Here is a 72,089-nt window from a genome sequence, read left to right as displayed (position 1 = left end):
GATAGAATAGATATGATATACAAATAAATACAATATATCTAGAGATAAGAAACCCTAAGAAAGTAAGCAATAGATATAAAATCAGAAACAAGGGCTTGCTACCTGACGAACTGGTGAATCGATAAGAAAAGGAACGAATCGGGGAACCATGGGGTCGGCACTGTGAAGGTAAGGTTCCGGTGAGGCAATGTGCCATGAGTCAGTAGTGCATGGTGGTGAAGATGTTCTGTGAGCAGTGGCTAGGGCACAAGCGAGGTTCTTGAGGCGGCGCTGGCATTAGGGCATGGGAGCAGAAAGCTGGCAGTGGCGCTGATGCACGGGGGCGGTGCTAGTGAGGCGGCGCTGCTGCTGTGGGAGCTCGGCAGCATGTGGACATGGGAAGGCGCTGCACGGCGGTGAGTTATGGCGCGGTTGTAGGCAGGTGGCGCAGGGTGATGTCGTGGCGGTGCAGGCGTGGGAGCTAGGTAGCATGATGAGCTATGGAGGCACAGCTAGGGCACACGGCACGATGGCTTAGGTATGGTGAAGTCTAGCGGTGGATTAGGTTAAACATGGCGTGACGCTACGGTTATATGGGGTCCCCTGATGAAATAGATAAGGAAACAGAGAAGAAACTGAATCCCATACATTTTCTACTAATCGGACGCTCTGGGGGTAGCGACCGGATACTACCACCCAGCATCTGGTCTATTCTAGAGAGGTCTAAAACCCCTGGAATCATGACTGGACATGTTCGGTGAACCCCGACCGAACACAGCTAGAGTCTGGTGCAAGCTGTCTCCTTTGTCTTTGATCGATCGGACGTTGAGCCACCATCTGACCCGACGCTAAATAGTAGAGTCCAGTCACTCCATCACAGCAGGTTCACCTCCTATGAACTGACCGGACGCTGGACTTTAGAGTTGAAAGCTCTAGTTTAGTTTTGGTGAATTGATGAAACCCTAAGTGCTAACCTAGTTTATCAAGTGATCATAAGATAGGTAGCACATTCCAAGTGGTGAAGCAAATGAAGATCATAGCATGACAATAATGATGCCATGGTGATGATCAAGTGCTTAGACTTAGAAAGAAGAAAGAGAAAAACAAAAAGCTCAAGACAAAGGTATAAACCATAGGAGCTATTTTGTTTTGGTGATCAAGACACTTAGAGAGTGTGATCGCATTTATGTTTGATAGCCGTACTATTAAGAGAGGTGAAACTCGTATCGGAATGCAGTTATCAAAGTGCCACTAGATGCTCTAACTCATTGCATATGCATTTAGGATCTAGTGGAATGCTAACACCCTTGAAAATGTTTGTGAAAATATGCTAACACATGTGCACAAGGTGATACACTTGGTGGTTGGTATGTTTGAGCAAGGGTGAAGAAGTTAGAGGTGAAGAGGAGTTAGTCTCGCTGGTCACAAGGTGACCGGACGCTGGTTCTAGTGGAACCGCGTGTCCAGTCAGTTGTACCAGCAGAGATGTTTGCGTCGGTCAAACGACCAGACACTGGGTCTTGAACGACTAAACGCTGGCGAGGTGTGTCCGATCCTATTGTTGGGCAGCACACAGAGGCTAGGGTCTCTGACCGGATGCTGGCAGGGTCCGGTCATGGCATGACCGGACGTGTCCTAGTGGGCAAAAGGCATTTCTAGAACCTTACTGGAAATGACCGAACGCTGGTGGCTCAGCGTCCAGTCAGTATTGTGCGCATTGTCTGGTTAACTCAAGTGACCATTGTGATCGGGACAGCGTGGTTGTCGTTGGGTGACCGGACGCTGAGGTCTAGCGTCCGATCAACATGACTGGAGCGTCCGGTCAGCCCGTGTTGTGCCCAGTGAAGAGGTACAACGACTCTATTTCCTATGGGCTTCTATTTAAGCCCCATAGCCTGGTTGAAGCTCACACCTTTGGCCATTTTCATTGATATAGCAACCTTGTGAGCTTAGCCAAAGCCCTCCCACTCATCTCCATCATTGATTCATCATCTTTGTGAGATTGGAAGAGAATCCAAGTGCATTGCTTGAGTGATTGCATCTAGAGGCACTTGGTGTTCGTATTTCGCTATGGATTTCGCTTGTTACTCTTGGTGGTTGCCGCCACCTAGATGGCTTGGAACAGCGAGGATCGTCGAGCGAAGAGTGGTGATTGTCTCTGGCTCCGAATCATGGTGATTGTGAGGGGTTCTTGACCTTTCCCCTGATGGAGAGCCAAAAGGTACTCTAGTAGGATTCGCTCGTGGCTTATGTGATCCTCATCTTGTGTTGGTTGTGCGGCACCCTATTGAGGGTTTGGCGTGTGAAGCCAATTAGCGCGTGAACCTCCAAGTGAGTGAATCGCCACAACGAGGACTAGCTTGCCGGCAAGCAAGTGAACCTCGGTAAAAAATCATTGTGTTCATCATTGATTTCGAGGTGATTGGTCTTCCTAGTTATTCATCTTTGTGATTGATTGGTTCCTTCATCTACACGGCGGTATAACCTTCTTGATCACTCTCTTTACATTACCGCAAACTAGTTGTCAAGCTCTTTAGTGTAGCTAGTTGTGAGAGTTTGCTTGGTTGGTTGGTGTGGCTCTTTAGTTAGCCTTTGAGAGCACACTAACATAGGATAGTGTCATAGCTATTGTGTGAATAGATAGTATCTAAACTAGAATTGAGGTAGGTGGCTTGCATTTTGAGTAGGCTAGCGCAACACTTGCTTCGCCTCATAATTGTCTAATCATTTTGTTAAGTGTTGTTGTAGAAATTTTTATTAGGCTATTCACCCCCCTAGCCATTAGGACCTTTCAAGTGGTATCAGAGCCGAGGTCACCGTGATTTGAGGCTTAACAACCTTCGGTGTAAAAATGGCTTAAATCAACAATACTAAGAAGCCACCCCAATTTGATGGCATCAAATTATCCTTATTGGAAGTCAAAGATGACCACACACATCAAGTCAATCAATAAAAAGGTGTGGAAGGTGGTAGAAACCAAAATTGAGATTGATGATCCAGAGAATCCCACCGTAGCCGAAGAAGTACTTTCTCCTAAAATAATGACATTGCTCTAAGTGCTATTCATGATGCAATTGATGAGAGAACTATTTGAGCAAATCAAGAATATTGAGATGGCACATGAGGCTTGGAAGAAATTGGAAGAATCATTTGAGGGCACTCAAGCCGTGAAGGGTGCAAAGGCATACATCCTCAAAGAGAAGTTTGCAAGCTTCAAGATGAAGGAGGATGAGAGTGTGCTGGAGATGTTTCATAGGCTTCAAGTGCTTATCAATGATCTCAAAGCACTTGGAGAAGAGGTGAAGGACAAGGACTTCTCCCACTAAGTTCTTGAGATGCTTACCTTCAAGATTTGGCATATTGGTCACAATTCTAGTGAGGAGTGGTTTGGACACCATAACACCAAACCAAGTGTTGGGAGACATCATGACCGATGATACATATAGAGATGAAGATGAGAAGGAAGAAAAGAAGGAGAAGAAAGATGAGAAGAGGGATGACAAGAAGAAGAGCATGGCATTCAAATCCACATCCTCCAAGGGCAAAGCTAAGCAAGAAACATCAAGTGAAGATGATGATTCATGGGATGATGATGATGATGAGAAGATGGCTCTCTTTGTCAAGAGATTTGGCAAGTTCATGGTGAAGAAGGGCTACCGTGCTAGGAGGAAGAAGTCTTCATCTAAGAACAAAGAAGAGTCAAGAAGGTGCTTCAAGTGTGGAAGCAAAGATCATCTTGTTGCTCAATACCCATACAATAGCGACAATGATGATGACAACAAGAAGAACAAAAAGAAGGATAAGAAGGAAAAGAAAGAGAAGAAGGACAAGATAGCATTCAAGAAGAAGAAGGGTGGTTCATATGTAGTCACTTGGGATAGTGATGCTTCCTCAAGTGATGATGATGATGATAGTGATGATAACAAGACCACCAAAAAGAAGGTTCTTGCAAGCATTGCTATCAATGAGAAGCCTTCTCTCTTCGAATCTTCATCATGCTTCATGGCTAAGGACACTAAGGTACAATCTTGTGATGATGAAAGTGATGAAGAACATGATGATGAAAATAAACATGAAAATGAAAATGATAGTGATAGTGATAATGATGAACCTACTAAAGATGAATTATTTGACATGCTAGAGGATGCTAGAGAACACTTTGACATCAAGAGAAGGGAATGCAAAAGCTTGTGTAAGGAATTAAAAGACCTTAAGCAAGCCTTTTATGAGCTCAATGCATCTCATGAGAGGCTAGAGGAAGCCAATGAGAAGCTTGGCAAAGCTCACAAAAAGCTTGAAAAGGCTCATTCCTCTTTGCTTGATGAGCAAAATAAGAAGAAGCATGTTGAAACTTGTAATGTAGGTTTAACTTGTGATATAATTGATGAATCACTATCTATGCCTATCATTGTTGCTCCCACTAACCCTTCTTGTAGCACTTCCACTTCTACCTCATCTAGTAGTGATGGTCTCACTTGTGACACCTCACTAGTGGTTGAGAATGAGAACCTCAAGAAGGAGGTCAACAAGCTCACTCACACCTTAGCTAAAGCTTATGGTGGTGAGGACCGCTTGCTTATGTGCTTGGGTAGCCAAAGAGCTTCTCTCTACAAAGAGGGATTGGGCTACACCCCTAAGAAAGGCAAGGCAGCCTTTGCTCCTCACAAGACTAGTTTTGTAAAGAACAATAGTCGGTTTTGCACTAGTTGCAAGCAAGTTGGTCATGTAGAGTAAAAATACATGAACAAGAAATCACAAGCTAATATATCCTTCATAAAGCTTGATTCATGCTATATGTTTACTAAGGATACAAATGGTGTGAAGGCTAAGTTCATTGGTAAACCATGTATGGGCTCAAAGAAGAAAACTATTTGGGTACCAAAGAGCTTAGTGACTAACCTTCAAGGACCCAAGCAAGTTTGGGTACCTAAAAAGAATTGATCTTCTTTTGTAGGTCAATTACAAAGCCGGAGGAAGGCATTGGGTTCTTGATAGTGGGTGCACTCAATACATGACCGATGATGCAAGAATGTTCAACTCAATCAACACCAATGGCAATGATGGTTATGATAGTATCACATTTGCTGACAATGGCAAAGGCAAGGTAAAAGGGCTTGGTAAGATTGTAATATCCAATGACATGAGCATTTCCAATGTGTTGCTAGTAGAGAGCTTGAACTTCAATTTGCTATCCGTGGCTCAATTGTGTGATCTTGGATTCAAATGCATATTTGGGGTAGATGATGTAGAAATCATAAGTGTAGATGGCTCTAACATGATCTTCAAAGGCTTTAGATATGAGAATCTATACTTGGTTGATTTCAATGCTAGTGAAGCTAAATTATCCACATGCTTGTTCACTAAGTCTAGCATGGGTTGGTTATGGCATAGAAGGCTTGGTCATGTTGGAATGAAACAATTGAATAGATTGGTTAAGCATGACTTAGTTAAAGGCTTGAAAGATGTTGTGTTTGAAAAGGATAAGCTTTGTAGCTCTTGTCAAGCCGGAAAGCAAGTTGGAAACACCCATCCTAAGAAAAGCATGATGAGCACTAGTAAAACATTTGAGTTATTGCACATGGATTTGTTTGGGCCAACACAATACACTAGTATCGGTGGAAACAAATATGGCTTTGTGATAGTGGATGACTATACTAGATACACTTGGGTATTCTTTCTAGTAGACAAAAGTGATGTATTTGCAACATTTAAATCATTTGTCAAAGGTATTCACAATGAGTTTGAAACAACCATCAAGAGAGTTAGAAGTGACAATGGTAGTGAGTTCAAGAACACTAGAATTGATGAGTTGTGTGATGAATTTGGAATTAGACATCAATTCTCGACCAAGTACACTCCACAATCAAATGGCCTTGTTGAGAGGAAGAATAGAACACTCATTGATATGGCAAGGTCTATGCTTAGTGAATACAATATGAGTCAATCTTTTTAGGCCAAAGCTATCAACATGGCTTGCTATTGTAGCAACCGTCTCTATTGTCACCGATTGAAAGAGAAGACACCATATGAGCTCTTGAATGGTAGAAAGCCCAACATTGCATATTTTTGGGTCTTTGGTTGCAAATGCTATATCTTGAAGAAAGGCACTAGATTGGGCAAGTTTGACAAGAAATGTGATGAAGGATTCCTACTTGGTTATTCCACTACAAGCAAAGCATATAGAATTTGGAATTTGGATAGTGGTACTCTTGAGGAAGTTCATGATGTTGAATTTGATGAAACCAAGGGTTCACAAGTAGAGAGTGAGAACTTGAAGATGTTAGAGGCATTCAACTTTCAAATGCCATGAAGAACATGGATGTTGGTGAATTGAGGCCAAGGCAAGTGAATGATGATGAAGATGATCAAGTGCAAGTGCTCTCCAACTCAAATGTGCAAGATGATGCAAATCAAGTTAGTGCAAGTGGATCTCATGATAATGAACAAGATCAAGTGGCTAGTACATCATCTCAATCCCAATGATCAAGCAAGTGCAAGCAATCAAGTTCCAATCCTCCAACCAACCAATATTGCAAGGGATCATCCATTGGACACTATCATTGGTGATATTTCAAGAGGTGTGCAAACTAGATCAAGATTGGCTTCATTTTATGAGCACTTCTCATTTGTGTCATCCATTGAACCAAAGAAGATAGATGAAGCATTGATGGATGTTGATTGGGTGAATGCTATGCATGAAGAATTGAACAATTTTACAAGAAATCAAGTATGAGAATTAGTGGATAGACCAAAGGGACACAATGTGATTGGAACCAAATGGGTCTTTAGAAACAAGCAAGATCAAGATGGTATAGTAGTAAGGAACAAAGCAAGATTGGTAGCACAAGGCTATACACAAGTTGAAGGTCTTGACTTTGGAGAAACATATGCCCCGATTGCTAGATTGGAAGCAATAAAAATCTTGCTAGCCTATGCTTGTGCCCACAACATCAAGCTCTATCAAATGGATGTTAAGAGTGCATTTCTAAATGGCTACATCAATGAAGAAGTATATGTTGAGCAACCTCCTAGTTTTGAAGATGACAAGAAGCCCAACCATGTATACAAGTTGAAGAAGGCTTTGTATGGATTGAAACAAGCACCTAGAGCATGGTATGAGAGATTGAGGGACTTCCTACTCTCTAAAGGGTTCACAATGGGCAAGGTTGACACCACTCTTTTCATCAAGAAGATTGGAAAAGATCTATTTATATTGCAAATCTATGTTGATAATATCATATTTGGATCAACCAATCAAGATTTTTGTGATGAGTTTGGAAAGATGATGGCTAATGAGTTTGAGATGTCCATGATTGGAGAGTTGAGTTACTTCCTTGGTCTTCAAATCAAGCAATTGAAGAATGGTACTTTTGTGAGTCAAGGCAAGTACATCAAGGACATGATCAAGAAGTTTGGCTTGAGTGATAGCAAAGTCATTAGCACACCAATGGGAACCAATGTCAACTTGGATAGTGATGCAAGTAGAAACATGGTGGATCAAAAGTAGTATCGGTCTATGATTGGAAGCCTACTCTATGTGACCACATCAAGGCCGGATGTCATGTTTAGTGTGTGCATGTGTGCAATATTTCAAGCCTCACCAAGAGAAAGTCATTTGAAGGCTACAAAGAGAATTTTGAGGTACTTGAAGCATACACCAAATGTTGGTTTGTGGTATCCCAAAGGAGCAAAGTTTGAGCTAGTTGGTTACTCCGACTCAGATTATGTAGGGATGCAAGGTCAAAAGAAAGAGCACATCGGGCACATGTCAATTGTTGGGAAGATCACTTGTCTCATGGTCATCAAAGAAGTAAAATAGTGTTGCATTATCAACCGCCAAAGCTGAATACATATCCACCGGTAGTTGTTGTGCACAAGTACTTTGGATGAAGGCCACTTTGAGTGACTTTGGAATCAAGTTCAAGAAAGTGCCATTGCTATGTGACAATGAGAGTGCAATTCAAGTTAACCAACAATCCGGTTCAACATGCAAGAACAAAGCATATAGATGTCCGCCACCTTTTCATAAGAGATCACCAACAAAAAGGGGACATTTGCATTGAGAGTGTTGGCACCGAAGATCAACTTGCCGATATATTCACCAAGCCATTGGATGAGAAAAGGTTTTGCAAGCTAAGGAATGAGTTGAACATATTGGATTTCTCAAATATGTGTTGATGCACCCCCCCCACTCATATGACATGCCTCTCCTTCGAGCAATCCAAGGTAAAAGTTGATTGGCATGACATACATCCTTGCTAAGGACATGGTTAGTGCATCTAGTCACATTTTCAATTTTATTAGGACCTTTCAAGTGGTTCTATTTTATTAGGCTCATTCATGAAAATCAAATGAATTTGATGTTTATATGATATCACTATTGCTTTTATGCTTGATTTGATCTAGTGATAGCATATGACATGTTTATGGGCTTGTAAACCTAGTGTTTGATCTAGAAAATGAGCTCTAAGTATTTAACTCAACATGGTACAAGATAACTCTTATTTGGAGGTGTGAAGAAGCTTATCCTTAGATCAAACCGAGTTAAATATCTTTGGCAAATGATCTAGATTGGACCAAATTTGGGAATATGATCCTCTCCCCATTGATTGACATTGATAATCTCAACCCCACAAGTGGTACTATCTATATTTCAAGTCCTTGTGGTCATTGATGACAAAGGGGGAGAGATAGTGCACAAAGATAAGTGAAAAGACAACACAAAGGGGAAGAGAAATAAAGATACAAGTGATAGGGGGAGAACTTGGCATAAGAGGAGAGATATGATAAATGGAAAGGGATCAATTGAAACTTTGAGCACACAAGTAGGGGGAGCAAGCTCATGAACATTGTATGGTGCATTTGAATGTGCATTTCATATGTTTGCTTGCATAGCACAAGTTTTAAATTACAAAATCCATGCTTGTGTGATGTATGCTAGTTGTAAGATTGAATGATGAAATGAAATCATTAGATTACTTTTTTTTCAAGTAAGTTTTCACAAGTGATATCTTTTCAAAGTACTGCTTCCAAGTGGTTTAGAGGTAACCATGGTGCTAAGGATGGTATAATGGTGCACTCCGATTGGTATCACAGCTTCAAAGGTCCATCTTTTATACCTTAGCTTCATTTGGTAGACATTGTCTCCTATATTTCCTATCCAAGCATATGTGCAAGCTTCAATCCTAAACTCTTAGCACATATGTAGGGGGAGCAATAGCTACCATTTGGGGTTCATAAAACTTGTCCATATTCTTTTACACATGGTAAATATGCTTGGACAAGCAACATGGATTCAATTGAATTTCAATTCATATCTTTGTGAAAGGGTTGTCATCAATTACCAAAAAGGGGGAGATTGAAAGCTCTAGTTTGGTTTTGGTGAATTGATGAAACCCTAAGTGCTAACCTAGTTTATCAAGTGATCATGAGATAGGTAGCACATTCCAAGTGGTGAAGCAAATGAAGATCATAGCATGACGATGATGATGCCATGGTGATGATCAAGTGCTTGGACTTGGAAAGAAAAAAGAGAAAAATAAAAAGCTCAAGACAAAGGTATAAACCATAGGAGCTATTTTGTTTTGGTGATCAAGACACTTAGAGAGTGTGATCACATTTAGGTTTGATAGCCAGTACTATTAAGAGGGGTGAAAACTTGTATCGGAATGCGGTTATCAAAGTGCCACTAGATGCTCTAACTCATTGCATATGCATTAAGGATCTAGTGGAATGCTAACACCCTTGAAAATGTTTGTGAAAATATGCTAACACATGTGCACAAGGTGATACACTTGGTGGTTGGTACATTTGAGCAAGGGTGAAGAAGTTAGAGGTGAAGAGGAGTTAGTCTCGCTGATCAGACTGCTGGTTCCAGTGGAACCGGCACGTCCGGTCAGTTGTACCAGCAGAGATGCTGGTGTCAGTCAAACAACTGGACACTAGGGTCTTGAATGACCGGACTGCTGGTGAGGTGTGTACGGTCCTATTGTTGAGCAGCACACAGAGGCTAGGGTCTCTGACCAGACGCTGGCAGGGTCCGGTCATGCATGACCGGACGTGTCCGATGGGCAAAAGGACATTTCTAGAACCTTACTGGAAATGACCGGACGCTGGTGGCTCAGCGTCCGGTCAGTATTGTGCACAGTGTCCAATCAACTCAAGTGACCATTGTGATCGAGGACACGTGGTTGTTGTCGGGCGACCGGACGCTGAGGTCCAGCGTCCGGTCAACATGATCGGAGCGTCTGGTCAACCCGCGTTGTGCCCAGTGAAGAGGTACAATGGCTCTATTTCCTGGGGGCTTCTATTTAAGCCCCATGGCCGGTTGAAGCTCACACCTTTGGCCATTTTCATTAATATAGCAACCTTGTGAGCTTAGCCAAAGTCCCTCCCACTTATCTCCATCATTGATTCATCATCTTTGTGAGATTGGGAGAGAATCCAAGTGCATTGCTTGAGTGATTGCATCTAGAGGCACTTGGTGTTCGTGTTTCACTGTGGATTTCGCTTGTTACTCTTGGTGGTTGCCGCCACCTAGATGGCTTGGAGCAGCGAGGATCGTCGAGCGGAGAGTGGTGATTGTCTCCTAGCTCCGATCATGGTGATTGTGAGGGGTTCTTGACCTTTCCCTGGTGGAGAAGCCAAAAGGTACTCTAGTGGATTGCTCATGGCTTGTGTGATCCTCATCTTGTGTTGGTTGTGCGGCACCCTATTGAGGGTTTGGCGTGTGAAGCCAATTAGCGCGTGAACCTCCAAGTGAGTGAATCGCCACAACGAGGACTAGCTTGCTCGTAAGCAAGTGAACCTCGATAAAAAATCATTGTGTTCATCATTGATTCCGAGGTGATTGGTCTTCATAGTTATTCATCTTTGTGATTGATTGGTTCCTTCATCTACACTGGCGGTATAACCTTCTTGATCACTCTCTTTACATTACCGCAAACTAGTTGTCAAGCTCTTTAGTGTAGCTAGTTGTGAGAGTTTACTTGCTTGGTTGGTGTGGCTCTTTAGTTAGCCTTTGAGAGCACACCTAACATAGGATAGTGTCATAGCTATTGTGTGAATAGATAGTATCTAAACTAGAATTGAGGTAGGTGGCTTGCATTTTGAGTAGCCTAGCGCAACACTTGCTTCGCCTCATAATTGTCTAACCATTTTGTTAAGTGTTATTGTAGAAATTTTTATTAGGCTATTCACCCCCCCCTCTAGCCTATTAGGACCTTTTAAGAGTTCCGGTGCAGCGTCCGGTCACTCTTTTTACAGCAAATCTTTAAAGTCCTTCGTGCTGCCTGCTCTCAATCAAGTCCCAACTTCAATAAGATCCAAATAAACACCTAATTAGGACTGATGTGAGTGACCTCTCTCAAACCCTCCATTTTTTCAAATTTTTTTGCCTTATACTATAATTATTTTTAGGGAAATGGGCAATAAGAGGGCAATTGAAGATAAACGACAAAGCAACATGCATGCATATACAATGTAATATTTGAAGGTAAATCTAGTTGCTTGTCAAGTTTGATCCAAGGTTAAGCTTCTTCACACGCTTTACGACGGTTATCTTAACCATATTAGATAAGCCCTATATGTATTACCAAAAATTAAACATATTGTATATTACAATGCAATGCAGGGGACAACACAAGCTCAATTTTTAGTGAAGTTACTAAAATCAAGAACATTGAGCTCATTCAGCAATCGACAAAAAGTCACCTCATCTAGCGGTTTAGTGAAGATATCCGCCAATTGATCCTCGGTCCTTACACCTTCTAATGAAATATCATTCTTTACAACATGATCTCTAAGAAAGTCATGGCGGATATCTATGTGCTTGGTGCGAGAGTGTTGAACCAGATTATTTGCAAGTTTTACCACACTTTCATTGTCGCACAAAAGAGGTACTTTTTCTAGAACTATACCATAGTCTAGCAAAGTTTGTTTCATATAAAGAATTTGTGCACAACAAGCACCCGCAGCAATGTATTCCGCTTTGACGGTGGACAAAGTCACACTATTTTGTTTCTTGGAGGACCAAGACACAAGTGATCTACCAAGCAAATGGCACCCACCTGGATGTGCTTTTTCTATCCACTTTGCAATCGGCATAATCCGAATTGGAATAGCCAACTAATTCAAATATAGCTCCTTTAGGATACCAAAGGCCAATGCTTGGTGTGTGTTTAAGATACCTAAGGATTCTTTTAATGACAATTAAATGAGTTTCCTTAGGATTAGCTTGAAATCTAGCACACATACACACACTAAACATGATGTCGGGCCTAGATGCGGTTAAATATAACAAGCTACCAATCATAGAGCGGTAGAGAGTTTGATCAATCAGTGTTACCTCCCTCATCTAGGTCGAGATGTCCATTAGTTGGCATTGGTGTCTTGATTGGCTTACATTCATCCATCTTGAATCTCTTGAGAAGATCATTTGTATATTTCTCTTGAGAGATAAAAATCACTTCTCTCATTTGCTTGACTTGAAAACCAAGAAAGAATGTAAGCTCTCCAATCATTGATATCTCGAACTCCTTCGACATCAATTCAGCAAACTCTTTGCAAGAATCTTCATTTGATGATCCAAAGACGATATCATCAACATACACTTGACAAATGAAGATATGCCCATCAAGCTTCATGGTGAATAGTGTGGTGTCAACCTTCCCAATGGTGAAGCCCTTCTCAATACGGAAGTCCCAAAGGTGCTCATACCAAGCTCTTGGGGCTTGCTTAAGCCTATATAACGCCTTGGACAACCTATAAATATGATTAGGATATCTAGGGTCTTCAAACCCGGGAGGTTGATCAACATAGACTAGTTCATTAATAAAGCCATTTAAAAATATACTTTTCACATCCATTTGATATAATTTCATGTCATGACGTGATGCATATGCAAGGAGGATACAAATGGCTTTTAGTCTTTCAACTGGTGCAAAGGTCTCTCCAAAATCTAAACCTTCAACTTGAGAGAACCCCTTTGCAACTAGTCTTGCCTTGTTCCTCACAACTACACCTTGATCATCTTGCTTGTTGCGGAACACCCACTTTGTTCCAATGACTCTTGCACCTTTTGGCCACTCTTCAAGAGTCCAAACTTCATTGCAGGTAAAGTTGTTCAACTCTTCATGCATGGCATTTATCCAATCTGGATCTTGAAGAGCTTCTTCTACCTTAGTAGGCTCAAAACAAGAGACAAAAGAGTGATGTGCAATAAATAAAGCAAATTTTTGTGAGCGAGTCATTACACCCTTTGATGGACTCCCTATGATGAGATCTTGTGGATGATCTTGTAGTAGAGGTGTGTTTCTTCTATTGACCACTTGATGAGGAGGTTATGGAGCATCAACATCTTGTGCTTGTACCACCATTTGATCATGGGAGACATGAGTGTCTTCATTTTCTACTCTCCTATCTTTATCACCATCTTGTGGCATATTTGATGAAGAAGGTGGATCAATTACTTGTACATCATCTTCATTATCTTTAGGCTTGATGTCTCTAACCAGAATGTTCTTCATAGCCTCCCTCAATGGTTCATCACCTACATCATCAAGGTTCTCATGTGCTCCTTGGGAGCCATTAGATTCATCAAATTCCACATTATATGTTTCTTTAACCAAGCCGGTGGCATGATTAAATACTCTATATGCTTTGGACTTTGATGAGTAACCAACAAGAAAACCAATATCACAATGTCTTTGAAACTTCCCTAGGTGTTGCCGCTTCTTGTAGATGTAGCATTTGCAACCAAACACCCTAAAGAAGGAGATGTCCAGCTTCTTCCCATTAAGCAACTCATAAGGTGTCTTGCCAAACAACTTTTGAAGGAATAGGCAGTTGGATGCATAGCATGCGGTGTTGATAGCTTCTGCCCATAGAGCTTCGGGGGTGTTGTACTCATCTAGAATTGTTCTTGCAAGAGTGATCAATGTCCGGTTCTTTCTCTCAACTATACCATTTTATTGAGGAGTATATGTTGCGGAGACCTCATGCTTGATCCCAACTTCATTACAATAGGCTTCTATGTTTATGTTGTCAAATTCTTTGCTGTTGTCACTTCTAATTTTCTTGAGCTTTACTTCAAATTCATTTTGTGCTCTCTTGGCAAACTTCTTAAAGCAAGATGCAACTTCGGATTTGTCATGAAGGAAGAATACCCATGTGTATCTTGAATAGTCATCAACAATCACAAGACAATAAAGATTTCTTCCTAAACTCTTGTATGTTGTTGGTCCAAATAAGTCCATGTGAAGGAGTTCTAGCACTCTTGTGGTTGATATGAAAGCTTTTATTGGATGAGTATTTGCAACTTGCTTGCTGGCTTGACATGCACTACAAAGCTTATCCTTCTAAAACCTCACATCCTTCATCCCTCTCACCAAATCATTCTTCATTAGCTTCTTGAGTGAGCTCATCCCAACATGAGCAAGTCTTCTATGTCATAGCCACCCAAGTGTTGTTTTGGTGAATAGGCATGTTTTCAAGTTAGCATCTTCGAAGGTGAAATCCACTAAGTATAGGTTGTTGTATCTAAATCCTTTGAATATCACTTGATCATCATCCTTCTTAGATACAACAACTTCCTTCTCGGTGAACAAGCATTGGAAGCTAAGATCACACAATTGTCCAACGGATAGCAAGTTAAAGCTCAATGAAGCAACATAGAGCACATTTGAGATAGAATGATCATTTGATATTGCCACTTTGCCCAATCCTTTAACCTTGCCCTTAGAATTATCTCTAAATGTGATTCTTTCTTGTCCATCTACTTCTTCATCTAGTGAGGTGAACATATGAGGATCACCGGTCATATGTTGTGTGCAACCACTATCAATAACCCAATGACTTCCACCGGTCTTGTAGTTCACCTACACACAAGAGATCAAGCTTTAGGAACCCAAACTTGTTGAGGGCCCTTCACCTTCTCAACAAGTGACTTTGTAACCCAAATTTTTTTAGGCCTATTCTTATTTGGAGGTCCTAAGAACATGACTTTCATCTTTCCCTAGAATCCTTTCTAAGCATGTAATAAGCATTGAAGGCAAAAGGTCTAGCATGCTTGGGCAAGGGTTGTGGTGGTGGAGTTTGGCACTCATGGGCAAAGTGGCCTTCTTGTCCACACTCAAAACACTTCTTTGGCTTTGGCTTTTGTTGTTGTTGAGTTTGAGCCTTCTTCTCTTTGTTTGCCATGTACCCAATGCCACTTCTATCCATCTTCATGATGGTGTTCATTAGTAGCTCACTTTGAAGATGCTTGCCTCTTGTGAACTTGCTCAATCCAATCTTGAGATGTTGTTTCTCTAACTTGAGCTTCTTGTTCTCTTCCTTGAGAGCATCATTATTTTTCTCTTGCTTGAGCTTCTTGTTCTCTTCTTTGAGCTTCTCATTCTCAAGAATCAAGTCACCATCATGATCACTAGTTTCAAGCACTATGGTGTTGGTGGTCTTGAGCTCTTCAAGATCTTTCTTGAGCTTTTTATTATCATTCTTGAGCTTGACAAACTCATCATAATCATTGGCCTCAACCACTTGCTTGCCCTTGCTACTTGAACTTTTCTCAATGCTCTCAATGATCAAATCATCACATGATGTAGCTATATCAATCTTAACAACATTGTTAGTAGCATCATGTGGCTCATTGGATAGAAATTCTTGAGCAATGACAAGATTATCATGATTAATCTTAAGAATAGTATATTCTTGCTTTAGCTTGTTGTGGCTAGTGTTGAGCTCTTTGTGCATCCCCTCAAGTTTATCATGTTTATCTTTAAGCTCTTTTTTAGAAGATTTGAGCTCCTTGAGTTTGGATGATATAGCATCATTTGCTTCTCTAAGCTCAACACTAGCCTTTTCGGCTATATCACATTTTGCTAAAAGTGAATCATTCTTAGCCTCTAGTTTTTCATTCTTAGCTCTACTCTTTCTAATGATCTTAGTTTATTGATTTAGCAATTTAACAAGATCATCATAAGAAGGCATAGGTGTGTATTGATCTTAGTGTATTGATTTAGCAATTTAACATTGATTCATATTCATCATCATCACTATCGCTATCATCATTGCTAGCATGTTCATCACCACTACTATCATCATTTGATACCTTGCGATCACCCTTGGCCATAAGGCATAGGTGTGTAGGGGATGATGGCGGTGGTGGCGGTGAAGATGATGAAGAGTCAATAATAATGGCGGCCACCTTCTCGTTGTCATTATCATCATCAGATGAGACACTAGATGAATCAATGTCTGTGAGCCAATCACCGATGATGTATGCCTTTCCACTTTTCTTCTTCTTGTGGAAGTCCTTCTTCTTGCCATCTCTCTTCTTGTATGGCTTGTTTTTCTTCTTCTCATCTTCTTCTTCAATGCTTGAGTCATCTTTCTTGCCCTTGTACTTGTTCTTGAACTTATCTTTCTTGGTCTTGGTGCATTGGTGTGCTCGATGACCAAGTTCTCCACAATTGTAGCAATCCATCTCAGAGATTGGCTTCCTTCTAGAGCTAGTGAAGAACTTCTTCTTCTTGCCATCAAACTTGATGCCACTCTTGTTGAGCTTCTTTAGCATCTTGGCGGTTCTCCATAATTTCATCATCACTTGAGCTCTCATACTCAAGTCTTGCTTTGCCCTTCTCTTGGCTAGCCTTGAATGCCAAGTCTTTGTCTTTCTTCTTGTTAGAGGATGAGCCATCTTGAGGTGTGATGTGCATGTACATCTCATGAGCATTGATCTTTCCCAAGATTTGTGTTGGTGTAGCAGTGGAAAGATCACCTTGATGAAGCACAATCACAATATGCTCATATTTGTCAATGGGGAGGACACTCAAGATCTTTCTTACAACATCGGATGGTTGCATTTAAGTGAGTCCAAGCCCATTGACTACATCTATAAGAACATTCAAGCGTGAGTACATTTCATTAGCACATTTTTTAGGAAGCATCTCAAAAGAGTTAAGTTTTTTCATGACAATATGATAGCATTCCTCATGCTCACTCTTTGTTCCCTCATGGAGCGCACAAACGTCCGACCATAGTGCATGGGCGTCTTTGTGGTTCCTTACCCGATTGAACACATCTTTGCAAAGGCCTCTAAAGATGGTGTTTTGAGCCTTTGCATTCCATTTTTTGTAATTCACCTCATCGCCTTGTAGGTGTGTAGCATCCTGAGGTTTTGGGAAGCCTTGTGAGGTAGCTCTAAGTATTCCAACATCTAGAGCTTCTAGATACGCCTCCATGCAGATTTTCCAATATGAAAAATCATTCCCCTCAAAGATAGGAGGGGGTCCATCCCCGTAAGACATCTTTCTCAAGGCGGTTAAGCCTAAATACGTGCGTACGAGGCTCTGATACCAATTGAAAGGATCAAGATGCCCAAGAGGGGGGTGAATTGGGCTAATTTGAAATTTCTTTACAATAATTAAATCCCACGGTTAGTCCAATTAACTTCTTTATGCCTAGAAAGTGTTTCTATTGATCTACCGCACAAAAGTTTAGCAACCTATGTTCCAATCCTACTCTAGTATGGTAATTCTATGAATGTAAATGACAAGAATTGAATTGCTCAAAGTAAATGCACAAAGTAAAGAGAGAAAGAGGAACACGACGATGTTTTGCCGAGTTATCGGAGAGTCGCCACTCCCCACTAGTCCTCGTTGGAGCACCCGCGCAAGGGTGTAGCTCCCCCTTGATCCGTGCAAGGATCAAGTGCTCTCTATGGGTTGATTCTTTGACACTCCATCATGGTGAATCACTCACAACCGCTCACAACTTGAGTTGGGTCATCCACAAGCTCCATCGGTTGATCACCAAGCTCCCAATCACCACCAAGTTGTCTAGGTGATGGCGATCACCAAGAGTAACAAGCATGAACTCTCACTTGACCATGACAAGCCTAATGAGAAGGGTGGATGCAGACTTTGCTACTCTTGCTTTCACTAATGAGGGCTCTCTTTGGGATTCTCAAATCTCAATCACCTCACTAGGACCTTGCTCTTCTTAGCACTCTCAAAGGTGTTTCTCAGCTGTTAGAATGAGCAAAAGTACCCCCACACACGAATGGAGGAAGTATTTATAACTATGGCTAAAAAATGAACCGTTATGTGCCTCTGTGGGGTGATCGGACGCACCGGTCATGTTGACCGGATGCTTCGGTCAGTTCTCCCCGAACTCTAGTGTTTAAGTTGTGACCAGACGCGTCCGGTCGTGATTTTCTCTCTCTCTAGAACCTTACTAGAGTCGATCGAATGCTGGGACTCAGCATCCGGTCACTTCACCTATCAGCGTCTGGTCACACCCAACGATTTCACCTTGATCAAATGAACTGACCAGACTCTGCGCCAGTGTCCGGTCAGCATTTGACCCTCCATTCACTTCCAACTCTCGATCATACGTGAATGAAGTTTGCTCCAATGGATCTAAGGGCTTTTTAGGAGCTACCTAGTGCTAGATTTAGCAAGTGTGCACCACACCTAACTCACTAGACCCACCTAGGTCAAGCTACCCGTACATACCCCCTTAATAGTATGGCCAAAGGAAAAACAAAGTTCTAAACTACTCTAAGTGTCTCTTCAACTCCAATCGACACTTAGAACTAGTCCATCCTTAACCTTATCGTCCATCCTTTGAAAATCGAAATGATTTCCATCGTAGGGGCATGACCACCATGATAGCCCAATTGATCTCCATTACCGTGACCTAACTTAATTGCCTCTGCAAAACACACGTTAGTCATAATAATCACGTATTATCATTAATCACCAAAACCCAACTAGGGGCCTAGATGCTTTCATGAGACATTCATGCCCAAGCAATAGCTAGGCGATTGTGATGTGAAAGGACCTAGGATGCCGCCTAGAGTGGGGTGAATAGGCGTTTCTGAAAATTAACACCTTTAAATATGGAAACAATTAGAAAAGGGAGTTTCCAAAATGGAAACTCTAAATTAACAATAATACCACCCCTCACAAGTTAACCATGAAGTAAGCAAGGTATAAAGAATATATCTAGAAGCTACAACCCTGCAACACAAAGTTAGAACAGAGAATAAATATTTTCAGCACAAGTATGAAATACCGGACATGTCCGGTATGAATACTGGACATGTCTGGTATACACGATTTCTATAAAGTAGCCCCAAACTTGCTCCTTTCAATTTCTATCTTCAAGCCAAACTGCAGGTACCTACTAGAGATGACAATATACACAGAGAACCTGCACAAGAGCTAGAGCAACACAAATATCAAATGAAATGCGAATTGAGACACGATATTTGTTTTATCGAAGTTTAGACTCGTTCGAGTCCTACTCTCTGTTGAGGGGGCTATGGGTGACCCAGCGAAGGTCAACCCTAGAGGTTACCATGGAGGTCACTCTAGCCAGAGTCTTTTCCAACTCCTTTTCCTCCTTCCACTAGTTGATTCCGAGGCGGCGGAATCGACCGTTACAAACTTTTTCAGGCACACCATAATCTCTCGGGTGCTCTCCAGCGACACCTAGCCATCTAGGACCAAAGAGTCCAAGAGTAATAAATGCAAATCATGAGATTGACAATATGCACAAGTGCTCAAGTGGATGGATTGCTCTCTTTTTGAATTTCTCTCAACCCACAAATTGATTTGGCAATTTAGATCACACACTCACTATGAGAGGGTTTAGGAGAGTTGGCAAGGATCAAAAACATGTATGTGTATTAGCAGAATCAGCAGCCTCAAAAGGTGGAGGCTTGTGGGTATTTATAGCCCCCTTGGAAAAACTAGTCATTTCATAGCTGTTGTCACACGTTCGGTATGACTTACACTGCTCCAATGGTAACTGAGTTATAGTGGTGTTGTGAGGCGTCGGAACTCCCGATGAATGCCAGAACTCTCGATCGTTGGAACTCCTGACTCACTTCGGAACTTCTGACCCTCAACATATTTGAAGACTAAGTAACTGAGTTGAAGTTTGTGAGGTGTCGGAACTCTTGACGCATGCCGGAACTTCTGACCCTCAAGGCATTTGAAAACTAGTCGTAGGCCTCTGGTCATCCATATCGGACACGTCCGGTATGACCAGGATAGTGAACCATCTAAGTCAGTTAAGCTCGAGACATTAGAACTCCTGACCATTGCTGGAACTCTCGACCGTCAAAACTCTCGACAAACCAACTCGAGAACAATAAGAATTTTATCGTGGCTAGGCACATACCGGACATGTCCTGTATCAATACCGGACATGTCGGGTATTGCTAGATCAGCAAAACACAGGTTAGCTCTTTTGTCTCTCAAACACTCAAAACTCACATGGGTTGGCTTGAGCACTTATGAAACATTATCTACCAACATGATGCATCCCTCTTAATAGTACGACATTCCTATTAACTCAAATTTAAAAGTATAACGAATTTAAACCTTTTGAATTGATCTCTTTCAACCGAAGCCGTGTATTCCAATCTTCATCAAGTGAGGGTGCCAACATATTGATATTGACCTTTTCAATTGAGCATAGCCATCTTGAGCATGTGACTTGATTCCATTCATCAAATTTGAATAATCCCAAATGTATCAAGTCACTTCCATCAAACACTCCAATAGTGATTTGATCCTCCACATTAACATGACCATCATAGCTTGATTAGTACCTCAACTAAATGCAAGTACTTCCTTCTTCACCCTAGCTAGGTTCTTTGGCCACCAAGCCATCACATGCCCTTCACCCTTGCTTAGTACCTCGAAGCCTTTCCTTGCTATCTTCACCATCTCAAGCCATCAAGTCATATCTTGTGTTGAATCATCAATTCATTTGTATTGTTATCTTTTTCATTTCAATTTAGCAAGCTTTAGATATGAGACCATTCCATATGCAATCCCTTATGTCTCATTAATTAATTCTTATGAGCTTGCTTTCACATAGTATATGGTAATCCCACAACAAATAAGCCTTTGTATGAATTACATTTGTATTGTTGTCTTGTGCTTAAACTAGATTGTTTATACAACAACACATCATTTTGGCTTTCATAAAGTACCTGTGAGATAGCCTATTACATGTCCACACTTAGCAAATGAGTTAGACCTTTAATCATGTTGTCATTGAATCATCCAAAACCCACTAAAGGGCTAGATGCACTTTCAATCTCCCCCTTTTTGGTGATTGATGACAACTTGATTAAAGCTTACAAAAGAATATAAACATTTAAGCTTTTGGGTTCAACGATTTATGAGAGGCTCCCCCTTAATATGTGCTTATAATTAGAATTTACAAAATGACCTCAAATGTCAATTGCACATACTAAAACATAAAGGAGACTCCCCCTAAATCATTGCATCCGTGGGGTGCATGTGTGTGTGACAAAGTAAAACCGTGATGCATATGACAAGATATATGGCACAAGAATAAATATAAAGGCATCACATCAAATATTTTCATTCTAGCATGCATAGTCCTTATGAAAATAAATAAAACACATGTATGTCACACATAGCACTCATTGCACATTTTCTCAAATCCACAAGCCACTAATATATAAATAAAGATCATGTCTCGAGAGATACATAGATAAAGCATAAGTAAGTCTCATCTCAAACTCAAGATACATTAATGAAGCTCAAAAACTACGGCCTACAGTACATATCTTCAAGTACAAAGATAAGCAAATGAAACAAAAATCCTGAAGCTTTAACTAGTCTCTCTCCCCCTTTGTCATCTATCACCACAAAGGTCCAACAATGACATACTAAGGACAAAGGGGCTACAAGATATCTCTGAAAGTTGTGATCACTCATCATCATCTTCATCTCTACCAACATCCTCATCATCTAAGCGTGTAGCACCAGCTGGACGAGAACCACCCACACCAGATGGGTCATAGAAACTACTTGTGAGGTCACTCCATTAGTCTGAAGCATACTCGTCTGTAGCACTAGGACATGGCTGAGAGTGAGTAGGCACCTGAGCCTATAGTGGTAAAGTGTTAGGGTGCTCTAGTGCCTGCTGCTGCTGCTATTGTCGCTGAAGGAACTCAGTGAACTTTGTGTCGTACCTACCCTACTACTGCTCCTCAGTCTTAGGCTCACTAGATGCCTCATCTGATAGTGGAGACCTAGGAGGATCAAGCTCAAGTCTAGAAGCAATTTGCTTCAAAGTCTGAGTATCCTTCCTCCTAGCCTCCCTTTCCTTCTGCTGATAGGTCCGTATGTCCTTGCACATCCTAAAGATAGCACTAAACATCTTACGAATAGGAGAAGGAGGACTATGGTGATGTGAAGAAGAACATGAAGGAGCATGTGGTAGAGGGGAAGCTTGTCCTGCTGCTGCACCACCTATAGGTGCATCTGCCTCTAGTGCTGCTGTTGCTCCTCCTGGTCCTACTAGAAGTACCCCAACCTTAGGCAAGTCTACAACAATCTTCAGGGCCTTATGTACCTTGTCATACTCAAAGGTATGCCCTGTGACCTGCTTAATCATGTGCATGATGTAGGGAGCAAAACCATAGCCCTTGAGGGGCCTTTCACCAACGCTCCTGATCTCACACCATATGAAGTCAAAGACACTAAAGGGTCATGCATCAGGTGCCATCCTGTGGAGCAGGTTCCTAGAATATTCTATAATGTTTCCCTTATCTCCACCCTTATAATCAATGGTCTTCCTGAACATCCTGTCTAGGTATCTATAAGTAGGGTGAAGACCTAGAACCTTCCCCACTACTCCTCTCTCACCCCCTGTGGGTACATGTAAGCAAGCTGCTCTAGAGACAACACCTGCTCTATGTGGATCCTATCTTTCTGAAGATCATCATCTGAGAAGCCAAGTAGAGCTGCAAAAGCATCATAATCAACACCGTACCACTGACCCTCAAGCATCCAATGCATATGCCTCTCATCCTCCTCAACATATAGGGTGGCATAGAACTAAGCTACCACCTCTGTGTTCTAGTCATACTAGAACTCCATAATCTCATAAACTCCTGTATGCTCACAAATGGCAATAGCGTGATCAATGGAGGCCTTCTACAAATCTCTAACGTACTGTTAGTCAATCCACTGAGACCTAGCAATCACTGGGTTCCTGGTGAGGATCACACTAGTGTAGAAGTCCATATAAAAGGTTGTCTGAAATCGATGATCAAACTGAATCCTAGACAAGCCCCTTGGATCAATTCTCCTCTCATCTCTAGCTCTTCTGGTCATCCCTTTTCCTCGATAGTCAACTCTAGAAACATAAGAGGGTACACTAGGTGGATGTGGCTCAAGTAAACCATAGTGCATACCCTAACCTAGTTGGTGTTGAGCTAGAGGTACTGCCTGCTCCTCCTCAATCTCTTGCTCATCATCTGAGCTGTCACCATCTGAACCTCTATCAGTGCTCTTCCTCTTTCTGGTACTAGGCTCCACTCTATACTCCTCTATATCTGTGTTAGAGGAAGAGCTGTTGTCTCCCTGTTTGTTTTGTGGAGCACCCCTAGTAGCCCTAGAGAGTCCCCTGCTGCTGCCCTACTCCCACTGACTGTATCTGGGATGCATTTCCTATCTTGCCTTCTTGTATTTCTCAAAAGCTGGATCATGCCTATGCTTGGACCTAGGCTCCTGTCTTCCACTCATAGTTGTTGTCCGGTATCCAAAGATTTGCAAGGAATTTTAGATACATGCCCAAATGATAGCTTATTTTAGTTGAAATATAAAAATAAGAATAATTATCCTATGCTTTGTAATCACCTCAACCAAACTAGGTCAAAAGGTTCACAAAACACAATAGACAACTAAACTTAGTCTTAAGAATCAACCACTGAGAAGATTGAAATAAGAGAGCAAAATCTGCTCTCCTGTCCTAGTCCGATATGAGCGGACAACAACCCTAACTGGGGTCCTTGGCTCAATCTTCAACCAATCCAATCCAAACTCTGGGCATTGCTTCTAGACAGGTAATGTAGCATCTCTACCGAACGGATTTCAAAATCATGCCCTAACCACTTAGATCAGATGAGGTCCGGGATTAGGGTACCTTAAGAGAGTGAATGAAGATGCGATTGGAAATCCAAGTCCCGGAGCCTTCGATCTTGATGCAAATCTCCTCCGATCCAATCTCCCTCTCTTCTTTTTCTCGGTGGAATCACTCGATCGCCAATATGGTGGAACCGTGAAGGCGGCGTTGGCTTGGAGGAGAGAAAAGAGAGATAAAGGACCAGGGCCGAAGGGGTACGGCCTTTTTATAACCCCTGCATACCGGACATGTCTGGTATTTGCGGGCTAGTTGTTTTTGTTCCAAACTTCACTCACTTAATTCCAATCCCCTTCTCTATCATTTCTTGATAAAAAAAACATGTATGTCCTTGATCCAAATAAGGTGTAATTACTTTTCTTATCCAAATGCCATGATTGTCACTTCTCTTTTTTAAATATTTGGCATATATAGATATTGATTACTTGAGAGATATTGTGAGACATAGTAGATTGTGGACTTAAGAAAGCCATGTCATGTGTAATTAGCCAATCAAACAATCAAGTAGAGCTATAATTATCACATGACAAGGATAGGTCACAAAGACCAAGATTCAAATAGTTTTTCAAATTCACACCACCTACACATGCTAGTTATGGGTTTTGAAAAACATCTCTCCTATGTCACACAAATGCACATTCTAACATATAAAGGGCCTTAGATGCACTTACAATGCATGTATGTAAATACATACCTTTGCCTTGAGCCCACAAGAATACCACTAAGAAGATACATAGCATGATAATCTTTATGTTGACCTTAGTTGCGAAATAATCATGCTAGATACGAAATCAATTTTTCATCCAAAGGACTACAAAGAATGCTAGATAAATTTGTTAGTCCACAAGGTGCAAAATAGAAACTGAGCTCCCCCTAAATAAGTGCTTTAAGTAATTTGAATAACTTTTAACTAGCACTTTATTCTATTAAGAATTTGAGGGTCAATTTTCTATTTTAAACCACAACCAAATAATTTGCCATATTTAAATTTGAGTTTAAGAGATGCTCACAATCCACTTAGATTTGATAAACCACAAACTTCTGAGTAAATTAAGGATATGTGAAAATATATGAATCAAAGACTTAATTGCAATCCAATTAGTGTTCTGGTTCCTGTAAGACCAGACACGTCCAGTAGGTATACCGAACACGTCTGGAATACGCAGAACAGAAACACTTTCTTTCTGTCCCTGGACATACCGGACACGTCCGATTGGTGCAGGATAGAACCAATTAATTCGCTGCTTGTGATTCTTCGTTTAGCTCTATTATTTATTGTATACCTTTATCTCAATAAATGAATTGCCCTACTAGAGAGCTATTAAAAGCATCATATGGCAAACATGATAATTATCAAGTAAAACTAATTAGCCACTTTCAATTTTTCATAAAAAATGCCTATTTATGAGTCATTGAGCATAAAATAAACTAAGTGGCTATCCTATAATGGTTTAAGTACTTGTTACCAATGGTGAAGATGAAGTAAATGATATATTCATTAAATTATCTTTGGGTCAACCATATAGGAGATTATGATGAGAATTGATTGATAGATTGAGTGAATATTTTCAATTTACTTGCTCAACCACCCTGAAGCCTTCATCTCATCACCAAGTACCTACATCATTAACCTAAGCACACTTTGGTACCCAACTCTTGTTGGGTCCTTTTGAGTTAGTCAACAAGTGCTTAGGCACCCAAATGGCTTTAGCACTAGTTTGTGGTGAACACATCACCTTGCTAGTGATAACTCCATTTGTGGTCTTCCTAAGCATATCATTATAAACAAATGTGTTTGGCTTAGGTGTGTTACCGTTTGGGCATTCATAGCTTAAATGCCCCTTTCTTCTACAAGCATAGCATATGCGACCTTTGTTTGCTCTATGCTTGCTTTGCTTGTATGAACATCTATCAACCTTGTGGCCCATCTCATTGCATTCATAGCATTTTCTTGTTGCAACTTGGGCTTCCTTTCTTGCCTCTTTGTACATTGGGCATTTCTTGGTAGGATGCTCCCAATTTCTTGCTCATGAGACAAGTGCTTTGTCCATCACTTTTCTTTTGGTTGGCCAACTTGTTTGAGGCCTTTTGTTCGGCCGCTTCACACTTGTCGGCCCAACTCTTGTGTGGACACATAGCCCACTTATGTCCATATAATCCACAACCATAGCATAACCTTTTTCCATGTTTCTTGCTCTTGGTTGTGTTGGCATTACTTGAAATGTGATCCTTTTGTTGGGCTTTGGAGGAAGCAAGATTTGAACCCTTCTCAAGCTTCTTCACCATGTTATCACGGTTATCTTGAGAAGGTTGTGCTTTCTCCTTACCCTTCAACCGAATCACATCTTTCTTTAAACTTTTCACCTCTTCTTTGAGCTTTATGTTTTCTACAAGATTTAGCTCAATCGAAGATTGGCTTGCTTGAGGAGCACACTCATTAATACAAGAAATATTTAATTGAGATGGTGTACTAGTGAGTGAATGTGTAAGAGGTTGAGAAAATTTTACCAATGTGATCACAACTTCATGAGCTACCTCAAGCATGAAGCTTTATTCTACTACTTCATCATGAGAGCACTTTAGATGAACATAGTTTGCTTGTAGCACATTATACTTGCTTGATAGTTCATCTAGCCTTGCCTTGAGCTCAAAGTTTTCCTTCTCTAATTGTGAAACACTAGAAAAGGAGTTAGTAACTAAAGCATGCTCAATTGATAATTTTTTATACCTTTCACTTAGAGCCTTTAGTTCTTCCATCTTGGAGATGAGAAACAATTCTTGCTTTTGAAGTGATTGCTCTTGCTTTTCAATCTCTTCTTCAAGCTCATCATTCTTTTCTACTATCTTCATGATGATGAACTTGTCCTTGCGGTTGAGATGATCAAGGTTGTAGTTGTCTTCAACTTCAACATCACTCTTATCTTGATCATCCACTTGTGCTTTCTCCTTTTCTTGATCTTTCTTGTTACTCTTCTTCTTGCTTTTCTTGGCCATGAGACACAAGTGATGAGTATCATGAGATACTGAGGTTGACTCATCACTTGGTCGCCACCGAACTTGAGTATCATTGCAAACAGCTGCTTGCTGCTCTACTGCCTCGGCCATACCAAACACGTCTGGTAGGTATGTGCAAGCAGACAGCAGGTCATGCACTGCTTGCACTTCTTGCTCTAGCTCGGCGCTCTTGAGGTCTTGTGAGGTTTCTTCGCTGCATGAAGACACAATGGACATACTTTTCATTGACTTGATCTCAAGTGCATCATCATATTTGGATTTTCCATATAAATAAAAAAGTCTAGTCCAAATAAGATGAGCACTCTCTGGAGGTGGTTGTCCATTGAAGATTGCCTCATCTTGAACCTCTGCACTCAATGTACTCATCATGACATTAATAGCTTGAGCATTGAGTTGCACACATATCTCTACCTCTTTTGACAAAATTTTATAGTGGCTCCAATCAACTATAGAAAGAGATATGCTTACATCTATAATATGCTCAATAAGAGGACTAATATCCCTAAAAGCATTGAGTACATGAATTGACCAAGGTAGAAAGTTTAAATCATCATTTTGGAGAAGCACCGGCTCCAACTCGATATGCGTCGACATCCTTTTCTCATGGCGGTGAAGCTTTAGGTGAGAATCTTGCTTTGATACCAATTGAAAGGACCTAGGATGCCGCCTAGAGGGGGGGTGAATATGTGTTTCTAAAAATTAACACCTTTAAATGCGGAAACAATTAGAAAAGGGAGTTTCCAAATTGGAAACTCCATATTAAGAGTAATACCACCACTCATAAGTTAACCATAGAGTAAACAAGGTATAAAGAATATATCTAGAAGCTACAACCCTACAATATAAAGTTAGAACAGAGAATAAATATTTTTAGCACAAGCATGAAATACCGAACGTGTCTGGTATACACGATTTCTATAGAGCAGCCCCAAACTTGCTCCTTTCGATTTCTATCTTCAAGCCAAACTGTAGGTACCTACTAGAGATAACAATATACACAGAGAACCTATACAAGAGCTAGAGCAACACAAATATTAAATAAAATGCGAATTGAGACACGATATTTGTTTTACCAAAGTTCGGACTCGTTCGAGTCCTACTCTCCGTTGAGGGGGTTGCGGGTGACCCAGCAAGGTCAGCCCTAGAGGTTACCATGAAGGTCACTCTAGCCGGAGTCTTTTCTAACTTCTTTTTCTCCTTCCACTAGTTGATTCCAAGGCGACGGAATCGACCGTTACAAACTTTCTGAGGCACACCACAATCTCTCGGGTGCTCTCCGACGACACCTAGCCGTCTAGGACCGAAGAGTCCAAGAGTAACAAATGCAAATCACAAGATTGACAATATGCACAAGTGCTCAAGTGGATGGATTGCTCTCCTTTTGAATTTCTCTCAACCCACTAATTGATTTGGCAATTTGGATCACACACTCATTAAGAGAGGGTTTGGGAGGGTTAGCAAGGTTCAAAAACATGTATGTGTATCAATAGAATCAGCAGCCTCCAAAGGTGGAGGCTTGGGGGTATTTATAGCCCCCTTGGAAAAACTAGCTGTTTTATAGCCGTTGTCATACCGGACACGCGTCCGGTATGACTTACATTGCTATAATGATAACTGAGTTACAGTGGTGTTGTGAGGCGTCGGAACTCCTGATGAATGCTGGAACTCCCGACCATCGGAACTCCCGACTCATGTTAGAACTCCCGACCCTCAACATATTTGAAGACTAAGTAACTGAGTTGAAGTTTGTGAGGTGTCGGAACTCTCGATGCATGCCGGAACTTTCGACCCTCAAGGCATTTGAAAACTAGTCGTTGGCCTCTGGTTGTCCATACCAGACATGTCCGGTATGACTAGGACAGTGAACCATCTAAGTCAGTTAAGCACGAAACGTCGGAACTCTCGACCATTGCTGGAACTCCCGACCGTCAGAACTTTCGACTCATGTCGGAACTCCCAATGGACCAACCTGAGAACAATAAGAATTTTATCATGGCTAGGCAAGTGTCTGGTATTGCCAGATCAGCAAAACATAGGTTAGCTCTTTTGTCTCTTAAACACTCAAAACTCACATGGGTTGGCTTGAGCACTTATAAAACATTATCTATCAACATGATGCATCCCTCTTAATAGTACGATATTCCTATTAACTCAAATTTAAAAGTATAACGAATTTAAACCTTTTGAGTTGATCTCTTTCAACCGAAGTCATGTATTCCAATCTTCATCAAGTGAGGGTGCCAACATGTTGATATTGATCTTTTCACTTGAGCATAGTCATCTTGAGCACGTGACTTGATTCCATTCATCAAATTTGAATAATCCCAAATGTATCAAGTCACTTCCATCAAACACTCCAATAGTGATTTGATCCTCCATATTAACATGACCATCATAGCTTGATTAGTACCTCAACTAAATGCAAGTACTTCCTTCTTCACCCTAGCTAGGCTCTTCGGTCGCTAAGTCGTCGCTTGCCCTTCACCCTTGCTTAGTACCTCGAAGCCTTTCTTTGCTATCTTCACCATCTCAAGACATCAAGTCACATCTTATGTTGAATCATCAATTCATTTGCATTGTTATCTTTTTCATTTCAATTTAGCAAGCTTCAGATATGAGACCATTCCATATGCAACCCCTCATGTCTTATTAATTAATTCTTACGAGCTTGCTTTCACATAGTATATGGTAATCCCACAACAAATAAGCCTTTGTATGAATTACATTTACATTGTTGTCTTGTGCTTGAACTAGATTGTTTATACAACAACACATCATTTTGGCTTTCATAAAGTACCTATGAGATAACCTATTACCTGTCTACACTTAGCAAACGGGTTAGACCTTTAATTATGTTGTCATTGAATCACCCAAAACCCACTAAAGGGCTAGATGTACTTTCATGATGATCTGATGGCTAGGCTGGATGTCTCTCATGGCTTCATGCCTATCATGATCTTGGTTTTCTACTATCTGTTTGAGGTTTGTTATTGTCTATGTTTCTTAAGCTCCAAGTTCAAGGTCAAATGAAAAGGCAATTAAATCTAAGGCAAATCGATTGAACTACCCCTCATTTTATCAACATCTTATACTTGCTTTTATGTGTTTTAAGGGGCAAATGGCTTGGTATGTTGTGTACTGTGGTAGAGTTCCTGGGGTATATGCAACCTGGGCTAGATGCAATGTCCAGGTAACTGGTTTTAAAAACAACAACTACAAGAGCTTCCCTAACAAAGAAGAGGCTGAAGCATCATACTTGGAGTTCATAGGTTGTGAAGATGACAAAATTTTTGCCAATCCTCCACCAAAGGTGGTTAGGAACAAACCGGTGTTATTTGTTGTGGCTGTGGTGCAGTCTTTTCTGTTGCTAGTGCTCCTGTGGTTTGTTCTTGCTCGTTGCTACAACTGCCTATGATGTTCAAAATGCCATGGCTTGGTATGTTGTCTATCGGGGAAAGGAGCCTAGGGTCTATACCCTAAAATGCCTCTTTGCAGTGCTTCGGACAACCAATCAAGCCCTAAAATACCTTGGTTACTAGCTATTGCTTTGGTTCGGTCATTTATTTTGATGATGTTTGTCTTTTTCATTGCTAAGCATTGTTGTAGGTGCCTCTAATTGTTTCATATTGCCTGTGATGGTTTCAAAATGCCATGAACACGTGTAAAGACAATGACCTTGTGAGGAACTGTGACTTTTATTGTTCATGATTTGCTGAGAGTACTATTGTCATGTTTATGTCATTAGAAGCTCCAAGGTCATTGTCAATGCCAAGCTTGTTGAACTGAGGCAAAGTTATCTCTGTTTTCTTCTATTGTTCTTTATTCTGCAATAGCTGATGGTAACCACACCAAACTCATACATGGGTACTCAGACCTGGGGCAATATGGCCAACCAAACAAGACCTAGAATCACCAGTTCATACACCAACAACCTGTTTGTTTCGTCGTAAACGATTGTGGATTATTTACTGCTGGCTAGTTTGGTGTGAGAGAAAAATGCTATTCTAGCTTATAATCCACGATCGTATACGAGTAAGCGAATAGGCTGCAAAACGGTGCAAAAGGGGAACCAAACACGATGCAGGTCATCCGGTATCTTGTACTCGGGTGCAACTAAACACACCCACTTGCATGCTTCCATCATGGCTAGGAAGAGCCTGCACAAGCCCCCATCTCGGATCACCAATGTCGGAGCAACCAATCACGCCCTTAGTCATGTGCAAAAGCAGTGGCGCAGCTCACCGTTTAGATCATGACACATACATTGCGTGACTAGATGGACACACTGATATTCAGCCTGTTCGCTTGTTGGTTTCAGCCAGGGCTTATCAGCCATGATATAGTGTTTTTCTCTCACAACAAATCAGTACCAGCCGAGTTTATCAGCCCATAAACTAACCAGCGAACAGACAGATTGTCGAGAAAACTTTTCACATAAACCGTTGATGTGGAGCTAGAGTCACGTCATCCTCCATTCCTCCTCAACATTTTTGTCGATTCAAAATGAAGGAGCTAAGGGATTTTCACAGATCTTGTATTTTTTTACATAGAAACTAAAAATCAAGTAGGACCCATTTTACTTAGAACTGGCATCGTAGTTTTTTTAGTTTTAAAGCTCAAATTATTTCTAAAATACTATATTTAAGTTTTGTTTAAGCTATTTTTCTTATCGATCCAAAACAAATGGCCTAGGGACCTTCAAAATCATGTACCTTTTCAAGTAAATGCTAAAAATCAGAAGTGACCATCTATAAATAATAATAATAATAATAATAATAATAATAATAATAATAATAATAATAATAATAATAATAATATATATAATAAAGACCTCTAATCCTGCTGAATCCGCACTATTCACCTCCCGTTTTTTCACACCCAGGTTCCTATTCATCCACAGTGCAACTTTCCTGACCGTCCGATCACCCTTTCAACCATTGGATGCCCTCCACGCTTCCCACACCTGCAACCCTCTCCGCAACTGAAGGGTCCACGACACCGCAACATCAAAAAAGAAAAGAATAAAAAATAAAAAAAATTCGATCCTTCCGTGCCGCGTTGACGCCATCGAGAAACCTAGCTGCTTCTCCGACCTCCGCCGCGGCACTGGCCCACCTCGGCGCCTGCGCCCTCCGCCGCGGCCTCCTTCCCCGCTCTGCGCGCAGCGGCGTGCCCCTGCAGCGCCGCACCCTCGATTCAGGCGAACTCCTTCGCGGGGGGCCTCCACCGGCCGGCGCGGCGCGTACAGCTGCCTCGGTCACCGCGGCGCAGCCCCACGGCACCGCCACCCCGCTTCCGGCCATCTTCCTCGTGAGGCTTCGCCTTTCCGTACCCGTGCAGCGGTGACTGCCGCACCTACGACTCCGCAACTGCGCTGCAGCGCCTTCGGCCACCTCCCCCGCACCGCCTCACCCTCGTGGGCCGCTGTAGCGGCACCGAACGCCTATATGCCCCTTTCGCAAGGTAAGTGGACCACCACCATCACCCTCCCGCCTCGGCGGCACCTGTGCTCCCCTTTTCCCCCTGAATTTTGTATGCTCTTCGTAGCCGATTAATTTTTACCGATTACATTTCTGCGTTATCTTAGTGACATCCTTTTGCCTTACGATTGTATCAGCAAACGAATTTGGAAACCTATATCACACAGTGTCTAAAGCTTGCTGCTCTGATTGCCAAAACCATGGCCTCCTTTTCCCCATACTATGAAACTATCGATGTTTGCCTGCCTGAAATTAGACATCAGAGCAGAGTGCTGCACTCCATTCTATTACTTTGTTTTTGGCGCCCTAAAATACATAAAAAAAAAGATAACTCTCTTCTACATCTTGTGCGTGCTTCGTCTTTTTGTTGTCGTCAGTTCTGTACTGCACATTATCATTTTCTCGTTCACCTTCCAGACTTCAGGTAAATCTTCTAAGAACTGCAATTTATGGATTCAATTTGCCTGAAAATTTGTACTGTGTACCTTGTTGAAAGGTACATTTTGGTAATTGAGTGACAGTCTTAGGTGGACTAATATGTATTTGTGTGAGATATACAGGTGATTAGTCCATAAGTACATCATATATGAGCAACCCATGCCATGAAGGTAAAATGGTTTGGATATGTTGCAAGGCTCACACATATGATCAAGGAGCTCATTGCATATGAGACATGACATAGAGTCATGTGACTAAGGTGGAGAAGATCAAGACAAGACGGTTTGATGAACCGGTTGCAAGCGTGAAGAGCAACTTGAGTGATGACTTGGCACTGATAGACCGAGGCAACGGTGAAGAGCAAGTGAAGTCAAGATCGAACCAAAAAGGTCACGTGATGATATGAGGTGGATCATATCATTGTTGATCAAGTTGGTGCATGTGTTGCATCGACATCGAAGGAGATGGAATGGAATGCGCAAGACAAAGGTATATTTATAGGGCATTTTATTTCACCTGTCAAAGGTTGTGTAGAGAAGTACTTGACCGGGTTTAGGGTAGATGGTCGTACTATTAAGAGGAGCAAACTTGTTTACATATTGGTCATCTAGTACAACTTGAGTGATCTAACTTTGCATACGAGTTTGGATCGAGTGGCGTGTTGAATTGAGTGACTAATCCTTTGAAAAATGGTTATGAAAAGCTAACACACTTGCACAAGATGATGAACACCTGGTGGTGTTAGCACATTTATAAAGGTGTTGACAAAGGTGAAGAAATAGAGGCGAAACCGGGCTCGGGGTGCTGCCCAGGAGGCACCGCCCCTACCTGTCCGGTGCACTGTCACCCCGGTGGCGGTGACCATTTGGCCATGGCCGAGAGCAGTGGTGTTGGGGTTGGCACCGCCCTGTCGTGTCCGGTGGCACCGCCATCCCTAGGGCGGTGCCCACCTAGCCTCGGCCTAGAGCGCATAGAAGAACTGGGGCACCACCATGTCCCGTGTGCACCGTGCAGGGCGGTGGCACCGCCACTTTTTGGCAGAGAGCAGGGTTGTCGAGTCGGGAACCGCCGCGGGCACCGCCATCCCTAGGGCGGTGCATCGCCGTTTTTTTCAGAGACGTGCATGTGAACTTAGATAGAGGGGTGTAGTCTTGGCTAGACCTATAGTTTTAATTCAGCATTTGTTTCGGTTAGCCGGCTCGTTTATTTTTAGAAATGACTATTCACCCTCATCTAGTCCGCCATCTTGACTCTACAACTGTGCTAAAGTAACTAAAGAGCCACACTATGTTTCTTTTTTAGATTGCTTCTAAAAAACAATTTAGTGCCTTCTATTTGCCTTCTCTACTCATTCCAGCTCATCACTAGGTTTAACAAATTTATTTCCAGCCTTACAAACGAAACTATTGATTACTTATACCCTTTGGCATTTTCAAATTTCACTTTCTGTACCTGTGCCAGCACTAGAATTGGATTCAGACAAATGTGCTTCCAGCTTCGTCTGTGTTTGCTCAAACTTTGTTGTCCATCAAATCTCCTATGTACTTGATTTAGAAGACTCGGAAAAAAAAATCATACTTTCCATCCATTAGGTTCAGATACATCAAGCCTCTTTCTCTTTTTGCATGTAGCATTTGATTGTTGGTCCAAACAAGGCATCGGGCCGATGCATCAAGTTCATGGCTTATTTTTTAGCTAATTTGTACTGCGGTTATTTTGACACAAATCATACTCACAGGAATGCACCATTGGCCTACGTGCTTTAACAACAGTCAAACTGCGCAACATACTGGATACGTACATATTATATCAATATAATACTCTGTTTGTTAACTTTCTTTACTTTTACGATCGGCTTTGGATATGTACATAAAGATCAGTTGTTCTCCACCTAGGAAACTATTCCCATTGCACAATTTCCTTTCAAAAAGATCTGCCTACAATTAATTATCCGCTGACACAAGTCTTGCTATATTTCAGGTTTAATCTAAAGGCTGCATAGGCTATATGGTCTTCTCAGATGTTCTGTTCCATAGTCCACGGGTAAAACGTCAATCCTTTCTTACAAGGTAGCAATTTTTCCGCCCATGATTCCTTTGTAATATCCTGCACCATTTATCAATACAACACTTTACTGCTTCTTTGGCTTACCTACACAGCAGTCAATTGCTCCACGTGAAAAGGACAGGGCATTGATTCCTGAATTTTTTGGTAAATAGATATGACATATTAATTCTTCCCTGACAACTATGTTCGTCCTTCATAGCAATAATAACAGTCTTTTGTTCCTTAATGCAACTTTTGCTATTTTAGGTTTTATTTGTAGTAGACGCCAACATCATATCAAGGCCCACATAGGGTCTGTGCCCTTTACACACAATTCTGCTAGCTCCATGATCCATAGTACTACACTCTTTTGTTATCAGGTAATGATCCCCATCACATTCAGCCCAAAAATTGTTATCAATAGAATACTCTGTTCGTTAGCCTCCTTTACTTTTACCATCAGATTTGGATATGTACACAGGGAACAATTGCTTCGAGTGCAAACTAGAGCAGATTTAGACGCTTTTTCCTTCAGCACATATGCAAGATTAGTAGGTTCCCAACAAGACCAATTGTCCATTGTAGGTAGCACAAATACTTATTACACTTGGAGTCATATTCTCCATGTACAAAGTGTGTCATTATTTGTAATCTGTTTCTACACAGTTAAGTGGCCTTATGTGTACCCTTACATAACTCATATCAGTTCACTCCTTTGATATTTTCTTTAATCTTCAAATATTATTTAATTCATGCCCCTCCTACAAGACAACTAAATGTTATGTTTGAATCATAATTTGCCTTTTTTTGGCGAAGTTGAATCATAATTGGCTGATACATATTGCCTTTATCACTGCATCTAAATCTGTTGTATGCATATTGTCCGCTTGCTGCCCGCGCGCGGGGTTACCCACTAGTTTAGCTTGTATCCAGCATAATGAATTTGGTAGTTTTGAAATTAAAATTCTTCCTAAAATGTTATATTCGAGTTCCTATTAAGTTGTTTAACATCAGAATGGTTTCCCAAAATTCTAGAAAAATCATCTAAATTCTTAGGCCAGAAAGTAGTATTTTCTCGTGTAATCATCTAAATTTGAGTTTCTATTAAGTTGTTTAACATTTCATGAAGAATTTTAATTTTAAAGATATAAAATACCAATTCCAAGCAAAATAGGCCGTCTTTGATTTTTAGTTTCTACATAAATAAAAATTATAAAATTTTCAGAGGTATTTAGTTTCTTCATTTTGGACCGGCAAGAAAAGGTATACAGTATCTAGAGTGATTCACGTCAAAGATGGCGTGGCTCCAGCTCCATGCCAGCGGGCTACATGGAAAGTTTTTGTGATGACACGAGTGTGGGCAATCAACCATACCCATGCATATGGCGTGACCGTAGTGATCAGTCGTGCCAACGCATTTGGTGTACCAAAATGGGTAGTTCTAAATATTTAGTTTGGGGCATGTTATTATTAAAATATTAGTATTTATTGGTTGAAATATACCGTAAGGCCTTGTTTAGATGCGTGTGTATTCATCTCAACCCACACGTGTCGAAGTGGAAGTGAAATTAAACTAAATTATATTCTATTATACTCGAAACATATGGATTGAGTGGATACACATGTATCAAATAAGGTATAAGTAAATTCCTTGTTGACCCTTGTGGTTCGATAGATATACTAAGGCTAATTTTTAAATGGCTAATTAGCCCCTCATTAAACAAGCCCTTATCCTGAATTTCTATCAGGTAGTTCAAATCCGACGTCATTTTCCAAGACTCGCCCAACCCTGCCGACACTGGACGAATGGCACGAACGTATACTGTCTGCATGATTCAAGACGTTCAAGGGAGGTAGACAGCGAGGCCCAGTTATTTGTCTCGCATGAAGCGATGCAGACACGCTAAGCATCCGATGCGGGCGCCACGCAGCGGGCAGAGGTGATCAAGGAGAGCGTTAATTCCGTTGGGAAAACCTCAAGAGTCAAAGACCCTTCTGCACTCTGAATCGTCCACGACAGGCCCACGTTGTCCCTGTCCCTGCCTCCCTGGCCTGCTGCGCGAGTGGCCAACTGGCCATGCGTTGTCAGCGTGCTGTGTGTAGGCCAGTGGCGATGGAGTAACCGCCTTGATTTGACAGGCAGATGAATGATGGATGCGTTACGCCGTTACGCGTGGCTGTTTTAACGCTGGCTGCTAAGCCATGCAATTGCAAATGCAAGCAGAGGCAGCCACAGCCACGTAGGTTTGGGGCATCCACGTCCAACGGCCCAAGGGAACGGGAAATCACAGCACGGGCACCCCTGGCCCGCACGTCAGCGTCACGAACCACGCGTGAACTTCACCACGGGCCAGTGGAGAAGATCCACCACCCTCGCACCCGCCCCCACGGATTATTGTTAACTCCACCTTGGATCGCGGCCGCCGTGCGCGTGAGCAGCGACGTGCCGACAGCCGAAGCGCCCGAGCCATCTTCCCCGCCCCCGAGGCCCCCAAACCCATTCGATTCCTCCGCCCCGCCGGCCGAATCTAATTTCTCCGCCGCCGCCGCCGCCCGGAGCGCCGACCCCCGAGCGTTCCATGGACTCGCCTTCGGCATCGAGGTAGTATTAGCAAGCCTCGCCGCGTCGCGCCACGCCGCACTGCCCCGCCGGCCCGCCCCGACGCCTGCCTCGCTGGTTCGTCTCGGTCCCCCACCCTCAGCGTTTGGTGTGATCCGGGTTTCTCCGTCGTTCGGGTCTCGACCTCGGTTCTAGCGTAGAGTCCGCGGTCCGAATTCGTGGGGGTATTGCTCTGGAAGTTGCTTGCGTTTGCGTAGGTTTCACTTGGTTTTCTCGCGCTGGTGATTTCGATCCGCGTCGCCTCTCGAGAACAAAGCATAGGAGGAACGGTCCATGAAACCTGTAATTCGTTGGGTATATTTCGCTGCTTTTTTCTGTTTTGAAAATTCGGATGGGTCGATGGGATTACCAACCCTGTGGTTTGTATGTTAAGCAGTGCACTTCATTTTTTTGGTTTTCAGAGGTACTATAACTTGATTCTTAACTCAGTGGATCAACCATATTTATCCAGGATAAGAATGATCAAATGTATGGGCTACCACTGCTCGTTGTCCATTCAAACGATTTTTTCCCTTAGCAGTACGAATCTTCTGTTTGAGGAGTGCATGACCTGTAATTCTTGAATTCACAACCCACATAAAAGAATATTGTAATCCTGATTCATGTTTCCGTTCCTTCAGCTGGACTTTAGCATTTTTTCCTGAAACCTACTCGCATTTTGTTTGAGCCTAAAAATACATTTCTGTCTTTCAATTATATTGTTTTTTCGCCTGAACACACACTCATATCTTTGTTCCACCAGACCAACACTATTGATTTGATCCAATCTAAAATCTCCCCCAAAAGCAAAGATTAAAGCACCAACCCAACCCGCAAGCAAGGGCAACTATTAAAGACACCGTGTGCCACCCTTGATTTTCTTTTCCTCCACTTTTCGTATCCACTTTTTGTCTACTCAACTAATATTTAATAGCATACAGTAACGTGGTGCCATTACACATTATTCTAAAACCCAGCATGATCGGCTTGAAAGTTACAAGTATCATCCTTGCCCCAAGGTCCTTATAGTTGTGTTATCGAACCAATTGGCATTAGTTGTGCACTTGTGCTATCTCTGTTGTTATCATTTTGTTATCGGCTACCTACCTGTTGCTTTTACTAAATTTTTAAACACTTTAGATGCTATTCTTTTGCGATGTGGTCAAAAGCATTACTTTTATTGATAGTGAGAACCTTAATTGATGGGTCCCTCGAGTTTCTAATGTGGGAAATTGCCTTTTCCTGCTGAGGATAATTCATATAAATATTTTTGACCAAGGATTTATGATCTTGGTGTTCGTTTATTGTTGTGCAGTAAATTGACTAGGATCTTTGTGGTTTGTACTAGAGGCCAGGCCACTCTAGTTGTTTCCTCGCAATTTAGCAGAGTGATATTTTTTTGGTTTATACTTCTTTCGTGAGTTCAATTTTTGATTGATTATATCCTTTTTTATGTTCGTTTTGCAACTTTTGGTTGAAAGCTGGCATTTGGTCTGAAGGTTTTGGAACGAATCCAAGATGGGTGTAATCAGCACAGTGCTTGGTTTCTCTGGGTTTGGCTTTGGGTTCTCGGCTGGCATTGTTATTGGTTACTTCCTCTTCATCTACGTCCAGCCAACTGATGTCAAGGTGGGTACTTTCCTTTTGCTCTTCTGTCTTTCTTAGTGTACATACTTTCTCTTCGCTGCTGTATAACGAATAGTTAGATTGTTAACAACTGTTTTGCTAATATGTTTCCAAATTATTTTTTGAGTGGTCTGTAGACAACTTGATTCTGAAGTTAAGACAACAAAAACGAGCTGGCCATTGTTGAATACATTTACTTTTTTCTGTTGTGTCATTATTATTACAGAGTCTGATCAGCATTGTTGACATAAGCCACGGGTATTATGTTGTTTAGTTGTGATGTATGCAGTATGCTATAGACCTCTACATATGCATCTGCAATTTGCCTTTCATGCCTTTTATACTGATCGAGCACTCTTTGGGCAAGGGGTGCGGGGGTTACCATGGTGTTTCTGTTTACCTCCTAACTTAATGTGTTTCTTGGTGATGGCACATGTTGCACACACCCAGGTAAGGACCATTTCATGAAGGAAATGCAGACCTGGAGAAATATATGACTCTTTACTTCTTTGCACAGTGTTTAGTTTAGAGTGTTTTCGTTATAGTTTGCAATCTGGTTTACGTAATACTTGCAGGGATTTGAGTCAGTGGTTTAATATGCTGAATGCAATATGCCATCTGTTTTTTTTTTCACTTGCCTCTATGATATATATGGAGTTATGGGAATGATTTTCTTTCTCCCTACTTTTCTGTCAGGATGTCAAGGTTCGCCCGCTTGTGGAATATGATTCAAAATCCTTGGAGGGCATCCTTCCCGAAATTCCTTTGTGGGTCAAGAATCCTGACTATGATAGAGTATGCTTCTTCGATGAACTAGCCAGAAACTATGTTAATCATATTCGCGCTTTTAGATTCTCATTTTCTCCCTCGTCTCTAGATTGATTGGCTGAACAGGTTCTTGGAGTTGATGTGGCCTTATCTTAACAAGGTACTCTTATCTTGTCATTTGCTCTGAGACAGCACAAGATCATTATCTCTGGTTGACACTGAATTTGCCATGCTTTGTGTTTTGTTTTTATCCTGTAGGCTATCTGCAGAACTGCACAGGATATCGCGAAGCCAATTATTGCTGAGAATACTGCAAAGTATAAGATAGACTCTGTTGAGTTTGAAACACTTACTTTGGGTAGCTTACCACCCACCTTCCAAGGTCAGCAGTGTTGCATTCTTATGTTTCCCTTATAAGCATGCACATGTATTTCACCTGGTTTTTAGGCCTTGCTTTGAACTATAATATTTATTAGATGCCACATATTGTGCATGACTTCACTGCAAGCAGTCATGCGTCTTTTATGTTGCTTCCTTCTTTTGTCCTGGTATCTTGAGTTACCATTATAGGTTCGTGAGTGGTAAAATCAACCCTGATTGGTAAAATAGCTGTGGCCATAGTTCATAGTTGTTAAAATCGTGATTCTATTGCATGATTTTATGACTTTGCGATGTTAGTTTATCAACTTGATTCTATGATTATGCAAGTAGAATCTACGATCTTATGGTTCTAATAGTTATGATCTTATGATTTGCAATCCTACCATTGGAATTCCAATCCGATTCAAGATTATGATTTTAACAACCTTAGTTGCAGTGGCGGAGGGTGAAGTAAAACCAGGGAGGGGGGCAATTTACATGAACACGTAGTCAAAATGTATTAAAAAAAGCTTTGCAATCACTAAGATCACGAATATGTAACTAAATATGAGAGAGAAAGGTGTGCTTGTGATCCTTGCATGCATGGTGACATGAAGATACCTTGGTAAAGTTACATGCATGTATGACTTAATCACTGAAAAACTTTACAAGGCAAGGGGGGGCTGGAGCCCAGTTTGGCCGCCACTAGCTCCGCCCCTGCTTAATTGTGGCTCAAAACTTTTTATTACTGATGATATGAGATGTGGTCATGTGGAGACACTGCTACAACTATGTTCTAGATGAGTTGCTATATATTGAGTATATTGAGTTTAAGATTGAATGTTTCATTCCTTAGTGATAGGTTCACCACACCTTTTGCTTGGCTATGTACAACTGGTGAAGTTTATACATCAACTTTCCCATGTATAGCATAGCGAACTCTGTACACAAGCTTATGTTAAGTTTGCCTATATGTGATGCTAATTTTTAAACTGCTGTTGCAAATATGTATTTTGAAGCAATTCATGCCTTTTCCTCCCAGGGATGAAAGTCTATGTCACAGAGGAGCAAGAGCTGATAATGGAACCATCTCTTAAATGGGCTGCAAACCCAAATATTACTGTTGTTGTAAAAGCCTACGGTTTGAAAGCTACTATCCAGGTATGAAATATTTGGTCGTAAGCTGGATTTGTAATTGATATTAACTTAATCATTTGTTGAGTTGAGTCGAGCCAACTGAAATATGCTTTTTTTGAGATATTTCAGATTGTGGATCTGCAAGTCTTTGCATCACCTCGTATTACTCTGAAGCCATTGGTGCCTACATTTCCCTGCTTTGCAAAAATCCTTGTGTCGCTCATGGAGAAGGTATGGCAACTGATTATTCGTTTGAATTATTCTGGTGTTGTGTTTGAATAATCCTGGTCCACCATTTGTTTGCTAATTGTGATTGGTTTTGCAGCCACATGTTGACTTTGGGCTAAAACTTCTTGGAGCAGATGTAATGGCTATTCCTGGTCTTTACAGATTTGTTCAGGTATTTGTGACTATCGTTTCAAACTTTCTCATGTGAGATAAATGTTAAAGTTCCATTAGGCTTTCTGAACATCCTAATGGTTTTTGTTGCACTATCATTAATAGTTTCATTTTAAAAAGAAATTATGAATATATTATTATTTCCCTCTCATTTTGTTCATTTATTCCTGACTCCTGTTTCAAACATTCTCATGTGGAAGTTTGTTCATATTTTACACTTTGTTGTGAGCAATGTTGAAGTTCCATTATGTTTTCTGAACATAGTAAATGTTTTTTGTGGCACTGTCATGAATGGTTTTATTTTAAAAAGATATTATAAAAACATTATTATTTCCCTTTTTTCGGAACGATGATATACGTGACCATCTAGGGGTAGCACCAATTGAAGAAAAGCTTGTCCAACATCGGTTGAGGTGGTTTGGCCATGTCCAAAGGAGACCTTCAGAAGCACCAGTGCGTTGTGGAGTTCTAAGTCGAGATATCAATGTGAGAAGAGGTAGAGGAAGACCGAAGCTAACATGGGAGGGGGCAATTAAAAGAGATTTAAAGGGTTAGGATATACCTAGAGATCTTTGTTTGGATGGGAGTGCTTGGAAAACAGCTATTGACATGCTTGAACTGTGACTAGGGGCTCATGTTGGGTTTCAACTCTAGCCTACCCCAACTTGCTTGGGACTAAAAGGCTTTGTTGTTGTTGTTGTTGTATTATTATTTCCCTTTTAATGGTCACATCATACTTCTAATGTGATTATCTGGCCTGTTCCTGTTATTGTCCTGCATTTCTTTAAACAAATGCATTTGTGTACCAAAAGCAGCATTTCTATACTTTGATGGTTGGTCACCTGGATTTAAACTTTAAGTGTTATTCTTCTGTAGTGTCTAGTTTGCTCTTTACAGTGGATGTGATGTGTGGTATCTAATTCACTCCTTTCAGTACAGTTAACTCATTTTTGTAATGATACCTTTCCTGCATTTACAGGAGACCATCAAGAAACAAGTAGCAAGCATGTATTTGTGGCCGAAGACGCTAGAAGTACCTATAATGGATCCCTCAAAGTAAATTTTTAGTAAATTTTTAGTACCTCCTCTATTTTCGTTATGTACATCAAAACCTGTATCTGATGAGAAAGGAGTAAATGGTTTTCATATTCCCAGGGCATCAAAAAGGCCTGTTGGTATTCTACTTGTGAAGGTTGTAAGAGCCCAAAATCTGCGGAAGAAGGATCTGATGGGTAAATCTGACCCATATGTGAAACTTAAGATGTCAGATGATAAACTTCCATCCAAGAAGACAACTGTAAAGCGCAGCAATCTCAATCCAGAGTGGAATGAAGAATTCAAATTTGTTGTGACAGATCCAGAAAATCAGGCTCTTGAAGTTAATGTCTTCGATTGGGAACAGGCATGGCTTCCGTTCCTATTTAAATACTGCTGTAGTTTTTCTGCCAACATAATTACCAAACAATATGCTTTTTTTGTTGTTGTTATTTATAGGTTGGGAAACATGAAAGGATGGGAATGAACATGATCCCACTTAGAGAACTCCCACCAGAGGAGACTAAAGTTACTACCCTCAACTTGCTTAAGACCATGGACCCAAATGATGTACAAAATGAGAAGTCTCGTGGTGAGCTTACTCTAGAGCTCACATACAAGCCTTTCAAGGAAGAAGATACGGAGAAAGAAGATACAGAGGGTGCTGATGTGATAGAGAAAGCTCCAGATGGTACTCCAGCTGGTGGTGGCTTGCTTTATGTTATTGTTCATGAAGCCCAAGATCTTGAGGGGAAGCACCATACGAACCCATATGCAAAAATAATTTTCAAAGGCGAGGAGAAGAAAACAAAGGTATTATGTAAACAAATTATGTTTTATATATCTTCATGGAATGGCCATGACATATCTCTCTCTTTATTTACTCTTCATCCCCTGCACTAGGTCATCAAGAAGAATAGGGATCCAAGATGGGAGGATGAATTTGAGTTCGTGTGTGAGGAGCCTCCTGTAAATGATAAACTGCATGTTGAAGTCCTAAGTAAAGCAGGGAAGAAAGGGCTGATACATGGCAAGGTAGAATGGAATTCTTACCCTCCATTTAATTTACTAATCTACTACATCCTCCTGGTTGCCCTGTCACCAGATGATTGAAGAATGGTTGATACTTACTCCTGGCATTACGACTATATATCACTAGTTGTTGCATTAGCTTTTTGGAACCTCTGCTTTCCTGTAGCATGTAGAAGCAGAATCCGAAGAGGCAAATATCAAAGTCTTGTATCCTAATACCTGTATTTCTTGGTCCAGGAAACTTTGGGCTACATTGATATTAGCCTTCGCAGACGTGATCAGCAACAAGCGGATTAATGAAAAGTACCATCTCATAGACTCAAAAAATGGTCAGATCCAAATCGAGTTGCAGTGGAGAACTTCCTAGACAGGAAAGAGACAGAATGCCTGAATGTAGTACATATGAATGTTCGTATGACCTTATATTCAGTTTGCAGGATATCTGTGATTGAGATTGAGCTCATGTAGATATTTCCTTTGTTTATAGACATCTGCTGTTCAGAATTCAGATCTCTCAAGTTGCTCAAATTTCCGAGAACTATGTACTCATGTTATAGACCCTGGAAATGGAACTGAACTTTTTCTTTGACTAATGACAAACCATACTAGTACAGCTCAGCATTCTGGCATACTGAGAATTTACAATATGCTCCAAATATGTTTCACTGGAAATCTTATACGAGCATTTAGCACGTGCCGAGTGGTATGCCTACCGAAATGATTCAGTCCTCTCGATGAACTTGCAAAGTTGTAAAGCCCCAATTAGAATTCACTGACCGTATACTACAAATATAATTTAAGCGTGGGAAAACAACAATTGCGACAAGGGCGGCCCATTTCTGAGGTCCTGTTCGGCTTACCCCATATTCGGCTTGTTCGACTTGTTTTTTCAGCCGAAACAGTGTTTTTCTTTCACAACAATTCAGCCAGAACAGTGTTTTCAGCCAGTTTCAGACCAGCGAACGGGGCCTGGCACCATCCGAGTCTCAGCTCATGACATAAAGTTCATGTCTTCTGATTAAAAAACCAGAACTGAGCCTTTTCGAACCTGCGGGCAAGAGATTATCTCTACCAAAAAGGAAAAGAAGGCCTCAAAGTTCAATTACTTGGTGTAAATGAACTTGACGGGAGCCTACTATAGTGCCATTAGAATCGGATAACAGCCACACAAAGGTTGCAAGGTATTATGGTTACTAGAAATCTAGGACTCTATACATTTTATACAGTGAGGCAACATTGCTTCAGGTCAGCAGCCTCTTCACGTCGAGGATCCGGTCTGAGCTTCGCTTGAAGTTGTACACCGACTCAAATGCCTCCATGCAGACAGCTGGCGAAAGCCCGTCATCGCCTGGAAAACGTTAGGGAAGCCAGTCTGCAGGTTATTCAAGGTCATTGCTCTTGTGACCCCAATGCTCTTCTCATACTTGCTCTTCTCCTCATCGGCGCGGCTCCTCAGAGCCTCAACCTTTGCCCACTTGTCAGCTACTGGTGATTTTCGTGACATTTCTCTGTAACCTTCAGCACCAATATATGACCCATATTTTGACTCTAGGGATCTCAGCTCCTCTGCCTTCTTCTCAAATTCTTTGAATGCAGACTCTGACTTCTTCTTCTGCTTCTGTTCCTCAGCTTGTTGAATGACAACAGCATGGATCACTGTTAGGAGAGTCTTAATCCCTTCCGAGGCCACCTTATCTGGGATTCGGTCGATGGCTAGCTGCCATTCCTCACACAAGCTATAAATATCTGAGTTCTGAGCTTTAGTCAGTGGGTCAGTGATGGCAGAACAGTGATAAGCGAAGCCAGCCGGTCAGTGAGTAGACATAGTCTCTCTGGGATTTCACCAGACTACAGAAGGCCTGAATACCACCTGTCAACCTCTATCTCAAGCTGAAGAGCTGCTTGCCGGTGGACATTGGAAGTTGGGTTAGTATTCCGAGCATTGTTGAGGTACTCCAGCTGCTGCACGATGTGGGTCTGAACTTGATGACACTCGTACATACCCCTCCACATGCTCATCAAGCTGCATTTCACAAAAACAAGCACACATGAGAATGGCAAAAACAAAAAAAAAAAATCAAAACTTCTCAAGAAAGGAGAGCTACAGCCTGAGTTCAATGGATTGGACATATTTACTGTATCAAAAGATTTGCTGATATTTATGGGAAGCTAGTTGGAGGTGAGAACTAGTTGCAAACAATCGACACCCCCTTTAAGGTTCTAACATCACCGATACCCAGGCTGATCAGGTAATGGTGCCTGACAGCCTGGGATCAATGGTCAGAAGATTCAGTCAGAACAGTCAAAACTCCAGACCCCACTAGCTCAGCAATACTTTTAAAGGTTTGTTCAAATCAATAAAAGGTACCTTGCACAGTGACAAAGCTACTTTTACAAAGCCAAAAAGAAAAACGGCAATATGGTGTGAGGCAGTGGCTAATGAACAAACTGAGGGTTTAGCCTAGTGCTTACCCATGTATCTAGTTATCTACTTAGCTATTTACTATTCACTGTCTAGCTGTTTTCAGGTGCCTTAGCATCCAAGCTAGCATCTACTTTATACACTAGAATATGCTGTAGTAGTTGAGAACTTCTTGTATCCCAAGTTTGCTTTTCCTATATAATGCAATCAAGCGGCTAAGTGCCAAGCTGCCCTCTGGCAAGAGAAATTCCACTAGTCTAGCTACTTACTTGCAACAATTGGTATCTAGAGCCTGGTTAGGAGAGGGCAGAGGCCATGTCCACCTCCAGCGAGCGTGCCCTGAGAGCAGCATCCGCCGCCGCAGCCGCCAACATAGGCGGAGGAGTGGTGGTCAATCCTGGCGCCGATCGCGCTGAGTGCCTGGCCGCGGTAGAGGCCGCAGCCGCGCAGGCGATCGAGGCGGCCAGGCAGGCAGCGGCCAACACGGCCGCCGTGCTACGCGCGGAGTTGGAGCGGCAGCCCAGGGAGCCGTCACGGAGCCCGGTGCGCCGCCGGATCCCATCGCCATCTCTGAAGCGCCGTCGGGGACGTAGAGGCCGTTGTGGGTCGCCAGCGGCTGTCCAGACGGTGTACAAGGACTCTGGCACGGGGACGCCATGGCCGATGCTGACAAAGACCAACTACCACAAGTGGAGCCTGCTCATGAAGGTGAAGATGCAGGCGCGCTAGCTCTGGGACGCCATCGAGTACGACGACCTCCCGTACCACGACGATCGGCGCGCGCTCGAGGCCATCATCGCCGCGGTGCCACCGGAGATGGGTGCACCGCTTGCGGACAAGGGCGACGGCCAGGAGGCGTGGGACTTCCATCGCCGCGGGGCACATCGGCGTCGACCGCGTCCGCCGCGCCACGCTGCAGCGACTGCGCAAGGAGTGGGAGAACCTCGCCTTCCGTCCCGGTGAGCAGGTTCGAGGACTTCACCCTCCGCCTCTCCACGCTGAAGTAGCAGATGGCCTGCCACGGTGACAGAGGACCTCGACGAGGAGCAGGCGGTGGAGAAGCTTCTTCGTGCGGCACCGAAGAAGTACGCCCAACTGAAGATCGCGATCGAGACCCTCCTCGACTTCCAGGACCTCACCATCGAAGAGGTCGCCGGAAGGTTGAAGACGGTGGATGATCTCGAGGAAGAACCTCCGTCCGAGCCTATCCCCGTCGGCGGGAAACTGATGTACACCGAGGAGCAATGGCTCGCTCGGCAAAAGCAGAAGAAGAAAGGAGGAGATGGCTCCGGCTCATCCAGCACATCAGGAACCCCATCGGCGTCCTCGCGGCGGCAGTAAGCAGAACGTCCAAGGGCGGGCCGTGGCGAGCTGGAGTGCGACCGTGGCGGCGGCGGGCAAGGAGGAAAGCCTGGGTGGCGCCGGCGGCGAACGCAAGCGAACCGCGACGACATCCTGCCATCAATTTCCATCGCGCCTGCCGCTGGGCGAAGGATTGCCCTCAGCCTCGACGCGAGCGGGGCGGTGCGACGCATCTCGCGGAAGCGGATGACGACGAGGCGGCTCTGTTTCTCGCCCACGCTTCCTGGAGCTAGAAACAGAGGACATCCTCTGCTCCAAGGCCGATTGCCAACCTCGAGATCAACGAACCCAGGCTCGTGCGTTCCTCAACACCGGCTTCGGCGAGGACAGTTGGATGGCTGGTACCTCGAACAGGCGGCGGCTACCCACCACAGTGACCAAGACCGTCGCGGACTCTTCTATCTTCGACCCGTCGACACCCTCTGTTCGTGGCTCGGTGCGGTTCAGCAGCACGTCAGGGGTGGAGATTCAAGGCGTCGGCTCGATCGTGTTCCAAGCCAAGACCGGCGAGCACCGAGTCTTGCACGGCGTCTACTTCATCCCGGCGCGAGCGCAACTCCAATCATGAGCCTCGGCCAAGCTCGATGAGGGCAGGGGTCCAAGTGGAGATCGACAAGGGCAGTCCTACGCATCTGGGATCCGCCGCGGGCGCCACCTCGTCAAGGTGAACCACGGGCCTAACCGCTATGTCCTCAATCTTGAGGCCGTGAAGCCGCTCTGCCTCGCTGTGAGGAAGGACGACGTCGCCTGGCGCTGGCATGAGCGAGGCCACCTCCACTTCGAGGCGTTACACCAGCTCGGCAAGTAGGCTATGGTGCGCGGCATGCCGGTGATCAAGCACGCCGAACAAGTCTGCGACACCTGCGTCACGACGAAGCAGCGTCGGCGCCCCTTCCCTCAGCAAGCCCAGTACCGCGCGCAGAAGGAGCTAGAGATCGTCCACGGCGACCTTTGCGGGCCCGTGACGCCGGCGACTCTAGGAGGGCGACGCTACTTCCTCCTAATGGTGAACGACGCGTCCCGCTTCATGGGTCGTCCTGCTGCCGTCCAAGGATGCTGTCGCGGACGCCGTCAAGAAGATTCAGGCCGCGGCAGAGAAGGAGCGGCCGCAAGCTCCGGGTGCTACGCACCGACAACGGCGACGAGTTTACCGTCGCGGAGTTCGCCGACTACTGTGCGGGAGAGGGCATCCAGCGCCACTTCTTGGCGCCTCACTCGCCGCACAAAATGGCGTGGTGAAACGCTGGAACCAAACCGTGGTGGCCACGGCTCGGGCGTTGCTGAAGCAGAGGAGGATGCCGGCAAAGTTTTGGGGGGAGGCGGTGATGACAGCAGTCCATCTGCTCAATCGCTCACCAACGCGGAGCTTGCAGGGCAAGACCCCCTATGAGGCCTGGCACGGGCGCATGCCGGCGGTCGGCCACCTGAAGACATTTGGCTGCGTCGCCTACACCAAGGATCTGGGGCAGCTGCATTTAGGTTTGATAGCCGTACTATTAAGAGGGGTAAAACTTGTATCGGAATGCGGTTATCAAAGTGCCACTAGATGCTCTAACTCATTGCATATGCATTAAGGATCTAGTGGAATGCTAACACCCTTGAAAATGTTTGTGAAAATATGCTAACACATGTGCACAAGGTGATACACTTGGTGGTTGGTACATTTGAGCAAGGGTGAAGAAGTTAGAGGTGAAGAGGAGTTAGTCTCGCTGATCAGACGCTGGTTCCAGTGGAACCGGCACGTCCGGTCAGTTGTACCAGCAGAGATGCTGGTGTCAGTCAAACAACCGGACACTGGGTCTTGAATGACCGGACGCTGGTGAGGTGTGTACGGTCCTATTGTTGAGCAGCACACAGAGGCTAGGGTCTCTGACCAGACGCTGGCAGGGTCCGGTCATGCATGACCGGACGTGTCCGATGGGCAAAAGACATTTCTAGAACCTTACTGGAAATGACCGGACGCTGGTGGCTCAGCGTCCGGTCAGTATTGTGCACAGTGTCCAATCAACTCAAGTGACCATTGTGATCGAGACACGTGGTTGTTGTTGGGCGACCGGACGCTGAGGTCCAGCGTCCGGTCAACATGATCGGAGCGTCTGGTCAACCCGCGTTGTGCCCAGTGAAGAGGTACAATGGCTCTATTTCCTGGGGGCTTCTATTTAAGCCCCATGGCCGGTTGAAGCTCACACCTTTGGCCATTTTCATTAATATAGCAACCTTGTGAGCTTAGCCAAAGCCCTCCCACTTATCTCCATCATTGATTCATCATCTTTGTGAGATTGGGAGAGAATCCAAGTGCATTGCTTGAGTGATTGCATCTAGAGGCACTTGGTGTTCGTGTTTCACTGTGGATTTCGCTTGTTACTCTTGGTGGTTGCCGCCACCTAGATGGCTTGGAGCAGCGAGGATCGTCGAGCGGAGAGTGGTGATTGTCTCCGGCTCCGATCATGGTGATTGTGAGGGGTTCTTGACCTTTCCCTGGTGGAGAACCAAAAGGTACTCTAGTGGATTGCTCATGGCTTGTGTGATCCTCATCTTGTGTTGGTTGTGCGGCACCCTATTGAGGGTTTGGCGTGTGAAGCCAATTAGCGCGTGAACCTCCAAGTGAGTGAATCGCCACAACGAGGACTAGCTTGCTCGTAAGCAAGTGAACCTCGATAAAAAATCATTGTGTTCATCATTGATTTCGAGGTGATTGGTCTTCATAGTTATTCATCTTTGTGATTGATTGGTTCCTTCATCTACACGGCGGTATAACCTTCTTGATCACTCTCTTTACATTACCGCAAACTAGTTGTCAAGCTCTTTAGTGTAGCTAGTTGTGAGAGTTTACTTGCTTGGTTGGTGTGGCTCTTTAGTTAGCCTTTGAGAGCACACCAACATAGGATAGTGTCATAGCTATTGTGTGAATAGATAGTATCTAAACTAGAATTGAGGTAGGTGGCTTGCATTTTGAGTAGCCTAGCGCAACACTTGCTTCGCCTCATAATTGTCTAACCATTTTGTTAAGTGTTATTGTAGAAATTTTTATTAGGCTATTCACCCCCCCCTCTAGCCATTAGGACCTTTTAAGAGTCCGGTGCAGCGTCCGGTCACTCTTTTTACAGCAAATCTTTAAAGTCCTTCGTGCTGCCTGCTCTCAATCAAGTCCCAACTTCAATAAGATCCAAATAAACACCAATTAGGACTGATGTGAGTGACCTCTCTCAAACCCTCCATTTTTTCAAATTTTTTTGCCTTATACTATAATTATTTTTAGGGAAATGGGCAATAAGAGGGCAATTGAAGATAAACGACAAAGCAACATGCATGCATATACAATGTAATATTTGAAGGTAAATCTAGTTGCTTGTCAAGTTTGATCCAAGGTTAAGCTTCTTCACACGCTTTACGACGGTTATCTTAACCATATTAGATAAGCCCTATATGTATTACCAAAAATTAAACATATTGTATATTACAATGCAATGCAGGGGACAACACAAGCTCAATTTTTAGTGAAGTTACTAAAATCAAGAACATTGAGCTCATTCAGCAATCGACAAAAAGTCACCTCATCTAGCGGTTTAGTGAAGATATCCGCCAATTGATCCTCGGTCCTTACACCTTCTAATGAAATATCATTCTTTACAACATGATCTCTAAGAAAGTCATGGCGGATATCTATGTGCTTGGTGCGAGAGTGTTGAACCAGATTATTTGCAAGTTTTACCACACTTTCATTGTCGCACAAAAGAGGTACTTTTTCTAGAACTATACCATAGTCTAGCAAAGTTTGTTTCATATAAAGAATTTGTGCACAACAAGCACCCGCAGCAATGTATTCCGCTTTGACGGTGGACAAAGTCACACTATTTTGTTTCTTGGAGGACCAAGACACAAGTGATCTACCAAGCAAATGGCACCCACCGGATGTGCTTTTTCTATCCACTTTGCAATCGGCATAATCCGAATTGGAATAGCCAACTAATTCAAATATAGCTCCTTTAGGATACCAAAGGCCAATGCTTGGTGTGTGTTTAAGATACCTAAGGATTCTTTTAATGACAATTAAATGAGTTTCCTTAGGATTAGCTTGAAATCTAGCACACATACACACACTAAACATGATGTCGGGCCTAGATGCGGTTAAATATAACAAGCTACCAATCATAGAGCGGTAGAGAGTTTGATCAATCAGTGTTATCCTCCCTCATCTAGGTCGAGATGTCCATTAGTTGGCATTGGTGTCTTGATTGGCTTACATTCATCCATCTTGAATCTCTTGAGAAGATCATTTGTATATTTCTCTTGAGAGATAAAAATCACTTCTCTCATTTGCTTGACTTGAAAACCAAGAAAGAATGTAAGCTCTCCAATCATTGATATCTCGAACTCCTTCGACATCAATTCAGCAAACTCTTTGCAAGAATCTTCATTTGATGATCCAAAGACGATATCATCAACATACACTTGACAAATGAAGATATGCCCATCAAGCTTCATGGTGAATAGTGTGGTGTCAACCTTCCCAATGGTGAAGCCCTTCTCAATACGGAAGTCCCAAAGGTGCTCATACCAAGCTCTTGGGGCTTGCTTAAGCTATATAACGCCTTGGACAACCTATAAATATGATTAGGATATCTAGGGTCTTCAAACCCGGGAGGTTGATCAACATAGACTAGTTCATTAATAAAGCCATTTAAAAATATACTTTTCACATCCATTTGATATAATTTCATGTCATGACGTGATGCATATGCAAGGAGGATACAAATGGCTTTTAGTCTTTCAACTGGTGCAAAGGTCTCTCCAAAATCTAAACCTTCAACTTGAGAGAACCCCTTTGCAACTAGTCTTGCCTTGTTCCTCACAACTACACCTTGATCATCTTGCTTGTTGCGGAATACCCACTTTGTTCCAATGACTCTTGCACCTTTTGGCCACTCTTCAAGAGTCCAAACTTCATTGCAGATAAAGTTGTTCAACTCTTCATGCATGGCATTTATCCAATCTGGATCTTGAAGAGCTTCTTCTACCTTAGTAGGCTCAAAACAAGAGACAAAAGTGTGATGTGCAATAAATGAAGCAAATTTTTGTGAGCGAGTCATTACACCCTTTGATGGACTCCCTATGATGAGATCTTGTGGATGATCTTGTAGTAGAGGTGTGTTTCTTCTATTGACCACTTGATGAGGAGGTTGTGGAGCATCAACATCTTGTGCTTGTACCACCATTTGATCATGGGAGACATGAGTGTCTTCATTTTCTACTCTCCTATCTTTATCACCATCTTGTGGCATATTTGATGAAGAAGGTGGATCAATTACTTGTACATCATCTTCATTATCTTTAGGCTTGATGTCTCTAACCAGAATGTTCTTCATAGCCTCCCTCAATGGTTCATCACCTACATCATCAAGGTTCTCATGTGCTCCTTGGGAGCCATTAGATTCATCAAATTCCACATTATATGTTTCTTTAACCAAGCCGGTGGCATGATTAAATACTCTATATGCTTTGGACTTTGATGAGTAACCAACAAGAAAACCAATATCACAATGTCTTTGAAACTTCCCTAGGTGTTGCCGCTTCTTGTAGATGTAGCATTTGCAACCAAACACCCTAAAGAAGGAGATGTCCAGCTTCTTCCCATTAAGCAACTCATAAGGTGTCTTGCCAAACAACTTTTGAAGGAATAGGCAGTTGGATGCATAGCATGCGGTGTTGATAGCTTCTGCCCATAGAGCTTCGGGGGTGTTGTACTCATCTAGAATTGTTCTTGCAAGAGTGATCAATGTCCGGTTCTTTCTCTCAACTATACCATTTTATTGAGGAGTATATGTTGCGGAGACCTCATGCTTGATCCCAACTTCATTACAATAGGCTTCTATGTTTATGTTGTCAAATTCTTTGCTGTTGTCACTTCTAATTTTCTTGAGCTTTACTTCAAATTCATTTTGTGCTCTCTTGGCAAACTTCTTAAAGCAAGATGCAACTTCGGATTTGTCATGAAGGAAGAATACCCATGTGTATCTTGAATAGTCATCAACAATCACAAGACAATAAAGATTTCTTCCTAAACTCTTGTATGTTGTTGGTCCAAATAAGTCCATGTGAAGGAGTTCTAGCACTCTTGTGGTTGATATGAAAGCTTTTATTGGATGAGTATTTGCAACTTGCTTGCTGGCTTGACATGCACTACAAAGCTTATCCTTCTAAAACCTCACATCCTTCATCCCTCTCACCAAATCATTCTTCATTAGCTTCTTGAGTGAGCTCATCCCAACATGAGCAAGTCTTCTATGTCATAGCCACCCAAGTGTTGTTTTGGTGAATAGGCATAGTTTTCAAGTTAGCATCTTCGAAGGTGAAATCCACTAAGTATAGGTTGTTGTATCTAAATCCTTTGAATATCACTTGATCATCATCCTTCTTAGATACAACAACTTCCTTCTCGGTGAACAAGCATTGGAAGCTAAGATCACACAATTGTCCAACGGATAGCAAGTTAAAGCTCAATGAAGCAACATAGAGCACATTTGAGATAGAATGATCATTTGATATTGCCACTTTGCCCAATCCTTTAACCTTGCCCTTAGAATTATCTCTAAATGTGATTCTTTCTTGTCCATCTACTTCTTCATCTAGTGAGGTGAACATATGAGGATCACCGGTCATATGTTGTGTGCAACCACTATCAATAACCCAATGACTTCCACCGGTCTTGTAGTTCACCTACACACAAGAGATCAAGCTTTAGGAACCCAAACTTGTTGAGGGCCCTTCACCTTCTCAACAAGTGACTTTGTAACCCAAATTTTTTTAGGCCTATTCTTATTTGGAGGTCCTAAGAACATGACTTTCATCTTTCCCTAGAATCCTTTCTAAGCATGTAATAAGCATTGAAGGCAAAAGGTCTAGCATGCTTGGGCAAGGGTTGTGGTGGTGGAGTTTGGCACTCATGGGCAAAGTGGCCTTCTTGTCCACACTCAAAACACTTCTTTGGCTTTGGCTTTTGTTGTTGTTGAGTTAGAGCCTTCTTCTCTTTGTTTGCCATGTACCCAATGCCACTTCTATCCATCTTCATGATGGTGTTCATTAGTAGCTCACTTTGAAGATGCTTGCCTCTTGTGAACTTGCTCAATCCAATCTTGAGATGTTGTTTCTCTAACTTGAGCTTCTTGTTCTCTTCCTTGAGAGCATCATTATTTTTCTCTTGCTTGAGCTTCTTGTTCTCTTCTTTGAGCTTCTCATTCTCAAGAATCAAGTCACCATCATGATCACTAGTTTCAAGCACTATGGTGTTGGTGGTCTTGAGCTCTTCAAGATCTTTCTTGAGCTTTTTATTATCATTCTTGAGCTTGACAAACTCATCATAATCATTGGCCTCAACCACTTGCTTGCCCTTGCTACTTGAACTTTTCTCAATGCTCTCAATGATCAAATCATCACATGATGTAGCTATATCAATCTTAACAACATTGTTAGTAGCATCATGTGGCTCATTGGATAGAAATTCTTGAGCAATGACAAGATTATCATGATTAATCTTAAGAATAGTATATTCTTGCTTTAGCTTGTTGTGGCTAGTGTTGAGCTCTTTGTGCATCCCCTCAAGTTTATCATGTTTATCTTTAAGCTCTTTTTTAGAAGATTTGAGCTCCTTGAGTTTGGATGATATAGCATCATTTGCTTCTCTAAGCTCAACACTAGCCTTTTCGGCTATATCACATTTTGCTAAAAGTGAATCATTCTTAGCCTCTAGTTTTTCATTCTTAGCTCTACTCTTTCTAATGATCTTAGTTTATTGATTTAGCAATTTAACAAGATCATCATAAGAAGGCATAGGTGTGTATTGATCTTAGTGTATTGATTTAGCAATTTAACATTGATTCATATTCATCATCATCACTATCGCTATCATCATTGCTAGCATGTTCATCACCACTACTATCATCATTTGATACCTTGCGATCACCCTTGGCCATAAGGCATAGGTGTGTAGGGGATGATGGCGGTGGTGGCGGTGAAGATGATGAAGAGTCAATAATAATGGCGGCCACCTTCTCGTTGTCATTATCATCATCAGATGAGACACTAGATGAATCAATGTCTGTGAGCCAATCACCGATGATGTATGCCTTTCCACTTTTCTTCTTCTTGTGGAAGTCCTTCTTCTTGCCATCTCTCTTCTTGTATGGCTTGTTTTTCTTCTTCTCATCTTCTTCTTCAATGCTTGAGTCATCTTTCTTGCCCTTGTACTTGTTCTTGAACTTATCTTTCTTGGTCTTGGTGCATTGGTGTGCTCGATGACCAAGTTCTCCACAATTGTAGCAATCCATCTCAGAGATTGGCTTCCTTCTAGAGCTAGTGAAGAACTTCTTCTTCTTGCCATCAAACTTGATGCCACTCTTGTTGAGCTTCTTTAGCATCTTGGCGGTTCTCCATAATTTCATCATCACTTGAGCTCTCATACTCAAGTCTTGCTTTGCCCTTCTCTTGGCTAGCCTTGAATGCCAAGTCTTTGTCTTTCTTCTTGTTAGAGGATGAGCCATCTTGAGGTGTGATGTGCATGTACATCTCATGAGCATTGATCTTTCCCAAGATTTGTGTTGGTGTAGCAGTGGAAAGATCACCTTGATGAAGCACAATCACAATATGCTCATATTTGTCAATGGGGAGGACACTCAAGATCTTTCTTACAACATCGGATGGTTGCATTTAAGTGAGTCCAAGCCCATTGACTACATCTATAAGAACATTCAAGCGTGAGTACATTTCATTAGCACATTCTTTAGGAAGCATCTCAAAAGAGTTAAGCTTTTTCATGACAATATGATAGCAGTTCCTCATGCTCACTCTTTGTTCCCTCATGGAGCGCACAAACGTCTGACCATAGTGCATGGGCGTCTTTGTGGTTCCTTACCCAATTGAACACATCTTTACAAAGGCCTCTAAAGATGGTGTTTTGAGCCTTTGCATTCCATTTTTTGTAATTCACCTCATCGCCTTGTAGGTGTGTAGCATCCTGAGGTTTTGGGAAGCCTTGTGAGGTAGCTCTAAGTATTCCAACATCTAGAGCTTCTAGATACGCCTCCATGCAGATTTTCCAATATGAAAAATCATTCCCCTCAAAGATAGGAGGGGGTCCATCCCCGTAAGACATCTTTCTTAATGCGGTTAAGCCTAAATATGTGCGTACGAGGCTCTGATACCAATTGAAAAGATCAAGATGCCTAAGAGGGGGGTGAATTGGGCTAATTCGAAATTTCTTTACAATAATTAAATCCTACGGTTAGTCCAATTAACCCTTCTTTATGCCTAGAAAGTGTTTCTATTGATCTACCGCACAAAAGTTTAGCAACCTATGTTCCAATCCTACTCTAGTATGGTAATTCTATGAATGTAAATGACAAGAATTGAATTGCTTCAAAGTAAATGCACAAAGTAAAGAGAGAAAGAGGAACGCGACTGATGTTTTGCCGAGTTATCAGGAGAGTCGCCACTCCCCACTAGTCCTCGTTGGAGCACCCGCGCAAGGGTGTAGCTCCCCCTTGATCCGTGCAAGGATCAAGTGCTCTCTATGGGTTGATTCTTTGACACTCCATCATGGTGAATCGCCTCACAACCGCTCACAACTTGAGTTGGGTCATCCACAAGCTCCAGTCGGTTGATCACCAAGCTCCCAATCACCACCAAGTTGTCTAGGTGATGGCGATCACCAAGAGTAACAAGCACGAACTCTCACTTGACCATGACAAGCCTAATGAGAAGGGTGGATGCAGACTTTGCTACTCTTGCTTTCACTAATGAGGGCTCTCTTTGGGATTCTCAAATCTCAATCACCTCACTAGGACCTTGCTCTTCTTGGCACTCTCAAAGGTGTTTCTCAGCTGTTAGAATGAGCAAAAGTACCCCCACACACGAATGGAGGAAGTATTTATAACTATGGCTAAAAAATGAACCGTTATGTGCCTCTGTGGGGTGATCGGACGCACCGGTCATGTTGACCGGATGCTTCGGTCAGTTCTCCCCGAACTCTAGTGTTTAAGTTGTGACCAGACGCGTCCGGTCGTGATTTTCTCTCTCTCTAGAACCTTACTAGAGTCGATCGAATGCTGGGACTCAGCATCCGGTCACTTCACCTATCAGCGTCTGGTCACACCCAACGATTTCACCTTGATCAAATGAACTGACCAGACTCTGCGCCAGTGTCCGGTCAGCATTTGACCCTCCATTCACTTCCAACTCTCGATCATACGTGAATGAAGTTTGCTCCAATGGATCTAAGGGCTTTTTAGGAGCTACCTAGTGCTAGATTTAGCAAGTGTGCACCACACCTAACTCACTAGACCCACCTAGGTCAAGCTACCCGTACATACCCCCTTAATAGTATGGCCAAAGGAAAAACAAAGTTCTAAACTACTCTAAGTGTCTCTTCAACTCCAATCGACACTTAGAACTAGTCCATCCTTAACCTTATCGTCCATCCTTTGAAAATCGAAATGATTTCCATCGTAGGGGCATGACCACCATGATAGCCCAATTGATCTCCATTACCGTGACCTAACTTAATTGCCTCTGCAAAACACACGTTAGTCATAATAATCACGTATTATCATTAATCACCAAAACCCAACTAGGGGCCTAGATGCTTTCATGAGACATTCATGCCCAAGCAATAGCTAGGCGATTGTGATGTGAAAGGACCTAGGATGCCGCCTAGAGTGGGGTGAATAGGCGTTTCTGAAAATTAACACCTTTAAATACGGAAACAATTAGAAAAGGGAGTTTCCAAAATGGAAACTCTAAATTAACAATAATACCACCCCTCACAAGTTAACCATGAAGTAAGCAAGGTATAAAGAATATATCTAGAAGCTACAACCCTGCAACACAAAGTTAGAACAGAGAATAAATATTTTCAGCACAAGTACGAAATTCCGGACGTGTCCGGTATGAATATTGGACATGTCCAGTATACACGATTTCTACAGAGCAGCCCCAAACTTGCTCCTTTCAATTTCTATCTTCAAGCCAAACTGTAGGTACCTACTAGAGATGATAATATACACAGAGAACCTGCACAAGAGCTGGAGCAACACAAATATCAAAAGAAATGCGAATTGAGACACGATATTTGTTTTATCGAAGTTCAGACTTGTTCGAGTCCTACTCTCCGTTGAGGGGGCCATGGGCGACCCAGCGAAGGTCAACCCTAGAGGTTACCATGGAGGTCACTCTAGCCAGAGTCTTTTCCAACTCCTTTTCCTCCTTCCACTAGTTGATTCCGAGGCGGCGGAATCGACCGTTACAAACTTTTTCAGGCACACCATAATCTCTCGGGTGCTCTCCAGCGACACCTAGCCATCTAGGACCAAAGAGTCCAAGAGTAATAAATGCAAATCATGAGATTGACAATATGCACAAGTGCTCAAGTGGATGGATTGCTCTCTTTTTGAATTTCTCTCAACCCACAAATTGATTTGGCAATTTAGATCACACACTCACTATGAGAGGGTTTAGGAGAGTTGGCAAGGATCAAAAACATGTATGTGTATTAGCAGAATCAGCAGCCTCAAAAGGTGGAGGCTTGTGGGTATTTATAGCCCCCTTGGAAAAACTAGTCATTTCATAGCTGTTGTCACACGTTCGGTATGACTTACACTGCTCCAACTGGTAACTGAGTTATAGTGGTGTTGTGAGGCGTCGGAACTCCCGATGAATGCCAGAAACTCTCGATCGTTGGAACTCCTGACTCACTTCAGAACTTCTGACCCTCAACATATTTGAAGACTAAGTAACTGAGTTGAAGTTTGTGAGGTGTCGAAACTCTTGACGCATGCCGGAACTTCTGACCCTCAAGGCATTTGAAAACTAGTCGTAGGCCTCTGGTCATCCATATCGGACACGTCCGGTATGACCAGGATAGTGAACCATCTAAGTCAGTTAAGCTCGAGACATTAGAACTCCCTGACCATTGCTGGAACTCTCGACCTGTCAAAACTCTCGACAAACCAACTCGAGAACAATAAGAATTTATCGTGGCTAGGCACATACCAGGACATGTCCTGTATCAATACCGGACATGTCGGGTATTGCTAGATCAGCAAAACATAGGTTAGCTCTTTTGTCTCTCAAACACTCAAAACTCACATGGGTTGGCTTGAGCACTTATGAAACATTATCTACCAACATGATGCATCCCTCTTAATAGTACGACATTCCTATTAACTCAAATTTAAAAGTATAACGAATTTAAACCTTTTGAATTGATCTCTTTCAACCGAATCCGTGTATTCCAATCTTCATCAAGTGAGGGTGCCAACATATTGATATTGATCTTTTCAATTGAGCATAGCCATCTTGAGCACGTGACTTGATTCCATTCATCAAATTTGAATAATCCTAAATGTATCAAGTCACTTCCATCAAACACTCCAATAGTGATTTGATCCTCCACATTAACATGACCATCATAGCTTGATTAGTACCTCAACTAAATGTAAGTACTTCCTTCTTCACCCTAGCTAGGTTCTTTGGCCACCAAGCCATCACATGCCCTTCACCCTTGCTTAGTACCTCGAAGCCTTTCCTTGCTATCTTCACCATCTCAAGCCATCAAGTCATATCTTGTGTTGAATCATCAATTCATTTGTATTGTTATCTTTTTCATTTCAATTTAGCAAGCTTTAGATATGAGACCATTCCATATGCAATCCCTTATGTCTCATTAATTAATTCTTACTGAGCTTGCTTTCACATAGTATATGGTAATCCCACAACAAATAAGCCTTTGTATGAATTACATTTACATTGTTGTCTTGTGCTTGAACTAGATTGTTTATACAACAACACATCATTTTGGCTTTCATAAAGTACCTGTGAGATAGCCTATTACATGTCCACACTTAGCAAATGAGTTAGACCTTTAATCATGTTGTCATTGAATCATCCAAAACCCACTAAAGGGCTAGATGCACTTTCAATCTCTCCCTTTTTGGTGATTGATGACAACTTGATTAAAGCTTACAAAAGAATATAAACATTTAAGCTTTTGGGTTCAACGATTTATGAGAGGCTCCCCCTTAATATGTGCTTATAATTAGAATTCACAAAATGACCTTAAATGTCAATTGCACATACTAAAACATAAAGGAGACTCCCCCTAAATCATTGCATCCGTGGGGTGCATGTGTGTGCGACAAAGTAAAACCATGATGTATATGACAAGATATATGGCACAAGAATAAATATAAAGGCATCACATCAAATATTTTCATTCTAGCATGCATAGTCCTTATGAAAATAAATAAAACACATGTATGTCACACATAGCACTCATTGCACATTTTCTCAAATCCACAAGCCACTAATATATAAATAAAGATCATGTCTCGAGAGATACATAGATAAAGCATAAGTAAGTCTCATCTCAAACTCAAGATACATTAATGAAGCTCAAAAACTACGGCCTACAGTACATATCTTCAAGTACAAAGATAAGCAAATGAAACAAAAATCCTGAAGCTTTAACTAGTCTCTCTCCCCCTTTGTCATCTATCACCACAAAGGTCCAACAATGACATACTAAGGACAAAGGGGCTACAAGATATCTCTGAAAGTTGTGATCACTCATCATCATCTTCATCTCTACCAACATCCTCATCATCTAAGCGTGTAGCACCAGCTGGACGAGAACCACCCACACCAGATGGGTCATAGAAACTACTTGTGAGGTCACTCCATTAGTCTGAAGCATACTCGTCTGTAGCACTAGGACATGGCTGAGAGTGAGTAGGCACCTGAGCCTATAGTGGTAAAGTGTTAGGGTGCTCTAGTGCCTGCTGCTGCTGCTATTGTCGCTGAAGGAACTCAGTGAACTTTGTGTCGTACCTACCCTACTACTGCTCCTCAGTCTTAGGCTCACTAGATGCCTCATCTGATAGTGGAGACCTAGGAGGATCAAGCTCAAGTCTAGAAGCAATTTGCTTCAAAGTCTGAGTATCCTTCCTCCTAGCCTCCCTTTCCTTCTGCTGATAGGTCCGTATGTCCTTGCACATCCTAAAGATAGCACTAAACATCTTACGAATAGGAGAAGGAGGACTATGGTGATGTGAAGAAGAACATGAAGGAGCATGTGGTAGAGGGGAAGCTTGTCCTGCTGCTGCACCACCTATAGGTGCATCTGCCTCTAGTGCTGCTGTTGCTCCTCCTGGTCCTACTAGAAGTACCCCAACCTTAGGCAAGTCTACAACAATCTTCAGGGCCTTATGTACCTTGTCATACTCAAAGGTATGCCCTGTGACCTGCTTAATCATGTGCATGATGTAGGGAGCAAAACCATAGCCCTTGAGGGGCCTTTCACCAACGCTCCTGATCTCGCACCATATGAAGTCAAAGACACTGAAGGGTCATGCATCAGGTGCCATCCTATGGAGCAGGTTCCTAGAATATTCTATAATGTTTCCCTTATCTCCACCCTTATAATCAATGGTCTTCCTGAACATCCTGTCTAGGTATCTATAAGTAGGGTGAAGACCTAGAACCTTCCCCACTACTCCTCTCTCACCCCCTGTGGGTACATGTAAGCAAGCTGCTCTAGAGACAACACCTGCTCTATGTGGATCCTATCTTTCTGAAGATCATCATCTGAGAAGCCAAGTAGAGCTGCAAAAGCATCATAATCAACACCGTACCACTGACCCTCAAGCATCCAATGCATATGCCTCTCATCCTCCTCAACATATAGGGTCGTATAGAACTGAGCTACCACCTCTGTGTTCTAGTTATACTAGAACTCCATAATCTCATAAACCCCTGTATGCTCACAAATGGCAATAGCATGATCAATGGAGGCCTTCTACAAATCTCTAATATACTGTCAGTCAATCCACTAAGACCTAGCAATCACTGGGTTCCTGGTGAGGATCACACTAGTGTAGAAGTCCATATGAAAGGTTGTCTAAAATCGATGATCAAACTGAATCCTAGACAAGCCCCTTGGATCAATTCTCCTCTCATCTCTAGCTCTTCTGGTCATCCATTTTCCTCGATAGTCAACTCTAGGAAACATAAGAGGGTACACTAGGTGGATGTGGCTCAAGTAAACCATAGTGCATACCCTAACCTAGTTGGTGTTGAGCTAGAGGTACTGCCTGCTCCTCCTCAATCTCTTGCTCATCATCTGAGCTGTCACCATCTGAACCTCTGTCAGTGCTCTTCCTCTTTCTGGTACTAGGCTCCACTCTATACTCCTCTATATCTGTGTTAGAGGAAGAGCTGTTGTCTCCCTGTTTGTTTTGTGGAGCACCCCTAGTAGCCCTAGAGAGTCCCCTGCTGCTGCCCTACTCCCGCTGACTGTATCTGGGATGCATTTCCTATCTTGCCTTCTTGTATTTCTCAAAAGCTAGATCATGCCTATGCTTGGACCTAGGCTCCTGTCTTCCACTCATAGTTGTTGTCCGGTATCCAAAGATTTGCAAGGAATTTTAGATACATGCCTAAATGATAGCTTATTTTAGTTGAAATACAAAAATAAGAATAATTATCCTATGCTTTGTAATCACCTCAACCAAACTAGGTCAAAAGGTTCACAAAACACAATAGACAACTAAACTTAGTCTTAAGAATTAACCGCTGAGAAGATTGAAACAAGAGAGCAAAATCTGCTCTGCCTGTCCCTAGTCCGATATGAGCAGGACAACAACCCTAACCAGGGTCCTTGGCTCAATCTTCAACCAATCCAATCCAAACTCTGGGCATTGCTTCTAGATAGATAATGTAGCATCTCTACCAAATGGATTTCAAAATCATGCCCTAACCACTTAGATCGGATGAGGTCCGGGATTAGGGTACCTTAAGAGAGTGAATGAAGATGCGATTGGAAATCCAAGTCCCGGAGCCTTCGATCTTGATGCAAATCTCCTCCGATCCAATCTCCCTCTCTTCTTTTTCTCAGTGGAATCACTCGATCGCCAATATGGTGGAACCGTGAAGGCGGCATTGGCTTGGAGGAGAGAAAAGAGAGATAAAGGACCAGGGCCGAAGGGGTATGGCCTTTTTATAACCCCTACATACCGGACACGTTCGGTATTTGCGGGCTAGTTGTTTTTGTTCCAAACTTCATTCACTTAATTCCAATCCCCTTCTCTATCATTTCTTGATAAAAAAACATGTATGTCCTTGATCCAAATAAGTTGTAATTACTTTTCTTATCCAAATGCCATGATTGTCACTTCTCTTTTCTAAATATTTAGCATATATAGATATTGATTACTTGAGAGAGATATTGTGAGACATAGTAGATTGTGGACTTAAGAAAGCCATGTCATGTGTAATTAGCCAATCAAACAATCAAGTAGAGCTATAATTATCATATGACAAGGATAGGTCACAAAGACCAAGATTCAAATAGTTTTTTAAATTCACACCACCTACACATGCTAGTTATGGGTTTTGAAAAACATCTCTCCTATGTCACACAAATGCACATTCTAACATATAAAGGGCCTTAGATGCACTTACAATGCATGTATGTAAATACATACCTTTGCCTTGAGCCCACAAGAATACCACTAAGAAGATACATAGCATGATAATCTTTATGTTGACCTTAGTTGCCAAATAATCATGCTAGATACGAAATCAATTTTTCATCCAAAGGACTACAAAGAATGCTAGATAAATTTGTTAGTCCACAAGGTGCAAAATAGAAACTGAGCTCCCCCTAAATAAGTGCTTTAAGTAATTTGAATAACTTTTAACTAGCACTTTATTCTATTAAGAATTTGAGGGTCAATTTTCTATTTTAAACCACAACCAAATAATTTGCCATATTTAAATTTGAGTTTAAGAGATGCTCACAATCCACTTAGATTTGATAAACCATAAACTTCTGAGTAAATTAAGGATATGTGAAAATATATGAATCAAAGACTTAATTGCAATCCAATTAGTGTTCTGGTTCCTATAAGACCAGACACGTCCGGTAGGTATACCGAACACGTCTGGAATACGTAGAATAGAAACACTTTCTTTCTATCCCTGGACATACCGGACACGTCCGATTGGTGCAGGATAGAACCAATTAATTCGCTGCTTGTGATTCTTCGTTTAGCTCTATTATTTATTGTATACCTTTATCTCAATAAATGAATTGCCCTACTAGAGAGCTATTAAAAGCATCACATGGCAAACATGATAATTATCAAGTAAAACTAATTAGCCACTTTCATTTTTTCATAAAAAATGCCTATTTATGAGTCATTGAGCATAAAATAAACTAAGTGGCTATCCTATAACGGTTTAAGTACTTGTTACCAATGGTGAAGATGAAGTAAATGATATATTCATTAAATTATCTTTGGGTCAACCATATAGGAGATTATGATGAGAATTGATTGATAGATTGAGTGAATATTTTCAATTTACTTGCTCAACCACCCTGAAGCCTTCATCTCATCACCAAGTACCTACATCATTAACCTAAGCACACTTTGATACCCAACTCTTGTTGGGTCCTTTTGAGTTAGTCAACAAGTGCTTAGGCACCCAAATGGCTTTAGCACTAGTTTGTGGTGAACACATCACCTTGCTAGTGATAACTCCATTTGTGGTCTTCCTAAGCATATCATTATAAACAAATGTGTTCGGCTTAGGTGTGTTACCGTTTGGGCATTCATAGCTTAAATGCCCCTTTCTTCTACAAGCATAGCATATGCGACCTTTGTTTGCTCTATGCTTGCTTTGCTTGTATGAACATCTATCAACCTTGTGGCCCATCTCATTGCATTCATAGCATTTTCTTGTTGCAACTTGGGCTTCCTTTCTTGCCTCTTTGTACATTGGACATTTCTTGGTAGGATGCCCCCAATTTCTTACTCATGAGACAAGTGCTTTGTCCATCACTTTTCTTTTGGTTGGCCAACTTGTTTGAGGCCTTTTGTTCGGCCACTTCACACTTGTCGGCCCAACTCTTGTGTGGACACATAGCCCACTTATGTCCATATAATCCACAACCATAGCATAACCTTTTTCCATGTTTCTTGCTCTTGGTTGTGTTGGCATTACTTGAAATGTGATCCTTTTGTTGGGCTTTGGAGGAAGCAAGATTTGAACCCTTCTCAAGCTTCTTCACCATGTTATCACGGTTATCTTGAGAAGGTTGTGCTTTCTCCTTACCCTTCAACCGAATCACATCTTTCTTTAAACTTTTCACCTCTTCTTTGAGCTTTATGTTTTCTACAAGATTTAGCTCAATCGAAGATTGGCTTGCTTGAGGAGCACACTCATTAATACAAGAAATATTTAATTGAGATGGTGTACTAGTGAGTGAATGTGTAAGAGGTTGAGAAAATTTTACCAATGTGATCACAACCTCATGAGCTACCTTAAGCATGAAGCTTTATTATACTACTTCATCATGAGAGCACTTTAGATGAACATAGTTTGCTTGTAGCACATTATACTTGCTTGATAGTTCATCTAGCCTTGCCTTGAGCTCAAAGTTTTCCTTCTCTAATTATGAAACACTAGAAAAGGAGTTAGTAACTAAAGCATGCTCAATTGATAATTTTTTATACCTTTCACTTAGAGCCTTTAGTTCTTCCATCTTGGAGATGAGAAACAATTCTTGCTTTTGAAGTGATTGCTCTTGCTTCTCAATCTCTTCTTCAAGCTCATCATTCTTTTCTACTATCTTCATGATGATGAACTTGTCCTTGCGGTTGAGATGATCAAGGTTGTAGTTGTCTTTAACTTCAACATCACTCTTATCTTGATCATCCACTTATGCTTTCTCCTTTTCTTGATCTTTCTTGTTACTCTTCTTCTTGCTTTTCTTGGCCATGAGACACAAGTGATGAGTATCATGAGATACTGAGGTTGACTCATCACTTGGTCGCCACCGGACTTGAGTATCATTGCAAATAGCTGCTTGCTGCTCTGCTGCCTTGGCCATACCAGACACGTCTGGTAGGTATGTGCAAGCAGACAGCAGGTCATGCACTGCTTGCACTTCTTGCTCTAGCTCGGCGCTCTTGAGGTCTTGTGAGGTTTCTTCACTGCATGAAGACACAATGGACATACTTTTCATTGACTTGATCTCAAGTGCATCATCATATTTGGATATTCCATATAAATAAAAAAAGTCTAGTCCAAATGAGATGAGCACTCTCTGGAGGTGGTTGTCCATTGAAGATTGCCTCATCTTGAACCTCTGCACTCAATGTACTCATCATGACATTAATAGCTTGAGCATTGAGTTGCACACATATCTCTACCTCTTTTGATAAAATTTTATAGTGGCTCCAATCAACTATAGGAAGAGATATGCTTACATCTATAATATGCTCAATAAGAGGACTAATATCCCTAAAAGCATTGAGTACATGAATTGACCAAGGTAGAAAGTTTAAACCATCATTTTGGAGAAGCACCGGCTCCAACTCGATATGCGTCGACATCCTTTTCTCACTGGCGGTGAAGCTTTAGGTGAGAATCTTGCTTTGATACCAATTGAAAGGACCTAGGATACTGCCTAGAGAGGGGATGAATAGGTGTTTCTAAAAATTAACACCTTTAAATGCGGAAACAATTAGAAAAGGGAGTTTCCAAATTGGAAACTCTATATTAAGAGTAATACCACCACTCATAAGTTAACCACAGAGTAAACAAGGTATAAAGAATATATCTAGAAGCTACAACCCTGCAATACAAAGTTATAACAGAGAATAAATATTTTTAGCACAAGCATGAAATACCGGACATGTCCGGTATACACGATTTCTATAGAGCAGCCCCAAACTTGCTCCTTTCGATTTCTATCTTCAAGCCAAACTGTAGGTACCTACTAGAGATGACAATATACACAGAGAACCTGTACAAGAGCTAGGAGCAACACAAATATTAAAAAATGCGAATTGAGACACGATATTTGTTTTACCAAAGTTCAGACTCGTTCGAGTCCTACTCTCCGTTGAGGGGGTTGCGGGTGACCCAGCAAGGTCAGCCCTAGAGGTTATCATGAAGGTCACTCTAGACAGAGTCTTTTCTAACTCCTTTTTCTCCTTCCACTAGTTGATTCCAAGGCGACGGAATCGACCGTTACAAACTTTTCGAGGCACACCACAATCTCTCGGGTGCTCTCCGACGACACCTAGCCGTCTAGGACCGAAGAGTCCAAGAGTAACAAATGCAAATCACAAGATTGACAATATGCACAAGTGCTCAAGTGGATGGATTGCTCTCTTTTTGAATTTCTCTCAACTCACTAATTGATTTGGCAATTTGGATCACACACTCACTAAGAGAGGGTTTGGGAGGGTTAGCAAGGTTCAAAAACATGTATGTGTATCAATAGAATCAGCAGCCTCCAAAGGTGGAGGCTTGGGGGTATTTATAGCCCCCTTGGAAAAACTAGATGTTTTATAGCCGTTGTCATACCGGACACGCGCCCGGTATGACTTACATGGGTTGGCTTTTATGTGGTGTTGTGAGGCGTTGGAACTCCTGATGAATCAGCAGCCTCTAATGATAACTGAGTTATAGTGGTGTTGTGAGGCGTCGGAACTCCTGATGAATGCCGGAACTCCCGACCATCGGAACTCCCGACTCATGTTAGAACTCCCAACCCTCAACATATTTGAAGACTAAGTAACTGAGTTGAAGTTTGTGAGGTGTCGGAACTCCCGATGCATGCCGGAACTTTCGACCCTCAAGGCATTTGAAAACTAGTCGTTGGCCTCTGGTCGTCCATACCAGACATGTCCGGTATGACTAGGACAGTGAACCATCTAAGTCAGTTAAGCACGAGACGTCGGAACTCTCGACCATGGCCGGAACTCCCGGCCATCGGAACTTTCGACTCATGTCGGAACTCCCGATGAACCAACCCGAGAACAATAAGAATTTTATCATGGCTGGGCAAGTGTCTGGTATTGCTAGATCAGCAAAACATAGGTTAGCTCTTTTGTCTCTTAAACACTCAAAACTCACATGGGTTGGCTTGAGCACTTATGAAATATTATCTATCAACATGATGCATCCCTCTTAATAGTACGACATTCCTATTAACTCAAATTTAAAAGTATATCGAATTTAAACCTTTTGAGTTGATCTCTTTCAACCGAAGTCATGTATTCCAATCTTCATCAAGTGAGGGTGACAACATGTTGATATTGATCTTTTCACTTGAGCATAGTCATCTTGAGCACGTGACTTGATTCCATTCATCAAATTTGAATAATCCCAAATGTATCAAGTCACTTCCATCAAACACTCCAATAGTGATTTGATCCTCCATATTAACATGACCATCATAGCTTGATTAGTACCTCAACTAAATGCAAGTACTTCCTTCTTCACCCTAGCTAGGCTCTTCGGTCGCTAAGCCGTCGCTTGCCCTTCACCCTTGCTTAGTACCTCGAAGCCTTTCTTTGCTATCTTTACCATCTCAAGACATCAAGTCACATCTTATGTTGAATCATCAATTCATTTGCATTGTTATCTTTTTCATTTCAATTTAGCAAGCTTCAGATATGAGACCATTCCATATGCAACCCCTCATGTCTCATTAATTAATTCTTACGAGCTTGCTTTCACATAGTATATGGTAATCCCACAACAAATAAGCCTTTGTATGAATTACATTTATATTGTTGTCTTGTGCTTGAACTAGATTATTTATACAACAACACATCATTTTGGCTTTCATAAAGTACCTATGAGATAACCTATTACCTGTCTACACTTAGCAAACGGGTTAGACCTTTAATTATGTTGTCATTGAATCACCCAAAACCCACTAAAGGGCTAGATGCACTTTCATGATGATCTGATGGCTAGGCTGGATGTCTGTCATGGCTTCATGCCTATCATGATCTTAGTTTTCTACTATCTGTTTGAGGTTTGTTATTGTCTATGTTTCTTAAGCTCCAAGTTTAAGGTCAAATGAAAAGGCAATTAAATCTAAGGCAAATCAATTGAACTACCCCTTATTTTATCAACATCTTATACTTGCTTTTATGTGTTTTAAGGGGCAAATGACTTGGTATGTTGTGTACTATGGTAGAGTTCCTGGGGTATATGCAACCTGGGCTAGATGCAATGCCCATGTAACTAGTTTTAAAAACAACAGCTACAAGAGCTTCCCTAACAAAGAAGAGGCTGAAGCATCATACTTGGAGTTCATAGGTTGTGAAGATGACAAAATTTTTGCCAATCCTCCACCAAAGGTGGTCAGGAACAAACCGGTGTTATTTGTTATGGCTGTGGTGCAGTCTTTTCTATTGCTAGTGCTCCTGTGGTTCGTTCTTGCTCGTTGCTACAACTGCCTATGATGTTCAAAATGCCATGGCTTGGTATGTTGTCTATCGGGGAAAGGAGCCTAGGGTCTATACCCTAAAATGCCTCCTTGCAGTGCTTCGGGACAACCAATCAAGCCCTAAAATACCTTGGTTACTAGCTATTGCTTTGGTTCGGTCATTTATTTTGATGGTGTTTGTCTTTTTCATTGCTAAGCATTGTTGTAGGTGCCTCTAATTGTTTCATATTGCCTGTGATAGTTTCAAAATGCCATGAACACGTGTAAAGACAATGACCTTGTGAGGAACTGTGACTTTTGTTGTTCATGATTTGCTGAGAGTACTATTATCATGTTTATGTCATTAGAAGCTCCAAGGTCATTGTCAATGCCAAGCTTGTTGAACTGAGACAAAGTTATCTCTGTTTTCTTCTATTGTTCTTTATTCTGTAATAGCTGATGGTAACCACACCAAACTCATACATGGGTACTCAGACCTGGGGCAATGTGGCCAACCAAACAAGACCTAGAATTACCAGTTCATACACCAACAGCCTGTTCGTTTCGTCGTAAACGATCGTGGATTATTTACTGCTGGCTAGGTTTGGTGTGAGAGAAAAATACTATTCTAGCTTATAATCCACGATCGTATACGAGCAAGCGAACAAGCTGCAAAACGGTGCAAAAGAGGAACCAAACACGATGCAGGTCATCCGGTATCTTGTACTCGGGTGCAACTAAACACACCCACTTGCATGCTTCCATCATGGCTAGGAAGAGCCTGCACAAGCCCCCATCTCGGATCACCAATGTCGGAGCAACCAATCACGCCCTTAGTCATGTGCAAAAGCAGTGGCGCAGCTCACCGTTTAGATCATGACACATACATTGCGTGACTAGATGGACACACTGATATTCAGCCTGTTCGCTTGTTGGTTTCAGCCAGGGCTTATCAGCCATGATATAGTGTTTTTCTCTCACAACAAATCAGTACCAGCCGAGTTTATCAGCCCATAAACTAACCAGCGAACAGACAGGATTGTCGAGAAAACTTTTCACATAAACCGTCGATGTGGAGCTAGAGTCACGTCATCCTCCATTCCTCCTCAACATTTTTGTCGATTCAAAATGAAGGAGCTAAGGGATTTTCACAGATCTTGTATTTTTTTACATAGAAACTAAAAATCAAGTAGGACCCATTTTACTTAGAACTGGCATCGTAGTTTTTTTAGTTTTATAAGCTCGAATTATTTCTAAAATACTATATTTAAGTTTTGTTTAAGCTATTTTTCTTATCGATCCAAAACAAATGGCCTAGGGACCTTCAAAATCATGTACCTTTTCAAGTAAATGCTAAAAATCAGAAGTGACCATCTATAAATAATAATAATAATAATAATAATAATAATAATAATAATAATAATAATATATATAATAAGACCTCTAATCCTGCTGAATCCGCACTATTCACCTCCCGTTTTTTTCACACCCAGGTTCCTATTCATCCACAGTGCAACTTTCCTGACCGTCCGATCACCCTTTCAACCATTGGATGCCCTCCACGCTTCCCACACCTGCAACCCTCTCCGCAACTGAAGGGTCCACGACACCGCAACATCAAAAAAGAAAAGAATAAAAAATAAAAAAAATTCGATCCTTCCGTGCCGCGTTGACGCCATCGAGAAACCTAGCTGCTTCTCCGACCTCCGCCGCGGCACTGGCCCACCTCGGCGCCTGCGCCCTCCGCCGCGGCCCTCCTTCCCCGCTCTGCGCGCAGCGGCGTGCCCCTGCAGCGCCGCACCCTCGATTCAGGCGAACTCCTTCGCGGGGGCCTCCACCGGCCGGCGCGGCGCGTACAGCTGCCTCGGTCACCGCGGCGCAGCCCCACGGCACCGCCACCCCGCTTCCGGCCATCTTCCTCGTGAGGCTTCGCCTTTCCGTACCCGTGCAGCGGTGACTGCCGCACCTACGACTCCGCAACTGCGCTGCAGCGCCTTCGGCCACCTCCCCCGCACCGCCTCACCCTCGTGGGCCGCTATAGCGGCACCGAACGCCTATATGCCCCTTTCGCAAGGTAAGTGGACCACCACCATCACCCTCCCGCCTCGGCTGGCACCTGTGCTCCCC

At 42.3% G+C, this 72,089-nt stretch overlaps 2 protein-coding genes and 1 long non-coding RNA gene across 3 annotated transcripts; 2 read left to right on the top strand and 1 right to left on the bottom strand.

Annotated features, from left to right (window-relative positions):
- Positions 1-33,006: 33,006 nt before the first annotated feature.
- On the top strand, positions 33,007-35,624 carry LOC136552210 (uncharacterized). The gene is made up of 3 exons (XR_010782772.1): positions 33,007-33,380; positions 34,872-35,102; positions 35,205-35,624. It is a non-coding gene; the product is annotated as an uncharacterized lncRNA (long non-coding RNA).
- Positions 35,625-37,192: 1,568 nt separating this feature from the next.
- Positions 37,193-44,424, top strand: LOC136550074 (synaptotagmin-1-like). Its single transcript, XM_066541526.1, is given in 14 exon segments — positions 37,193-37,614; positions 39,036-39,165; positions 39,859-39,957; positions 40,040-40,090; positions 40,189-40,312; positions 41,333-41,451; positions 41,557-41,658; positions 41,753-41,827; positions 42,806-42,882; positions 42,982-43,228; positions 43,321-43,674; positions 43,765-43,896; positions 44,131-44,160; positions 44,162-44,424. Coding segments are annotated over 13 exon segments (1,620 nt in total). The 5' UTR covers positions 37,193-37,614; positions 39,036-39,054; the 3' UTR covers positions 44,261-44,424.
- Positions 44,425-45,151: 727 nt separating this feature from the next.
- Positions 45,152-46,369, bottom strand: LOC136548856 (protein ALTERED PHOSPHATE STARVATION RESPONSE 1-like). The gene is made up of 4 exons (XM_066540232.1): positions 46,366-46,369; positions 46,130-46,160; positions 45,772-45,916; positions 45,152-45,610 (listed from the first exon to the last, which is right to left on the bottom strand). The coding sequence occupies exons 1-4, from the start codon at positions 46,367-46,369 to the stop codon at positions 45,152-45,154; spliced, it is 639 nt and encodes a 212-aa protein (XP_066396329.1).
- Between the last annotated feature and the right edge of the window lie 25,720 nt (positions 46,370-72,089).

The sequence above is a fragment of the Miscanthus floridulus genome, chromosome 4 (genome assembly GCF_019320115.1).
Source record: "Miscanthus floridulus cultivar M001 chromosome 4, ASM1932011v1, whole genome shotgun sequence".
NCBI lineage: Eukaryota > Viridiplantae > Streptophyta > Magnoliopsida > Poales > Poaceae > Miscanthus > Miscanthus floridulus.
The sequence above is the reverse complement of the archived record's forward strand: the minus strand, read 5'-3'. Positions and strand labels throughout refer to the sequence as shown.

Bases quoted from the DNA above. Each gene is read 5' to 3' on its own strand.
- LOC136548856 (XM_066540232.1), bottom strand. The intron at 45,917-46,129 runs GTATCGGTGATG...TGTGAAATGCAG, and splicing joins CCATTACCTGATCAGCCTGG to CTTGATGAGCATGTGGAGGG. The intron at 45,611-45,771 runs GTTGACAGGTGG...GAGGAATGGCAG, and splicing joins CTCTTCAGCTTGAGATAGAG to CTAGCCATCGACCGAATCCC.